Source organism: Taudactylus pleione, unplaced genomic scaffold (genome assembly GCF_031769625.1).
Source record: "Taudactylus pleione unplaced genomic scaffold, aTauple2 ptg000080l, whole genome shotgun sequence".
In the NCBI taxonomy this organism is placed as follows: Eukaryota; Metazoa; Chordata; class Amphibia; order Anura; family Myobatrachidae; genus Taudactylus; species Taudactylus pleione.
In genome coordinates, this window is record NW_028284482.1 from 11,384,287 (window position 1) to 11,456,375 (window position 72,089).

Sequence of the window (72,089 nt, forward strand, 5' to 3'; positions counted from 1 at the left end):
CCAAAGCACAAAAAGTTATTATTCAATATAAAAACCAGATGGTTACACGCTGTGATCTAAATACAATTAGCGCAAATAAATTATACAGATCCAAGGTACAGTTGTTACATACGCATGCGCTCTGGACCCAGATACCGGGATCAAAGTAGAAACCTCCGTCAGCAGCAAAGCAAGCAGACTGGCATCTAGGTTTAGAGAGCCCACATATATACTTTTACAGAGACAGGCAATACAATAAAACAGTTTGGAATGATTCCATTGGTTCTTCTTCCTGGTTCTTCTGTTACAGTATAGTTCATACGTCAGTTCGTATGGACACAATCCAGCCTCCAATAGCCCTTTGTGTCCTTTTTCCCGCTGCATAATAAATCTAAGCTGGCTACATTGCAGAGTACATTTCAATGTTTAACTCTCTATGGTTCATAGTTCGCAGACACATGTTGCGATCTTCTCACCGATGGTACCGGAAATCTGCAAAGACACAGTGGATCAGTGCACCACCAAACACAGTCTGCTTACCATGTACTAAACCTTAGATATCAAATTACATTTATTTCACAACATTAATAATACTGAATAAACCTAGAATATTACACTTTAATGCTAGGGAACCTTTTTATGTAAGTGTGCAGTGTGTAAGTATTGGGGAATTGAGAAAAGACGTGACTGTCTGTATTTATATGATGAGGACTTTTAACGTCTTTCTATTACGTGGGAATCGCACGACGCTAAATAATAGCATCGCCATATGTACTTGTAATGGGCAAGATTCACTAAAATGGCGCTGGGTGGCCAGTCGCAAAAATGGTGTCTCATTGCCATTTGCAAAATGGTGTCATGCAGATTTAATTTTAAACCAATCTTGTCTCAGCCAATTATCTGGCTTCGACACTATATACATAACTGATCATTAATAATCAATAGTGTACCATTCATAGACCGATGACAGGTGGTATCCGTTTGGTAGCACTGCTCTTTACCCCTTTGCTATTAAATAAGCCCCCAAAATAAATCATAACCAAAGGGACAGTGCTAAAAATAATAGGATACGTTCTGATTCATATGTCATATATACTCTCTGGCTGCTATAGTTTTTGCTTTTCTATAAGGAAAAGGAATTCAGGAACTGTAGGGTATATCAAACTAAGTAGAGAAGCATACCACCCAATAGTTTAGTGCAGCTAAGACAAATTCTATACATTCTATTGCATTGTATATATATATATATATATATATATATATACAGTCAGGTGCATATATATTGGGACAGTGACAGAATTTTCATATTTTGGCCTCTATTCACCACCACAATAGCTTTGAAATGAAACAAACAAGATGTGCTTTAACTGCAGACTTTCAGATTTAATTTGAGGGTAATTACATCCAAATCAGGTGAACGGTGTAGGAATTACAACGGTTTCTATATGTGCCTCCCACTTTTTAAGGGGCCAAAAGTAATGGGACAAACTAAACAATCCTAAATCTAACTTTCACTTTTTAATACTTTGTTGCAAATCCTTTGCAGGCAATTACAGCCTGAAGTCTGGAACGCATAGACATCACCAGACGCTGGGTTTCATCCCTGGTGATGCTCTGCCAGGCCTCTACTGCAAATGTCTTCAGTTCCTGCTTGTTCTTGGGGCATTTTCCCTTCAGTTTTGTCTTCATCAAGTGAAATGCATGCTCAATCGGATTAAGGTCAGGGAATTGACTTGGCCATTGCATAACATTCCACTTTTTAGCCTTAAAAAACTCTTTGGTTGCTTTTGCAGTATGCTTCGGGTCATTGTCCATCTGCACTGTGAAGCGTCGTCCAATGAGTTCTGAAGCATTTGACTGAATATGAGCATATAATATTGCCCGAAATACTTCAGAATTCATTCTGCTGCTTTTGTCAGCAGTCACATCATCAATAAATACAAGGGAACCAGTTCCATTGGCAGCCATACATGCCCACACCATGACACTACCACCACCATGCTTCACTGATGAGGTGGTATGTTTTGGATCATTAGCAGTTCCTTTCCTTCTCCATACTCTTCTCTTCCCATCACTCTGGTACAAGTTGATCTTTGTCTCATCTGTCCATAGGATGTTGTTCCAGAACTGTAATGGCTTTTTTAGATGTTGTTTGGCAAACTGTAATCTGGTCTTCCTGTTTTTGAGGCTCACCCATGGTTTACATCTTGTGGCGAACCCTCTATATTCACTCTTGTGAAGTCTTCTCTTGATTGTTGACTTTGACACATATACACCTACCTCCTGGAGAGTGTTTTTGATTTGGCCAACTGTTGTGAAGGGGTTTTTCTTCACCAGGGAAATAATTCTTCTGTCATCCACCACAGTTGTTTTCCATGGTCTTCCGGGTATTTTGGTGTTGCTGAGCTCTCCGGTGCGTTCTTTCTTTTTAAGAATGTTCCAAACAGTTGATTTGGCCACACCTAATGTTTTTGCTATCTCTCTGATGGGTTTGTTTTGATTTTTCAGCCTAATGCTGGCTTGCTTCACTGATAGTGACAGCTCTTTGGATCTCATATTGAGAGTTGACAGCAACTGATTCCAAACGCAAATGTCACACCTAGAATCAACTCCAGACCTTTTACCTGCTTAATTGATAATGAAATAATGAGGGAATAGCCCACACCTGTCTATGAAATAGCTTTTGAGTTGATAGTCCCATTACTTTTGGCCCCTTAAAAAGTGGGAGGCACATATAGAAACCGTTGTAATTCCTACACCGTTGACCTGATTTGGATGTAATTACCCTCAAATTAAATCTGAAAGTCTGCAGTTAAAGCACATCTTGTTTGTTTCATTTCAAAGCTATTGTGGTGGTGAATAGAGGCCAAATATGAAAATTCTGTCAATGTCCCAATATTTATGCACCTGACTGTATATATATATATATATATATATATATATATACATACACACTCTCACTCACCTTTGTGTATGTACTATATATATGTGTATTATATATATATATATATATATATATATACATGCACATACTCACATACATGTGTATGTACTAGACATACACATGTATTGTATCTGACCTCCAACAAACCTCTCCTTAGGCAGGCCTCACGAAAAGTGTGACAAACTTCCCCATCCACAGTCCTAAGGTCTTCGAAGGAAGTAGGACCTGTAACGGTGTAAAGCAAACTTCGGAGATAGAAGCATTCAAAATTGGCGGATGTACAGTGTAAACATGGCCAAGAGTTTCTGTTGCCCTGATACCAGGATGACTGTGTACTTCCTGGTTGCTGGATCGCACTATGAAATGCACAGCAACTACTTCCAGTTCCTTGTCCAGCTGTTTCCGGCATTCAGGGTCTCCATGTATAAAATTCATCCAATCGGTTTTACCCTTCAGGGGCTGACAAAGGAATAAACCGGAAGTAGCCTCTGTGCGTTCCATAGTGCAGAGACAAAAATGTTTGGTCGCCACTGTTGACACCATCTAGTTGTGTAAGCTCATGCATGAGCAAGTATAAATTAAAATTTGTGCTGCAGAGCTGTGTTTTTACATCCCATTATAGTTGCCATCTTTATGGGACTGATTCTAAATCAGATGGATCTCTCATCATGGATGCAGACAGCAATTTTTACCATATTCAGACTCATAATAAGCCTGGCTTAATATCAATACGTAGAGATGTGCGCCGACCCTCGTGTTTTGGTTTTGGATCTGGATCTCCCATGGTTTTGGATCTGAATCTGGTTTTGGATGTTTTTCCTTGGTGTTTTGTTTTTCGGTTTTTCCCTGAAAAACGAACCCGCTCATCCCTAATCAATAGTGATTATAAATTCATACAGCATTTAAAAGGTACTGTAAACTCCACGTGAAAGCCATAGACTTAGGGCCTGATTCAGAGCCGCTCGTAAGTGGCCGCTCGTTCGCTCCAAGCGATGTTTGCCCAACTGCGCATGCGCACGGATTGTTATACGCATGCGCGAACCAGTCAGTGCGGTCGAAATTCATGTGCTCGCAAAATAGCGAATGCCTGATAATTTGAGTGACAGGAGTAGGCGTATGTGGGTGGTAACGGGGGAAGGTGCTTGAAAACGGGGAGTGGAGATCCGAACGCAGGCTTGCTTAAAGGTCAAAACGGGCGTTTTATGGGTGTGCATAATTAAAACAGTAGCGTCATTGACCACGTCACTGGGTTATTTTATAGCCAGAACTGCTCGCAAAATTGTGGTAGCAGAAACTAACCCCAAGAATAGCGAGCAGTTCATACCCTGGTCGATGTACTTGATTAATCTAATAAATAGCGGACATGACGTAGGATGCGAGCGGCCAGGGGGCGTATTTTTTCAAAAAACGACCGCAAGTTTTGTTCGCTCGTTCAGACCTAGAGGCGTGAACAGACCGCAAAGAGCGAACGGTTGATTTGAATAGCCACCCCTATTTTCTGGACGAGCGAGCGCTAATTGCGTCCGGCTCTGAATCAGGCCCTTAGTTTATATGCTACAGAATAAGATTCCATAATTCCTTAGTACGTAGCAAAATGCATTTTATAAAATCAAATTATTGCACCTGGCAGATGGCCCAAGAAGAATGGTGTCCAAAACTGCATCTAACAATAAACCAAACAGGACAATGCTTTTATTCTTCTTTGGTGTTTTAGGTGTAGAACCATGAGAGATCTTGGCTTGTAAACTGTGGCTTGTAAACTGTGGATTTGTATAGAAAGACAGAAGGAAAAATTTTCGCTTTTATATAGTAGACAGTAGAGATAGAAAAGAAAAAATATTAGATAAGCTAAATCCTTTTCTAATTCTGTACTTGACCTGTAGAGGGCAAATGCTATGCAAAAATTTTAGTTTTTAATTAATTAAAAATGACAGCAATTAATTTCGATTTCAAATTTTTTAGTTGCCTCCGCCATGTTTTAATACGCTCGTATGTAAAATTTCACGATCTTGGCTTGTAAACTGTTGATTTGTATAGAAAGACAGAGGGACAGAATGACAAATTTTCAATATTATATAGTAGATATATACTGTACATACATACACACACACTCTCACCACTCACGTTTGTGTATGTACTATATATAAGTGTAATATATACGTATTCCATGCACACTCACATACATGTGTATGTACTAGACATACACACCAACACACATGGCACAGCAGTAGGTGAAAACACCTATTTGTAGTGCTGTGAGTTTATGCACCTGAGTGCAGCTGTTGCTTGCTTCTATTGGGGCATCCCATGCTGTGTGCTGTGTGATCTCTTTCAGAGGGCACCAGGGAACGAAGCTGCTTGCTATACATTGGAGTGCTGCTCTGCATGACTATATATATATATATATATATATATATATATATATATATATATAAATCAGGCTTGCCGACATTTAGCTCCCTCCTTCCGGGAAGGAGCTGTCAGGCTTACACGGTGGGGGGGGGGTGACGCTGTCAAAGGGGGCGAGGCCCTGCAGCTGATGCATCATTGGGGGTGGAGCATGGGGGCGAGACAGTGTGATCGCGTCATCGTGGCTCCACACCCTCATCACAATGCTGAGATTAATGACATTGTGCAGCAGGGGGCAGAGCCACGATGACGCAATTCAGCGCAAATCGTGTCACCGGCCCCCAAGGTTTATGCTGCCAAGGTTTATACTTTCAACTGCAGGGGGCGTACACGTCGCCAGGGGCCGGAGGCTTGCCTGCCTTTCCGGGGGGCCGCCGGCGGGCACCCGATTATCGGGAGGCTCCCGGCTGAATCGGAAAGGTAGGCAAGTATGATATACATATATATATATAGATATAAAAAAGCACTGATCTACGGCACTCACTATCAATAGATTTGGGGTGCAACATGGTATGTGACCACACTGTTTAAATAGAAATCACAGGGGCTCTGCACTCACCATAATAACAATAATAATCAGAGCCGTAGCTAGACTTTTTGGTGCCCTGTGCCAGAAAGACCATTGGCGCCCCCCTCATTTTTCAAAGGGACATGATGCACCCATAAAAGGGCCATGGCCTCTTGGGGAAGGGCCAGGGAAGAGATAGGGGAGGCCAGAAGATGCTGGGGATTAAATAAGAGGAAGCTATAAGAATGATAAAAAACAGAAATTTGACAGGCCCAAACAGCGCCCCCTGACCTGTGGTGCCCTGTGCGATGGCACTGGCCGCACTACCCTAGCTACGGCCCTGATAATAATAATAATAATAATAATAATAATAATAATAATAAACAGTGGGGTTTTGGTTAATGAATTGATCAATGCATTTAAGCTTACAGCCCTCGACAAGGGACCCCACTTTACTGCAAGTCCCTACTCTATTGCTCAGAATTATAACATGGAAATAGCTATCACATTAGTGTTAAACTCAGGGTATGCTATCAAGGTTTAAAGCTCACAGCAACTTTGCTTTTAAACGGGAGACAGTCACCTAGCACACCTGCTGCAAAGCACCTAGGAAAACAGCTGACTCAAGCTAGATTAAACAGGTTAAAAGGGGTGCATGAGAAAATGTGATCAGAAAATGATTAATTAAAAAAAAATTGGGGGCTACAAGCTTAAATGCATTGATCGATTCGTGAATCAAAACCCCACTGTTTATTATTACTATTGTTATTATGGTGAGTGCAGAGCCCCTGTGATTTCTATTTAAACAATGTGATCACATACAATGTTGCACCCCAAATCTAGGAATGGTGAGTGCCGTGGATCAGTGCTTTTTGTTTATTTGATTAATTTTTTTAATTAATCATTTTATGATCACATTTTCTCATGCACAGTACCATCTCCTTTACAGGTGACCTCCGGGCACCTCTTGGGTTTTTCAGGAATTTCTGAATGGAACTTGCATAGAAGACGGGGAGCATTGATGTCTTCCTCCTTTACCCAACATCTTTCTTCGGGACCATACCCCCTCCACTCCAGAAAATATTGGAGCTGTCCACAGCAGTATCGAGAATCCAGGATCTGTTTAATTTCAAACTCCACTCCTCTCTCGGTATGGACCTTGGGAGACGGAGGCAAAACTGTAAGGAATTGATTTAGAACCAATAGCTTGATAAGAGAGATGTGGAAGGAGTTCGGAACTTTAAGAAATGCAGGAAGTTGAAGTCTATAGGCCACAGGTTTGCCCGGTAGAAGAATGATACAAGCTGTTGTGTACAAACTCTGCCCAGGGTAAATCCACCCAGTCATCTTGTGAAGAAGACATGAACATACTCAAGAACATCTCTAGGTCTTGATTCACCCTTTCTGTGCACCCATTGGGCTGGGGGTGATAGGCTGTGGAGAATTTCAACTTGACTTGCAGAGCAGAACACAAGGATCTCCAAAATTTAGCCACGAACTGAACCCCCCCGGTCAGAAACAATCTCGGTTGGGAGTCCATGCAGACAAAATATATGGGAGATGAAAATCTGGGCAAGCTCAGGAGCGGAAGGTAATTTCTTGAGGGGAACATAGTGAACCATTTTGGAAAAACGATCAATCATGACCCAAATAGTAGAGTAACCTTTAGAGACAGGCAGGTCAGTCATGAAGTCCATGGACAAGTGGGTCCAAGGTCAAGTTGGAATGGACAGAGGTCTCAATTCACCGGCAGGTACTCACCGGGGAGTCTTATGTTGGGCACATTGGGTACAGGAAGAGATGAACTCAGAGATTTCAGCTTTCGTGGCAGGCCACCAGTAAGTCTGTTGGAGAAATTCTAGAGTTTTGTGAATACCCATATGTCTGGAGAAGCAAGACTTATGAGCCCAGGTTAGAAGCTGTTTCCTGAGATTTGGCGCCACAAAGATCTTCCCCCGAGGTGGTTGAATGTTAGTGGCAGCAAACACCTTGGATTCCAGGACAGGTGTCTCCCCTAGATTTTCTGCAGGATTTTCAGACGAAAAGGACCGGGACAGGGCATCCGCTTTCTGGTTTTGAGATCCCGGGCGGAAGGTTAAGGAGAAATTGAACCGGGAGAAGAAGATTCCCCATCGAGCTAAACGAGGACTGATACAATGGATGTTTTTTAGGAAGAGCAAATTCCTATTATCTGTAAAAACAATGATAGGGTGCTTGGCACCTTCAAGCAAATATCGCCATTCCTCAAAGGCTAGTTTAACAGCTAGTAACTCTTGCTCCCCGATAGGGTAATTTCTCTTGGGAGGGAGGAACTTCTTAGAGAAATAGCCACAGGGATGGACCTGATTATCCTCGAACTTTTGAGAGAGGACCGCTCCAACTGCTTCAGAAGGAGCGTCCACCTCCAACAAAAAAGGCCTATCCATGTCAGGCTGCCTCAGGACTGGAGTGGAGATAAACGCTTGCTTTAATAATTGGAAGGCTGATTCAGCCTCCGAAAGCCATTGAGATGGAATTGCCCCCTTACGAGTCAGAGCAGATATAGGCGCCACTAAGGTGGAGAAGCCTTTGATGAAACGCCTATAATAATTGGTGAACCCCTGGAATCTTTGGTCCCGTCCTGGCTCTCTAAGGGCGATTCAATCAAAAATGGCTTGTACCTTTTGATGATCCATTTTTAATCCAGAGCTGGAGATAACGTATCCCAAGAAAGAAATGGAGGACACTCCGAACACACATTTTTCGAACTTGCAGTACAACCAGTTTTTTCGCAAGCGAGACAGGACCTCTCTCACATGTTCTTGATGCTCCTCTGGAGTGGAAGAAAAAAATCAAAATATCGTTAAGATAGACCATGACAGAGGAATACAGCAGATCTCTGAAGATTTCGTTCACAAATCCTTGGAAGACCGCGGGGGCATTGCATAGGCCAAAAGGCATCACTACATATTCAAAATGTGCATCCCAAGTATTGAATGCGGTCTTCCATTCATCTCCAGGTCGTATTCGGCTGAGGTTGTAAGCCCCTCAAGTCCAGTTTTGTAAATATGGAAGCGCCTTTGACTCTGTCAAAAAGTTTGGTGATAAGAGGCAAGGGGTAACGGTTCTTTACAGTAATGTCATTTAGTCCCTGATAGTCAATACAGGGATGTAGGCCTCCATCCTTTTTAGCAACAAAGAAAAATCCTGCCCCAGCTGGAGAGGTGGAAGGCCTAATGAAGCCCTTTTGCAAATTTTCCTGGATATATTCAGACATTGCTTTGGTCTCAGGCAAGGACAACGGGTATGTGCGACCTCAGGGTGGCGACTTTCCAGGAATCAATTCAATAGGACAATCACCGTCCCGATGTGGTGGCAAGGAATCAGCTCCAGCCTTGCAAAAGACCTCGCTAAAGGAGGCATACTGACAAGGAATTAGTGAATTTTCAAGTACTTGTATTTTCTTCATAGATTTAATACAGGGTAAGCAAGATGCTTGACAAGTCTCTCCCTCAGACAAAATTTGCATAGAGTCCCAGTCAATCCTAGAGTTATGTCGGCATAACCAGGGGCATCCTAATATAATCCCATGTGAAGCCTTGGGGATAACTAAGAATTGTATTGGACTCAAAATGAAGAGCCCCTATGCGGACTTGTAAAGGGGAGGTAACTAAAGACACAGTTCCGTTACAGATACTGCTTCCATCAACTGCTGACAGGGCGATTTCATGGTCAAGAGTCTTGACAGGTATCCGGAACTTCTCGTCAAGTTTGGCTGTGATTAAATTCCCTGCAGCTCCCGAATCAAGGAGAGAAAGCACAGTTTTATTGTCCTGTACCATCTCCAGAGAAAGAGACAGACTTGATTCTTTTTTGGATGGAGATAAAGTCAAGGAGGCCAGGAACTCAGAATAGTTGGTTACTATTCTGGTTACTTCATCTCATGCACGTATCCAAGATTTTGCCCGTGCAGCCCCCCTTCACTGGAATGAGCTCCCTCACTCGATTAGGCTCTCCCCGACCTTGCAGAGCTTCAAACATGCACTGAAAACCCACCTGTTCATCAAAGCGTACCCTTCCAACACATAACCAGGTCACCAAGTCTCTGTCCCTCCGGCCTCAGCCATCTCTACCTCGCCTACTTCCTGCACTCAGGTCCCCCTCTACACACTCTTGCCTCATGTCATCTGTCAGTCTCCCCTCTCCCCTAGATTGTAAGCTCCTAGGAGCAGGGTCCTCCTCCCTACTGTCTCACAGCCTTCTTCTCTAGCACTTCTATGACAGCCTTCACCTTCCCAGCTGTATTGTGTTTGGAGAATTGTGTTCCTAATTGTTACTTGTGCTCTGTTTATAAGTTGGTTACTGTATTGTAATGTAATGTTCTGTGTACCCTTTACTGTATGTACGGCGCTGCGGACCTCTTGTGGTGCCCTATGAATAAAATGTAATAATAGTTGTCCAGGATCGGCTCAGATCTTTCCCAGAGAAGAGATACCCAGTCCAGAGCGGACCTGGACAGAAGAGACACAATGTAGGCCACCTTGGATTTAGCCATAGGGAAGTTCGCTGGTTGCAGTGTGAAGTGTACGTCACACTGGTTGAGGAATCTCCTGCACAGTTTCGGGTTCCCATCAAACTTGTTGGGTGTTGGAAGGTGCAGGTGGGATGGAGCAGTCGGAGCGGGTATCACCGGGGAAGCAGTCTGACTAGCGGAGGTTGGCATGTTTACGGAGACCAGCGAAGTCTGTAAATTGTCTTGGCGGAGGGACATCTCCTGTAAAAACTGGGCCAGCTGTTGCTGCGAAGCTTCCAACCCTCCAGACGGCTGACGATGCCTTGGAGGATATCTGTCCTGGGATCCTGTCCACTGGCCAAATCCATGTGGCCAGTGCAAACTGCCACGGGAGGATTAGGACTTGGACCCGGAGTGGAGCTAGGAGGGGTCTTCAGGGCAGATTGCTAGTACTGGAAGGATGCAGGTTTCAGAGGAATATGATTCATGAGTGGCCCGCTGGCAGGTGGTAGCCCAGACGGAGGTAAACCCAGGAGATATGCTGAGTACGGCTGACTGGTAACTGGCTGACTGTGGAGAAGCGCAGACTGTTTGGATGTCATCAGGAGTCCCCCTAGGGGTGGTAGCCTGGAGAAGAACTGCTGTCTCACAGAGGTCTGACAAGAGTAGCTGGAGTCTAGAACAAGCTGGGTCTGTGGATAGTAGCTAGGAACAGGTAACAGCAAGGGAGCTCAGAGAACTAGTACCCAGCTTGCACTGGGATTAACGTTGCACTGGCAAAGAAAGGACTGCTCAGCAGCCCTTAAATACCAAAGGAAGTGCATGGTTGCTAGGATTCCTGATAATGCTCTAGCTGGATTGGCTGAAATGAATCACCTGATGAAATCCAAGATGGCGACGCCCATGTAGTGCTGCAGGACTGCCTAAAGTGACCCAAACTGACACCTGTATTCAGAACTCTGTGTCTGTGTGACCCTGAAGTATGCAGCGCTGACCTCCAGATGCCCGCGCCCCCTGCCAGAGGGACCCCGCCACAGCGTCCGAACAGGTAAGGCTTGCTGGCCCTGTCCACACACAGCCCTGGTTGTGACAGATTGTTGCGTTCTGCGCATGCGTATGCATCACAGTGCGTGTGTTCGCGAACTAGCAATTGCAAACAGAATTGCCATTGTGCAATGTGCTCCCAGAAGTGTGCCCCCTCTGTGCTCCCAGCAGTGTGCTCCCCCTCTGTTCTCCCAGCAGTGTGCTCCCCTCTGTGCTCCCAGCAGTGTGCCCTCTCTGTGTTCCCAGCAGTGTACCCCTCCTCTGTGTTCCCTGCAGCGTGCCTCCCTCTGTGCTCCCAGCAGTGTGCCCTCCTCTGTGCTCCCAGCAGTGTGCCCCCCTCTGTGCTCCCAGCAGTGTGCCCTCCCTCTGTGCTCCCAGCAGTGTGCCCTCCCTCTGTGCTCCCAGCAGTGTGCCCTCCCTCTGTGCTCCCAGCAGTGTGCCCTCCCTCTGTGCTCCCAGCAGTGTACCCCTCCTCTGTGCTCCCAGCAGTGTACCCTCCGTCTGTGCTCCCTGCACTGTGCCCTCCCTCTGTGCTCCCAGCAGTGTGCCCTCCCTCTGTGCTCCCAGCAGTGTGCCCTCCCTCTGTGCTCCCAGCAGTGTGCCTCCCTCTGTGCTCCCAGCAGTGTACCCTCCCTCTGTGCTCCCTGCAGTGTGCCCTCCCTCTGCGCTCCCAGCAGTGTGCCTCCCTCTTGCCCCCAGCAGTGTGCCCTCCCTCTGCGCCCCCAGCAGTGTGCCTCCCTCTGTGTTCCCAGCAGTGTGCCTCCCTCTGTGTTCCCAGCAGTGTACCCCTCCTCTGTGCTCCCAGCAGTGTGCCTCCCTCTGTGCTCCCAGCAGTGTGCCCCCCTCTGTGCTCCCAGCAGTGTGCCTCCCTCTGTGCTCCCAGCAGTGTGCCTCCCTCTGTGCTCCCAGCAGTGTGCCTCCCTCTGTGCTCCCAGCAGTGTGCTCCCCTCTGTGCTCCCAGCAGTGTGCTCCCCTCTGTGCTCCCAGCAGTGTGCTCCCCTCTGTGCTCACAGCAGTGTGCTCCCCTCTGTGTTCCCAGCAGTGTGCTCCGCACTGTGTTCCCAGCAGTGTGCCCCTCCTCTGTGCACCCAGCAGTGTGCCCCTCCTCTGTGCACCCAGCAGTGTGCCCCTCCTCAGTGTTCACAAAGTGTGCCCCCGTGTTCCCAGCAGTGTGCCCCCCCTTTATGTTCCTTCCCAGCAGTGTGCCCCCCCATGTGTTCCCAGCAGTGTGCCCCCCCCCATGTGTTCCCAGCAGTGTGCTACCCCCTTCCCCTGCTTCTGTATTTACAGTACTGTGCTTCCCCCCAGGTATTTAACTTACCTTCTTTGGTTCTCTGTCTTTCTGTTCCTCTCTGTCTCGGCAGCCAGGCTCCTCCTTCTCCTCCTCCACTCTCACTCTAATATCCAGCCGCGCAGGTCCCTATCCTTTTTCCACTGACCGCGCGTCACGTCTACAACATTACTTAGGATCATTAGGGGAAGCAGGGAAGCCAATGACAGGGGTACAGAGGCCCTAATTCAGACCCACTCACTGCCGGAGGCAGCTCGCAGGTCTGAAGGGCATTTTTTTTTTGTGTGTGTGTCTGGCCTCCTGGCCGCTCGCTAAGCTATGGGGCGAACTGTTAATCAACATCGACAGCCGCCCCGTTTGTAGCAAGCCCCGGAGCGAGAGAATTTCTCTCTCTCTCTCCGGGGCTTGCGCATGCGCACTGCCTGGCCATCGACCCACTTGCGAGGGCATAGTGCTTGCAAGCGGGTCTGAATCAGGCCCAGAGTGCGCCACTTGGACATTATCCTACGTGGCGGATGCCCTGGTCCGGAATTACAGAGGATCATAGGCTGGGGCAGGTCAAACTACACAGCCCTCCCTACAGCCCTGAGAGGAGGACATGGGCGGGGAGAGGAGGGCCCCTCTATTCCGGCAGAACCGGCTCCTCTTCCTTACGACCCATGGCTGACAGTGGCGTACTATAATGATTCAGGTTCAGTCTGATTCATTGTTAGAACTGATAATGCTGCCAGCTGCAGGTCCCTTCATTGTGGCGGGCACTGGTGCAGTGCACCCGCTGCAATTCCGGTATACTACGGCACAAAAGGGGATAAAGTGAGTACTGTGGGCCCTCCTCACCATGGCTCTCTGCTAAGCTACATACCCTTCCTGCCTATGGTAGGGTCGGCATTAGTAGGGGCAGGGCCCCGGATGTGCTGCTACTAGAATGTGTGTGGTGTGTTCTCTCTCCCCAGCCGCTGCCAGCAGCAGCTGGTCACAGTCAAACACAGCGCATCAGATTATCTCCAGTGCCAGATTTCGGGGGAGCCCGGCCAAGGGCCCCTTGGGACCCATCGGGCCCTAGGCAGCCGCCTAGGTTGCCTAGTGGGAAATCCGGCCCTGGGTTCCCCCCTTTATCAAGGACAGCAGTTTACATACAAATACCAGCAGCAGAGACGATGTAATGGTTAGCATTACTACCTCACAGCACTGAGGTCGTGGGTTTGATTCCCACTACGGCCCTAACTGTGTGGCGTTTGTATATTCTCCATGTGCTTGCGTGGGTTTCCTCTGGGTACTCCAGTTTCCTCCCACACTCCAAAAATATACTGGTAGGTTAATTGGCTGCCAACAAAATTAACCCTAATATGTGTGCGTGTGATAGGGAATATAGAGTATAAGCTCCACTGGGGCAGGGACTGATGTGAATGGACAAATATTCTCTCACCTGTAGAACGCTGGCATCAGACTACCGAGACGCGGCCAGACACGGCCGTTGCAGATCCCGTGACGTCATCAGCCGGCGCCTGACAGTGCCCTCACAGTATATTAGTTGCATAGCAACAAGCGGCACAATTGATCTGTACAAACATCAGACAATAGTAAAATGAGAAAAATTAATAACAATAATAATAATATATATAATAATAATAGACTATGTATCCCTCACTGTCAGGCGCCAGCTGATGACATCACGGGATCTGCGACGTCCGTGTCTGATGCCGGCGTTCTACAGGAATATTATTGATTACTGTCTGTTTTATTGCTATTTGTATATAAACTGCTGTCCCTGACGAAGGGATAACCCCAAAACGTTGGACTAAACAAAGGACCGTTTTAAGATGTGAATAAGACTAATGAGTGCCATCCCATCTTATATATATATACATTCTGACACACAAACACAAATTTTGTAAAGTAATGAATGTAAAAGCAACAAGTAACATGAAATTAAACCTTTGATACCATGATAGGTACTAACGAGTGGTGGATAATTATCCTAGAATTTAGTAAAGAAAGAAGCAGAGCAAGTGATGGATGGGGTAGCTTTTATTATTACATCATAATGTAATTTTAGCTACGAAATAATAAAAGTGAAAAATATGTACATGGGCCTCGATCTACGTTATCTGCCACCACATAAAGACTACAACTCCCGTCGCTCTTTGCGAGGAGAATTTACGTGATAATTTGCGTAGGGCTGACGCATTACACAGCTAGTGTTGTGATTGGCAAACTCTCCCCGCCAATGGGCTATTGACTCCGGCCCTAGTTCGACCAATGAGAAAGCTGTTGCTAGCGTGCCCTTTTATTTTTAGCATTTGCTCTTCTCACCAGAGTGTGGTATATTTACTTCTAGTAAATCATGTGAAATCCCTGCGCTGATTCCAAAAGGACAAAATAGTCCCTGTGATGTCAGCAGTAACTCCTTCATTTCCCTGCCTCAAAGTAAACAAAAGCGATGACGCTTCAACCAGAACCTGAGATTGGGATATTTACATATTTAAAGCTGCCATATGGTAGTCAGATGGATACATCACTAGTTCTTTCACACCATTGTAATGAAGTAGTAGCTCTCATTAACGTCCAATTTATGCGATTGTTTACCAGGGATGCCAGTCTCTGAATTTCCATTGTTTAATAAACATTTGCTCATGACCAATTATATTTTTCTGACAGATTGTTTATGAAAAAGGAAATGTACACAGAAATAAAATGACAAGATATCTAAACCACAAAGAAGTTTGTCAATGAGTAAATTCCCCTACTTAGGCACAAACCATTGCTATTGTTATATTTTGTGCAGCCGACTCAGCAGTGTCATATTTTAATGACTATACTACTATGATATCCCTTTCAGACATAGAACCCTGCTCAGACCCAGGATTTTCTCCTGTGCAAAATCCCATGTGTTTTGTCGAGACCCCCCTTTCAGACTAGCGCTTCTACCTGGGAAATTCCTGGGTAGACCACTTTCAGACATGAGCCGGGTTTTTCAGTTTTTAAGATTTTTACACAGCACCCGCCTCTCCTCTGCCCTCTGCCACTTCTCGCCTGTCCCCTCTCCTCACCTATTTTATTTATATCGTGGGTATGTCCAGCATCTCTGCTGTCCCCTATCCTGCTGCCGCTGATGATATCGTCATCATGCAGCAGGCAGCCGGCCAATCACAATAGACCCCACGTTACCTCTTTGCCCTGGTGGTCCAGCGCGAGTGCAGGCGGCCCCGCCACTCGCTGTGTCAGAGACCCGCCGGCAGTCTCTGAGGAGGACCCGGCCGAGATCGCTGACCTGGTCGCCAGCGCTGCGGCCAATGGTACCGGGGGTGGTGGAGCGGCAGTGTGAGCGTCCTATATGTATTTCACATTACCATGCCCTTTACCATTATAATATCCACTACACATACCTCTAACTGAAAATGTAATGTCACTCCATTCAGTCTGGGCAACAATTCAATTGCTTAGCAGGCAAATCTGGGAAATTAGTATGCAACTATATAACCTTGGTCCAGGGACCCATAAGACTCCGGGACCCATAGCAATGGCACCCCTTGCACCGGGATAAGGTCAGTATCCGAACCGTGGGGATTCCGGCTCTCATAATGCCAGCGCCGGAATCCTGACACTTGTCAGAATCCCGGCGCCAGAATCCCAACCGCTGGAATCCCAACCGCTGGAATCCCAACCGCCGGAATCCCGAAGGTAAATTCGGGATTGGGAAAGGGGTTAGGCGCTATGGGTGGAGGGATAGGTTTAGGGTGCTGGGAGGGGGAGGTTAGGTTTAGGCACAAAGGGGGGAGGTTAGAGTTATTATCTGGGGAGGGAGGGTAGGGAGAGGGGGAGGGTTAGAATACTGACCGACAAGCAGGGCCGTAGGGAGGGTGGTGCGGCCGATGCCTCCACACAGGGCGGAATCTTCCAAGATCACCGGCCGCAAACTGCCTGGCTCCGGAGGTCTGCATGAAGAGACCTCCTGCAGTGTTGCGTGGCGCTCGCAGAGCAACGCCGATGAAGATACCTGCCCTCCACCCATCCTCGGGCAGAAAAAAGGATGCACTCAGGGGGAGGAGGGGGCAGGGGGAGCAAGAGGGGCGGCAGTGCAGCACAGGGTGCACTGCCGTACTGATACGGCGCTGCCGACAAGTGACGTTATTCTAACCCTGTCGGAATGCCGGTGTCAGGATTCTGACCGCCGGGATTCAGAGCGCCGGCATCCAGTACCCATCCCCTTGCACCCACTATAGCTGTGCCCATGGAACCTGCCTATGTTCTATAGTTTAGATTCCAAAATCAATCATTTTGTTCCTGTTATTTAGCGAAGGTCCCACATAATTAAAAAGCCACTGTAAAATCAAGTTGTTGTCATAGCATATTTATCATTATTCTAATAATCAAGCAGGATTTTGGTATCTGTTGTCTAAATAACTATCTTTAGTGATTTATCTCGCCATATTTTTATAAATGTATATCACTACCCTCTACTATGACTCTTGAACTGCATATACAATATAAACACCATTTCATCATGTCTAATGTAGATTAACATTTTTTAATATAGAAAAACAAGAGGACTTAATAATGAAGAGAAAAATGAGGGATTTTTTTTCTGTTGTTTAAACCTTTCTTTATCCACTGGGCCACATTAATGCTCAGGAATTACTAGACAAACCACTGATTCAATGGCAGACCAGCTGAACCTCCCAAATACCTAATCATATAACATAGGTATCAGTGCTCAAACTGGGGAGATATAGGCCCTGATTCAGACCCACTCGCGAGCAGCTGTCCGCTCGAAAGTGGGTCGATGGTCTGCACTGCGCATGCGCACGACGGAGGGAGCTCCGTCGTGCGCATGCGCGAGACGCGACGAGCGAAGGACTTTCCTTCGCTCGTAATGTCTGATCAAAGGGGGCGTGCTGTCGATGTTGATTGACAGCACGCCCCCTTTGGTGGGCGTGCCGGGGGCGTGCCTGCGAGACGGAGGCGTTCCCAAGGGAACGCCTACCGTCAGAAGCCGGCCCCACTGACATCACTAGTGATGTCAGTGGGAGTGATTTTGGCTCTGATAGAGCCAAAATCACTCCTGGCCTTGCGGTTGAGAAACTCAACCGCAGGCTTCTGCTCGCAGTGGCGATGGTCGCGATGGACAAGGCCATCGCGACCATCATCCTGCACGCTCGTATATGCTGTGGGTGGTGACCCACAGCTATACGAGCGTCCAGGAGGACGCTCCATATTAATGGAGGTGGGCCCTGATTCAGAGCGAGCGCTCTGGTCAGAGCGTCCGGCTCTGAATCAGGGCCATACTGTGGTATGACATACTGATTTTTGCCACAGTGTGGAGACATGGCGACATTGTGTGGAGATACGGCCTGGGGACACATCTCTGATCAGGGGATGTAGTTACTATCCCAGCGGGTGGGATGACAACGCTCAGAATACCAGCGCCGGAATCCTGACCGTAGTCAGAATCCCGGGGCCGGAATCCCGACAGCAGTCGGAATCCTGGCACCAGAATCCCGACAGCCGGCGCCAACCCGACGGTAAGTATTGGGGTTAGGGGGAGGGTAAGACACTAGGGGCAGGGTTAGTATGCGGGGGGGGAGGGTTAGGGTTAGGTTGTCTCACCGCCAGTGCCAAATTCAAAAGGTGCCACTTCTATTGATTGCTTGCCGGTCCTCGAGTCGTGATTGGCTCATGACCAGTGCCACTGCATCTGCCCTGGTGCCGGGACCCGATGGTCCATCCTAGCGCCGATCAGAGATGAGTCCCTAGCGGGACGCATCTTCACTCAATGTCACTGCTGTTTATGTATGGAGAGAGAGGTGCAGGGGGGGAGAGGGAGAAGCAGTAATACCCCTTTTACACCGGAGCTAAAACCCAGGTTATTGCAGGGTTAACCCGGGCAGCTCCTTGGTGTAAAAGGGGTGAGGGTTGGATCGCCAGGTCGAGTGACCAGGCAATCCAACCCAGGTAAATAGCAGGGTTTAACACGGACGCAGCCCGTGAAACCCTGCTGTGTGTCAGGCGCACTCCGGGTCTTGATGACCTGGAGTGAGCCGCATGCCGGCCGATTGGTCCGGCTTCAGTGGCGCTTGGAGATGATGTCATCTCCAAGCGTCCACTTTCATGCCGGAAAAGCCGGGTCTATGCAGACCCGACTGCAGTGTGAGCGGCGCAGAGTCGGGAATATCCCGAGTTGGCGCCGGCTAAATTCCGGGTCTGATCCGGATAGGAACCCTGTTCCAACTCCCGGTCAGACCTGGAATTTTGGTGGAAAAGGGGTATTAGAGGCCCATTTATCAATGAGAATTATCATATGCAACGAGTTTTAAAACTTTTTGTGTATGATAATGGTGCTCCTGCCAATCAGCTCCTAACTGTCATCTGTTTGAAAAATGACAGTTGAGAGCTGATTGGCTTGAGCACCATTAATCGTACACAACAAGTTTTAAAACTCATTGCGTATGATAAAACTTGTTGATAAATGGGCCCCTTAGTGAGAGGTGCAGGGGGTGAGAGAGTAAAGCAGACTGGAATGGTGCGTATCCACTTGCCGATAGAGGAACGACAGTACGATTGCAACATTGCAATCGTACAGTCGTTCCTCATCCTTTAAGTGCCTACATTGAACGATATGTCGTTTAGTGCAGATACCCTCCCTCATCCCCGAACATGCACAATCTGTCGTTATCGGCAGATTGACCTGCATGTTCATGCGATGATTGATGTCGAAAATGACCAGCGGGAGCGCGCATTGCTGGTTGCTTTCGACATTTTAATGCCCGATTTGTGAACAATTAATGAGCGATTGAACGATAACGATGTCGTTATTGTTCAATCGCTCATTTTAATCGCCTAGTGGATACGCACCTTAAGAAGTGTGGGGGGGATGAATGAGGGAAGTCGGCAGTGAGAAGTGTGGAAGGTTAAGAGAGGGAAACAGGCAGTGAGAGGTGCAGGGGCTGAAAGGGTAGCGAGGAGTGAGAGGTGCAGGGAGTGAGTAAAGGAGAGAGGCATGCAGGTGATCAGTCACAAAGGGAGCATCTGGGGAGTCGGGGTCCCATTTATAAACAAGTTTTCTCATATGCACCAAGTTTTAAAACCTGTTGCGTATGTTAATGGTGCTACAGCCAAGCAGCTCCTTCTGTCATCTGTTTGAAAAATGACAGTTGGGAGCTGATTGGCTTGAGTATCATTTATCATATGCAACAAGTTTTGAAACTCGTTGCATATGATAAAACTCATTGATAAATGGGCCCCATTAGAGTGTTACCTAGGATGAAGATATGGGCACATGAGGAAAGTGACAGACAAAAGAAAACAGGTGAGAGAAAGCAGAAGGGACACATGGAAGACATAAGTGAGGTGACCAAACTTTGTTTAACAAATCCAGGGGAAACATACTGTAATACCTCTTTTCCACCAAAAACCTGAGTCTGATCTGGGTTTTCAGACATGGTTCTAACCCAGGTCAGACACCGTTTACACAGCACCATCGATCTGGGTTATTCCCAGGTAAACCTCGTTCACACTGAACCTGAGTCTGCCCTGCTAAACTTGTGAAGTCATAAAAAGTAGGAGGTGACTGCTCCACAACCACCAATCAGCTCATTTTAGGCATGATCCATGTCAGATAACCCGGATTGCGTCGTTTACACTGCACCATTACCCAGGTCCATCCTAGGTCCGACCCTGGTAGCTACCTGGGTTGGATTGCCGGGTCACTTGACCCGGGTTATTTTTTAGGGACCCTTTTACACTGAACTGCGACCTGGGTAGACCCAGCAAAAACCCTGGTTTTTGCTCTGGTGTAAAAGGTGTATAATACCTCTTTTCCACCAAAAACCCAGGTCCGACCTGGGTTTTTGGACATGGTTCCAACCCTGGTCAGACCCAGGTCAGACCCATTTACACTGCACCTTCGATCTGGGTTATTCCCAGGTCAGCCCTGTTCACACTGAACCGGAGTCTGCCCTGCTAAACTTGTGAAGTCATAAAAAGTAGGAGGTGACTGCTCCACAACCACCAATCAGCTCATTTTAGGCATGATCCATGTCAGATAACCCGGATTGCGTCGTTTACACTGGGTCCAACCCTGGTAGCTACCTGGGTTGGATTGCTGGGTCACTTAACCTGGGTTATTTTTCAGGGACCCTTTTACACTGAGCTGCGACCCGGGTAGACCCAGAAAAAACCCAGGTTTTTGCTCTGGTGTAAAAGGGGTATTAGAGAGATACTGTAGGAACATGTGAGACATTAAGGAAAGGTGAACACAGTGATACCTCTGTCCTCACAGCAGGGTTTCACGGGCTACGCCCGTGTTAAACCCTGCTATTTACCTAGGTTGGATTGTCGAGTCACTCGACCCGGCGATCCAACCCTCTCCCCTTTTACACCAGGGAGCTGCCCGGGTTAACCCTGCAATAACCTGGGTTTTAGCTGCGGTGTAAAAGGTGTATGATTTGTCTTACATCTTCTAATATTTTATTCTATTACATAGTGCTAAAAGCATCTAAAATTAATTTCATATTATCAAAATCCCTAAAGCTTCGATGCAAATTGCCATACCCCCACTTCTAAATTCCCACTTGAGCACTAATATGTAGAAACTGCAAACATTGGACGTAATCATCACATCCTCCCTGAAAGCTGGAACTAATCCTCTAAAAGACAACACATCATGGTTTCAGGTGTCTGAAGTAGAAAAGCTTTTCTGGAAGACTGTGCAAGATAGCTTTTAAGCCTGCAAGAAAGTATTAGGAACTGAACCATTAAATAATACCCCTTTTACACCGGAGCTAAAACCCGGGTTTTTGAAGGGTTAATCCGGGCAGCTCCCTAGTGTAAAAGGGGAGAGAGTTGGATCGCCGGGTCGAGTGACCCGGCAATCCAACCCAGGTTACTAGTAGGGTTTAACACGGGCGTAGCCCGTGAAACCCTGCTGTGAGAACAGCGCACTCCGGGTCACGATGACCTGGAGTGCGCTGCTAGCCGGCCGATTGGTCCGGCTTCAGTGGCGCTTGGAGATGATGTCATCTCCAAGCGTCCACTTTCACTCCGCAAAAGCCGGGTCTATGCAGACCCGACTGCGGTGTTAGCGGCGCTGACTCGGGAATATCCAGAGTCGGCGCCAGCAAAATTCCGGGTCTGATCCGGATGGGAACTTTGTTCCAACTCCGGGTCAGACCAGGAATTTAGGTGGAAAAGGGGTATTATACCTCTTTTCCACCAAAAATCCAGGTCCGACCTGGGTTTTTGGACATAGTTCCAACTCTGGTCAGACCCAGGTCAGACCCATTTACACTGCACCTTCGATCTGGGTTACTCCCAGGTCAGCCCTGTTCACACTGAACTCAGGTCTGCCCTGCTAAACCTGTGAGATCATAAAAAGTGGGAGGTGAATGCCCCACAACCACCAATCAGCTCATTTTAGGCATGACCCTGGTCAGATAACCCGGGTTGCACCGTTTACACTGCACCATTACCCGGGTCCATCCTGGGTCCAACCCTGGTAGCTACCTGGGTTGGATTGCTGGGTTATTTTTCAGGGACCCTTTTACACTGAGCTGCGACCTGGGTAGACCCAGCAAAAACCCAGGTTTTTGCTCTGGTGTAAAAGGGGTATTAGTATGTTATCATTATTACCTCACCAACTATATAGTTCTCCCAGAACCATCGTGTATTGCTGTGTTTGTAAACTGGAACTAAATACAAAAAATAAGATGCTTGCAGACGTTAGTGATATTTATTTATACACATACATCAGTTCTACAATCTGTTATTGCTGATTGACAGCTGCCTTCTCTCAAATTGGAATTTGGGTGGCAAAATTCAACAAAATGCAGAATTTTGGACTTAGAGCAGTGGTTCCCAAATTTTTTTAAATCGCGGCACCCTAGAGTATCAGCATTTTTTCCACACAGCACCCCTGGGCCAAAAGTTTTCTTATTGAGAAATTAAGCAAAAATTAAATGAAGAAAATTGTGCTTATATGTCACTCTTAGGTTCAGTTATGTGATGGTTTACAGGGCTGGGCTTCTTTTTGACCACATATTTTTTGATAGGCAAAACCACTGCTAATGGCAGACTATCACATTGACTAAAAATGATTTATTTGGTACTTGACCACCAACCTGAGGCACCCCAGGGTGCCACGGCACCCAGTTTGGGAACCACTGCCTTAGAGCAAGTGGTCAGATCATTTCCAGATTTGCTGCATCCAGTTGGAAAATTACCACACAGACCAATAGCTGTGATTTTCCAACCTCATAGCCCGATAATGGTCCTAGTGATTGCCACATGATCAATTTGGGGGACATACTACGGGGTATATTTACTAAAGTGCAGGTTTTTAGAAGTGGAGATGTTGCCCATAGCAACCAATCAGATTCTAGCTAGTATCTTCTAGATACTAGAAGGTGCTAGATAAATGATAAGTAGAATCTGATTGGTTGCTATGGGCAACAACTCCACTTCTAAAAACCCGCACTTTAAATATACCCTTACATGTGCAGAGTGGCCAGCTTGCATTATGTGACTGGACATAACAATCATAAACTATGGATCTCTTTTGTATACAGGTCCAATTTAGAACATTCTGTGTATGTAATTTCATTTAATAAAAAGATTATTTGCAAAAAGATTTTTCAATTAAAATTTATAATAGCTACAAGTGTGGGTTCATTAAGTCAATAAAGCGATTTTGGTACTCAAGTAAAGGTAATACTTTGTTATAGTCCACTCTGCACAGTATATTGATTAAGGCAGTTATATACCAAATGTTTAAACACTTCAGAGCTATGGAAATATGTACTTCCAATATAGATTGGTATTTCACAAATCCAAATTAGATTACACAAATGTTCATTGTTTACTGACATTCCGATAGTATGTTGTGTAGCCATAAATGTTATTACACTGGTCTAGGATCCCCTTTTATAAGTAAGTAATATTGAAACAGTTAAGCTTGCAGGGGAAGCTTCTGAATATAGATCCGTCAACTCCTCTCCCAAGCCTCAGCACCCTGGGTGTGTGTGAATGTGGGATTCCTCCGCAGGGTTGCTAAGGGTGAAACTTTTCCCCTGACTTCCCTCACTTTGGGCCAGGAGGAGGGAGGCTGCGGGATCCCAGCGGACTCAGTGACCCCCCCTCCCCGAAATAGCACCCTACAAAAAAACGAGGGGACCCCCTATAAAGAACAATCCAAGCACTTTCTACACCACCACCTCCTCCTGCTGCTCCCAAAGCACAGCCAGCCCCAATCCCAGGATTCTGACACACAACTACCGACCAAGTAAGGATCTCTTCTATAAGAAACATGACTATGGGATATTTGTTTTCTTTTTCTCTCTCTCTAAAACGATGCTTTATCGAAATGTGGCAAAACTTGCTTTTGGTAATGTGTTCCTTAAAGTTGCAGTGGGGTGCATTTATCTGTAAGAACTGCATAATGCCAAATAGAGATATATGTGTATATATATATATATAAAAAATATCTTACACACCATGGTTGTAGGACGATGTGAGTAGTGAGGTGCAGAAGCATGACTTGTATCCAGCATATTGTTATGTTGTATTACTAATGGTAGCCCCTTCAGTGTACCCAATTAAGGTGTTCTTCTACACTGGGCTGTAATGCCCTGCTCATTGCTAGTACAGGATCCTTTTATAATATAACAGATAACTATACAGGGTTTCCCAGTTAGTACTATGCAGGTTGCCTCTTAATCAAAACTAAATATATTACATTTAAGATTGCAAATAGCACTAGTGTTTGTATCATGCTGTAATGTGGGATGGCATATAATCTCCACCTCTCTGTACCCAGAATTGTATATACATATATCTTACTGATGTGTGTTCTCCTGTGCACCATTTTAAACGAGATATGATGGCGTGGCAGATGGATTAAGAATTAAACCCTTTGCACAATAACTAATTGACATTTTGAGAAATCTAACATGGATTAGCTGTGCACATATAATCAGTACTAGGTTGTATGTTTTTTTTTTTTTTTCCTTAGTTTTCTGGATCTAATATGGCTGCCTGTGAGGGAGCAGCTGTTTATTACAATTTCCCTACCAAAGGCCTGGGCTTCAATGCTGAAGGGTTTGGTGACCCTTTTTTTGATCAGTGAACTTTGGACAGTCATACATACATACTACACCAGCATATGTGTTTAATCTAGCATATTAACATATTTTTTTAAATAATCTGATGTTAGGTGCTAAAAGCTTGTGTACCATCTCATATAAAACCCTGGATCATGTTTGGTAGGTATACCGTTGTGATCAAGATTATTGCGTGTTGGCTCAAACCCTTTGTTTATAGTTTTGTAGGTCCTTCTTAAAGCCAGCATTAATACCATTCGCAAGATGGTATAAAAGTATGATATTCTAGAATACCATTCGCAAGATGGTATAAAAGTATGATATTCTAGAAATCTCATTTACCTTTTTTATCTTTCATGGTATAATATGACAGAGGCAAATATACGGTGTTAGATTTCCATTTTTAGAATTCTTTAGCCAGTTTATATAAAAAAATGTTTAGCTTTCTTTGGAGGTGTCTGGAAGAAGCAGACATTTTACCACTAGAAATATGATCGGACACTGTACAATCTGATGTTAGCAGATGGGGGTCAACTGTTCTGTGGTATCTGGTATTTGTGTCTTATAACTTGTATTTAGTTGTGTCAGCTGCGACACATGTATGTAAATATAGGATTGCACTATTCACATCAAATCTGTTATTTATATATTTAACGGTAACCAGAGATGTTTGCTTCCTCTGGTAGGTGCAAAAACCTGTTTTGGAAGCAGTCAGAATTCTCTGCTACATGTAGTCTGGCTGTGTGTGGTCATAGGCTACAATTAAGATGATTTGGTTTGTGATAAATACTAGTAATCAGTTTTAGGCACAAACATACATTGCTAGTAGAACAAAAAGGGCACTAAATCCTAGGAATACAGATCCAGGAGTACAAGGTTATTGGCCTCCTCCCTCTCACCTTGTTTAATGTGTAAACAGCCATTTAATGTCAGCTGCTCCAGCCCTTTAAACATGCAGTGAAGGCGGCCTGTGATTGGTTGGTCCTCTCCACACCCGCCTGACATGTCCATCTAGAATGTTTTCCTTGTTGTTTTAACCCCTTTGCAGACACAGTACACTCTTCCTATCTGCTAGTAAAAGGGTTAATGAGACCTGGAATCTAAAAATGGATATGACACCTGACCTTCTACTCTGAAAATAAATAGTTGTGTTTAATTTTAAATTTTTTTCCCCAGAGTTTTAATTTTTTTTTTTTTTTTTTACTGTTATGTTGTCTTTTTCTATAGCCAATTAAAAATGTTTTTCCTTTTTTAATGGCTGCTAAAATTCTATGTACTTGACAACTTCAACATGTGTTCACAAAATAACTCTGAAAATTAATGTCAAACTATAGTATAAAATGATAATACAAAAGTGGACTGATATTTGTTATATATGCTTGTCAATGGGCAGCACAGATAGTGTAATGGTTAGCATTACTGCCTCACAGCGCTGAGGTTGTGGGTTCGTTTCTCACTATGGCCCTAACTGTGTGGAGTTTGTGTATTCTCCTTGTGCTTGCGTGGGTTTCCTCCGGGTGCTCTGGTTTTCTCCCACACTCCAAAAATATACTGGTAGGTTAAGTGGCCCCCAACAAAAATTAACGTGTGGGGTAGGGAATATGGATTGTAAGTGCCACTGGGGCAGGGACTGATGTGAATGGCCGGATATTCTCTGTAAAGCGCTGCAGAATGTGTGCGCTATATAAATAACTGGTAATAAATAAATAAAATATACTGGTATAACTTTTTTTTTATTTTTTTGTTTATAAAAAAAAAAAACATTTTTGCTTAACTGGTATGACTGGAGAGGGGGATGATATGTGCTAGAGAAAGTTATTACTCGGGATACACAGTCCAACAAACCAGTCTAAAGGTGGAGAAGCACAAGTTATTCTTCACCAGCCCAGCTGCAGATTAACTTGTTTAATTGCATTAACATTTTCATGGAAGGATAGATACAGCCAAAATCCTAAAATCCAGTTAAACCAGAGCTCCACATGGAAATGCAAATTAATAGCTATGGGTGTTATTCAATTGTTTTGCCCCCTTACACGCCTAACAGAATCTATTCAATTGTTGCTCCTGTCTGGCGCGATTAGCTGCCGGCGCACCATTTCAGTCCGCAGGGAAATGGATGAAAAGTGACAAGTTTGGGTGCCCAAACAGCACTTTGGATGGAGGTAGTCGTTTTACGCGGCTAAACCCGACCACTATGGGCGCGATCAACGCCATAATGGGGGGCATCAATTGATTAGCGCCCTGCGATCTCCTGTCACATTAGACGGAAGATCCACACCACGAAAACGATTGAATACTGCCCTATGTTGAATCACTGTATCATGCCAAGTGAATCAACAGAGTTTAATGTTCCTAGGTGATTGGAACATTTATAAATGCAGCGAAGGGATGGCTCAAGAGTAATAAAATAAAAAGTTTTAAAAGAAATCCTTGCCCAGATGTAAGCACATGATGCGTGTATTTATCTCCTGCCCACAATGAAAATATATATACTGTGTGGGGGTAGCTACATCTGCAGTCTAACCAGAATATGTGGAGTTTTGCCACAAACTACAGGTTCTTCCAGCTGTTGCTACCAGTTTATGGAAAGGCCTAGTCTCCCTTCACGCTTGTTGGCATTGATGTGTTGGAGGCTAGCCTTGTGTCAGGATGCCCTCCATTGTTTGGCGATTATCCAATGTGTGTGCTCAGCATTTGATGTGCCTGTGTCCCTCTGCTTAGGCTTGCAATTCTCGTAAAGTGTCTAAACTCTTGGTTGAAGCACCCAAACGCCAGATATTTCATGAATTTCTTCTCACCATCTCAGGACGGTGGAAACAGAAATCTGGGCAGCTGCGGCACTCGTGCCAACTCACAGCAACATTACTAACTGGCGTGAGTGTTATGGCTGCACTAACTGCCGTTAGGGTGGCTCAGACCTCATGAGGCCATGGACCCCAGTTGTCAAAAAGGCACCATGCAAGCTGGCGGTGGTTCCATAATTGTGTTCACGTGGCATGGGTCCGTCTGAAAATTGCATTGACCAGTAAATGCTATGTTACATTGCTTGATAACCTTCATGGACTTCATGTACCTCTGCTATGATGGAATATTCCAGCAGGATAATGCACCAGAGTCATCTGTCCCAAGTTGTGCAGAATTGGTTCGAGGAGCATTCTGGGGAGTTCTGACGAATGGTGTGGCCACCACGTTCTCCCCTACATCTAATATGCTCGATAGGGGTGAAGTCCATTCGCACCCAAGATCCTGCACCTACAAATTTCAGGGAGCTGTGGGAAGCTGTCGAGATGGCATGGGTACAATCTCTCCAGAGGTCTTCCATCCACTTGTGGAATCGATGTCATGTTGAGTTTCTGCACTTTGTCAGGCTAGAGAGGGTTTTATACTATACTAGGCATCTATCCATGACTTGTAGCACTTGAGTGTGGGGTTTTTTTTTTTTTTTTAAAACCAAGTGTTCCCGCTAGGCTATTTTAGCAGGGTGCTATGTCCTGACCGAATTTTTGAGTACGAAATGAGTCCTGTCCTATTAGCAGCGGCTCTCTAAAGCAGCCTGCCCTGAGCCTTCCCCACCCGTGGTTCACAATGTCCCACAGGTGGGAAAAGTTGCGGTGACTGATTACTGCCGGGTGAATAGACGACGTCCGCATGCGCACGGCTTCTTTTCACTGTGAGGGGAGAGCTTGGGGGAAGCGAAGCATCTGAGAGCTGGGCATGCCCACAAGTGTGATGAATTGGGGGCGTTCCACAAGGACACTCCCCCTTTGCATAGGATGCACTGGCATAGCTGTGGCCAAAATGTTGCTGATATCTTTGGCTATGCACATCTGTGTTGGAGTGCCCTGCATATTTATACTATTGACTTCTCTGGCACCCTAATTGAGGTACCTGCTTAGCAGAGTGTCAAACTACTATTCTCTTTCTAATGGGCATGCCAAAAAATACTTTAATCTCTCTTGCTGAGTAACCCTCTGTTATATTAGTTTTCCTATAAATACGTTGTGATTCTAGTCAATGGTGGTGTTGTCATGCTTTGGCCGGTATCCTATTGGCTGCGGTACCACTGACTGGGATATCCAATTAGCCCCGAAATTTCTTTTCATGAAAATGGTTTTAATTGGAGATATATATCTCTCTCTTTTTTTTTTTTCCCATGAAAAAAATGTTTGTGGCTAATAGGATACTGGCCTTTGGGAGAGGTTTCCACTTACTGTATATAGGTTAACAGTGACCATTGGAAATTGCATTTTTCACGCATTAAATATGCACTACCACCTATGGAAAATATTTTTAGTAATGTGTTTGGGTGGGGGAGGATGTGTTGCTATTTAAATGTTTTGCCTGGCTCCTGCTGGGCATCTATATGAATAGGCACCCCACGGAACAATTCAATTGTTTCTCCATTTTGGCACCCGTTAGTATTTAACGTGGCTAAAAGCACCTGGGTTTAGCTGCACAAACCGGCTAAGCCCATCTAAAGAAGTGGTTAGGGTGCCCAAAACAACGGATTTTGCATACACTTCTTCTCCCATGGCAAGACATACCGACCAAAGAATTTACAGCCATGATCTGATGGACCCCCTCCTCCTAATCTTTGTGCATCTTCCCAATATGCTGCTTGTTGCTGTATAAATTATAGTTTGTCTGGTGTGTTTTTTTTGTTTTTTTTTTGGGGTCCTTCTCCTTATCTTCCTTAAATGGAGAACTCCAGTATTTTGCAATGTGTGTAAAACCTTCAACAGAGCGAAAGTGGAGAAGTTGCTCTTAGCAGCCAATCACCTTCTAGCTGTCATTTAGCACAGTCTATAAAATAAGTTGTTTTGGTTGCTAAGGGCAACTTCTCCACTTTGTCTCTTGAATGTTTGGTACATCTCCCCTTGTTCTTTTACACATTGGTCCAGCTTTCAGTGTACCTGAGATGAGGCACCATTATTACGTATAGGGAAGTCATCCCTTAGTTATTGTCATGTAAATAACCCCCTTCCTGATGTCTAGGAGGACAGGCATCAATGTAAATTTTAGGTCTTATAAACAAATTAGGAAATATGTTTCTAGAAAAGAAATTGTGGTGGAAGAATTGGAAAGCCAGATTGAGCAATTTGGATATCACACACTGTTGCAATAAGAGCAATGATAGGCTCAGGAGAGTACAAGCAGAAAACTGCTAGTCAAAGGCTTACGGTGGGAGTAATTGCTTAGCATCGGGCAATTTACCCATCCTTGCAGTGCTAATTGAAACGACCACTGTGTTTTATTTAGTTTTAGCAGGCATTTTGTATATATTATATATTTTTTTTATTTTGCGAATGACTTGTGTTCCGAGTACATAGAAGACTAGCACTTCTGCCAGGCTGTTTTTGTCTGATTTCAAAATGGCAAAATACGCCCTGCTCTTATGGCGGCACCCTGCTGAAACAGCCTGCCAGGTGCCGTCCCCACCTAGTGGCCACAGTGTCCTGCGGGTGGGATAAGTTGCGGTGCAGCAGTCACTGCTGGTGAATAGATGTCGTGTGCATCTTTTTACAGTGAGTGAGGAGCTTGGAGACAGCCCAGCATGATAAGGACACACCCTCTTCTCGTGGTCATGCCCACTTTTCAGTCATGGTGCACGCACTAGTGACCTTTTTACGGTTTGCCGCCCTGCCCAGCGCCGGAACCTAGAATAATCCAGAGAAGAATGTTTCCAAGAATTTCTTTCGAAATTGGATGGTAAAGCTATGTATGTTTCCATGGGCATTTTGCCATTTAAACAGGTAGCCGGAGATGCTGATATGAAATCTTCCTGTGAGAGGACCTCAATATGATCATGGTGGGGGTACTCGAAAGCTGAACAAAAGTCCCTGTTTGATAAGCAGGGCACCCTTGAAGTTGATATGGGTAACTTCTCCACTTGGTACATCTCCCCTTTAATGGTGCATACACACGGTCAGATTTGATGAGTGATTTCCGACTATTAAAATGAATTAAATCGTTAAAATCTGACTGCAAAAACGTCAGATTTCAGAGATCGTTATCTGAATCGCTCGTCAATGCATGCCCACATGTCACATATATGAATGATTTTTACAATCCTTATCGTTCAGATCTGACACACAATCTGACCGTGTATGCACCATTACTCTTTAAATGTGCATTAAGACAAATCCTTTAGGCCAGTTTCAGACTAAACTCTTTTATCCGGACGGCAAATTAAATGGAAGTTTTTTTTTTTTGCTGTACAGTATGTTTAGTCAAGCATGTAAATACATGGATGCTTTCAGACGACACGAACACGTCACTATCGCCGTGTTACAGCCGTGAATAACCACCGACAAGGACAGCTACCGTCCACGGTTTGTGTTTAAAGATTTAAAAGAGATTCAAACACATGGCAAAAACATCACACACTGCACAAAGTGTGTGTGTGTCCAGTTTGTTTTGCTGTCCGGATAAAACAGTCTGAAACTGGCCTATGGCTTGCTTGAGTCTGATTTATTTATCAGTGTAGAATAATTAAGTGGAAGCTGGAATATACTGCCAAAGAATGAATAAATGTGTATCTAGACCAGTGGTTCCTAACTACAGCCCTTAAGAACCCCCAAAACGTCTTCAGGATTTCTGTCTTGGAAGTAGGTAGTATAAATACTTACACATCAAAATAAATTTGAAATTAAAAGCTCAATTTCTACTTCAGGGTCCTTAGGGTCCACAGGGAAGTACCTTGGGGTATAGGTGGTGGTTGGGGACCAATCCAGGCACCACGCAATTAAATTCTAAGAGCCTCCCAGGGTGCACCAGGCTCCCTTCCTATTTTCCCCCCCCCCCCCCCCCCTTCCGGCCAAGGCACCTTCAGTTTTCGTAAGTGCCCGAGCCGGGTGCTGCATGCAAGGGGGGCTGATAACAGCCCCCGAAGATCTGTGATGTGGACAGTCCAGCGGACGTCCACCACCGCGCTGGTGCCGAGACCCCAGAACTGATTTGGGGATCTCGGCGGGCTTCCAGGGTTCTTACTAGCAGGGACCCCGGAGGATCCCTGACTGTGCCAGGCTTACGGGAGTAGCGGATGCCCGTGGTGGGTTTCCGCCATTACACAATCTTTTCCCCAGGGCTGGGGGCTCCCTAGGGAAGTGGCCTGTAGTAAAGCCAGGCACTGAGTCCTGCGCTGCCACTAGACCACCAGGGACAGCGGGCCGGAGCATGGCAGCGGTACCACTCTTGCGTCCCTGGGGTTAACTGCAGGCCGGGGGAGGAGTCCTTCCCTCCCCGCTGCTTAGCCCATTTACACAGCATGGTCTGTGCGGCGGCTCCTCCCTTCTGAGCTCCGGCGGCCATCTTTGGAGTCTCAGCCAGCAGTGGAGCCGGGTCCCCTCCTACATGCCTCTCCCTCATAGGCGGGGTAGAAGTGCAGATAAAGCGCTTGTCCTACCAGGTACAGAGCCTGTGTAGTTGACAAGAAGCTCTATTAGAACAGGTTGTTCTCAGTTGTATGTGATTTATGCTACTGCTGTCTGCCTGTTTCTTTTCACTGTCAGCCATTTTAACTGTCCCTGTTTTTCACTGAAAAAGACTCTTACAGTACAGGTGCTGTTTGGGGGAGGGTTATATTGTGCATAGATTGTGGTCTGTGCCTAAGGGCGGAATTCAATTGATTATTCCCCCCTTCGCACCCGACGGAGCTATTCTATTGTTGCTCCTGTCGGGTGCGATCAGCTGCTAGCGCTCAATTTCAGCTCGCAGCCCCAGAGGGGTGCTGGCTGAAATCGGCAAAGTGTCCTGTTTGGGCGCCCAAACGGCACTTTTCGCGATCGCGCCCAGCACTTTGTTCGGGGTTAGCCGTTTTACGTGGCTAAACCCGACCACTTTGGGTGCGATCAGCGTGAAACGCTGGCACAATTGAATAGCGGCCCGCGATCTCCTGTCACTTTAGACGGGAGATGCGGGCTGCGAAATCAATTGAATTCCGCCCTAAGTGTCACATACACTGTATATCATGTTCGGTAGTGACTAATCTGTGCAGCTTGCTGCACCTGTCCTGATTTCCTGCATTAGATGTAAGGCAGAAATTGAGGAGGAAGAGGCTGATGGGGGAGGCTTATGTGCTACATGTACGTTCCTAGGCCCTTCTCAGGTTCCCTGTGCTCCTCAGGAGCCCCCTTGGGCCTGTTTGGCACAGGCTATTACAGTCCTGGCAGGGTGTCTATCGGCCCCACATGTGTACCCTCCCATAGGATTTGCACAGCAGCCGATGGTACCGGCCCCCTATGGCTCAGATGGTGGTGGCACAGGGCCACCCTCAACCTGTGTCTCAAGCATCCTCTGAGCTTAGCTGGGTGAACCATTGCCTTACAGGGTTAATATCCTTGCAGAGAGTTCAAAGGAATCCCCGCCTAGGCCTGCAAAGCAGCCATTATTGTCATCCCAGTCTACTCATTACGACGATGATGATGACATGACGTCAGATGATGGGGAAATTCTAGATCCATCTGATACTGATCTTCCTACCAAGGTGGTGTGTGTGTATATATGTGTGTATATATATATATATATATATAATGTGTGTGTGTGTGTGTGTGGTCTGTGAAGTCATGGTGATTGAAGACAAGGCTTATGATGAAAATAAGCTGACGTATGCTCATTTTAGAAATGTTTAAAGGAAACATTGCAGTAGTGCTTTTATCTGGTCAGTTAGTAGATCATCTGGAGGAGACATGGAAAGCTGCTGGGAAGAGATTTCAACCTCAGAAGTGTTTGGCTTATGCCTACCCTTTTGTGGAGAATTAAATTTCTAAGTGGGAATCTCCTCCACGTGGATTCTCATGTGACACGTCTAGTGAAGAGTGCGACCCTGCCTATGCTGTCCATGTTTTCTCTGAGGGATTCTACGGACTGTGTAATGTGGAGGTATGTCTGAAGTCCATTTACTCTCTCGCTGGAGGGGTCGCGAGACCTATGGTTGTGTGCTGGGTGGCCAGAGCCATGAAAAAATGGGCTAATGCCTTGGAAGAATCCCTGTCTTTTGGGGCTACCAGTGAGCAATTCGTACTGATAAGCAGCTGAATCCCGGAGATTGCCTATGTCAATGAGGCAGCTTTGGATGGGAACCTACTTCCAGGATTTGTACGGCAGCGGTATCCGCTTGTCGTTCTTTGTGGCTACGCTCTTGGAGAGCACATGCAGATTCCAAGAAGGACTTGGAATGTCTTCCGTACAATGGTCAGGTACTGTTCGGTCCGGCCTTGGATAAGATTGTGGATACGTTGGCGGCAGTAAAATCTGCGTGCTTGCCTTCGGCTCCGACTACTTCTGGGTCATGGACTTCGTCCATTCTATCCTATCTGCCTCTGGGTAAGTCCAGAGGTGCAGTCCTTTCCGAGGCCTTCAGGAAACAAGAAGACCACTAAGCCTAGGAAACTGGCTTGGAGCACCAGCCGCCAAGCCTGATGACAAGCCTTCAGCTTGACGTGACGGGCCTACCCTTGGGGAACCCATTGTGGGAGGCTGACTTCAATTAGCCCAGTGTTGGTGTCAGACCACCACGGAGGCTTTGGGTAAGGGAAGTGGTCTCTCACGGGCATGCCCTCTCCTTCTGCAGAAGGCTTCCCCATCAGTTCTTTACCACGGACCTTCATTCAAATCCTGTGAAGGCTCTGGAAATTCACAAGGTAGTACGATCTATGCTCCAGGAAGGGGTTATAGTACCGGTCCCGTTACCCCAAAGGGGGACTGGTTGTTATTCCAACCTCTTTCTGGTGCAAAAGCCAAACTGATCGTATCGGCCTATACTTAACCCAAAGTCTCTAAACAGATATTTGAGTGTGCCTCGGTTCAGGATGGAAACCCTGTGTTCCATTTATTTTAGCTATGGAACCTGGGGATTTTATGGTGTCTCTGGATATCCAGGATGCATACCTGCATCTCCCGATACCAACATCTCATCCGCGATTCCTCAAGTTTGCGGTAGCGAACCAACATTATCAGTTTCAGGCATTACCCGCGGTGGGACCCTGCTGAAACATGGTCCAGAGTCCCCAGGCAGGGGGCTCCCTGGGGACTGGCTGCAGTGTGGAGCCAGGTACCTAACCTGCACTTCCACTACCCCCCTGGGACAGCGGACCGCGGTTGAGCGGTAGCGCTGTGGCGTCCCAGGGGTTAATTGCATGCCAGGGGAGTGCGCCTTCCCTGTAGCACAGCTGGTGCCTCTCCCGCTGCACACAGCCCTCTCTGCACTGTGCTGGCTGGCCCTGTGGCAGCGCTCCTCCCCCAGGCCGGCCTCCTCTATGCTCCTCGGTGGCCATCTTTACAAGCGCATGGTGAACGCTGCTGGAAGCTTGGAAGCGGTGGCATCGCGGTCTGGGTCCCCCGGCATACCTCTCCTCCGTTTGGTTCAGGTCTGTGTATGCAGCGCTGTGTCCTACCAGGCTCTGTGTCTGCGTAGTTGATTATCAGCGCTGTTAGTGCAGGAATTGATTTTATTTGCATTGTATGTGACTTCTGCTAGCGCTGCTGCCTGTACTTTCATTTTCTACTGTCAGCCTTTTCACTGTCCCTGATCCTTTTTCTGCTAAAGCCCTTGCGGTGCGGTGATTGCAGGGTGGTCTCACACTATACTACGAGTATCAGTGAGAGGGGTCACATACTTACCATCATGTCTGAGAGTGACTTTCCTCTCCAGCTTTTGTGTACTACGTGCAAGGTACCTATAGCAGAGGGGGAAGGTAGCTATGTCGGCAGTGGTATTTATTGGCGCGGCCAATTACTGTTAAGGCCCCGGTACAGGAGCCGCCCTGGGCTTGTTTCGCCAAAGCGCTTACAACCCTCGTGGGCCAGTTAGCTCCGCAGCCTGCGTTCTCACAGATGGGTTTGTCCCAGCAGTCGGTGGTGTCGTCACCCATGCAGGGTTTCCCGAGACAATTGATGGTACCACACAGTCTCCCTATTTCCCCTCCCCAAGTCTCTCAGGAGCCTGCGTGGGTTAATTCTCTGACCATTCTGTACAGCACTTGTCGGACGTGTTACAAGGGGAGTCTGTGTTGAGGCCGCATAAGCGGTCGGTGGCGTGTCTGTCCGCTCCTTATGAGGATGACGACGTGACGTCCGATGATGGGGAGATTCTGGATCTTTCGGACCAGGAACCTCTCCGTACTAAAGAGTCGGACGCTAGGTCCAAGGTTTATATTCCTGGACTTATTCGGGCAGTCCGCACAGCTTTAGTGATCGAGGATGAAAATCCTCCGGTGTCAAAATCTAAATATGCCTTTTTTTAAGAATATTAAGGGTGACGCCACAGTGTTTCCTCTTTCGGGTCAGTTAGTGGACCATTTAGAGGAGGCGTGGAAACATCCAGGCAAACGGTATCAGCCTCAGAGGCGCCTGGCGGTGGCTTATCCGTTTGCGGATAATTATTTTTCTAAGTGGGAATGACCTCCACAGGTGGGTTCCCATGTGACACGCCTAGTCCGCAGTGCCAAATTGCCCATGCCCTTCATGTCTTCCTTTTGAAGGATGCTACGGACCGCAAGGTAGAGATTTGCCTAAAGTCCGTTTATTCTCATGCGGGGGGGGCAGCTAGGCCGGCTATGGCCATTTGTTGGGTAGCCAGAGGTGTGGAGCGCTGGGCTGATGATTTGGAGGCGTCTTTCGATTCCGACTGTTCGGCTGAACAGACCCAGTTGATAGGCAATCTCCGGGACTCGGCCACTTATATCAATGAGGCGGCCTTGGATATCAGTACCCTGGCATCTCTGATTTCTTCGGCTGTCGCTGCTCGTCGCACCTTATGGTTGCGTTCTTGGAAGGCGGACACTGATTCCAAGAAGGGCTTGGAAGCTTTGCCTTTCAATGGAGGAGTCCTCTTTGGTCCGGATCTGGACAAAATCGTAGCCACGCTGGCGGCAGCCAAATCGGCATGTCTTCAGTCTGCTGCAGTGCCTTCCAGTTCAGGTACGTCATCCTTTCGGCCTTACAGGGTAGGCCTAAGACGCAGTGTTTTTCCAGACAGGCTGGCCCCAAAAAAACGGCCAAGCCCAGGAAACAGGCGTGGAGTACCAGACGTCCGTCCCTAAGCCCGATGACAAGCCTACGGCCTGACGGTCCGGGCCTCCCTTTAGGGGATCCCAAAGTGGGAGGCCGCCTGCTGCAGTTCGCCCAGTGTTGGTCGGTTACCACGACAGACACTTGGGTTCTCGAGGGGGTTTCTCACGGGTACGCCCTCTCCTTTCGGCACAGGCCCCCGTCTTGATTCTTCACCACGGGTCTTCCATCAGACCGGAACAAAGCCGTGGAACTGCGGAAGGTTTTGCACACTATGCTCCAGGCTGGAGTTATAGTGCCTGTTCCATTCTCCCAGAGGGGCCAGGGTTTCTATTCCAATCTGTTTTTGGTGCAGAAACCCAATGGGTCGTATCGTCCGATCCTCAACCTCAAAGCACTCAAGTCTTTGCGGGTGCTGAGGTTTCGGATGGAGACCCTACGGTCCATCATTCTGGGGATTACATGGTGTCGTTGGACATACAGGACGCTTACCTGTATGTCCCTATTCTTTTACGCCATCAACAGTTCCTCAGGTTTGCAATCCGCAACGACCACTTTCAGTTCCGGGCGTTACCTTTTGGGCTGGCGACAGCACCACGTGTATTCACAAAGGTGATGGCGGTCATGGCGGCTGCTGGGAGTCCGCATGTTACTGTACTTGGACAACCTTCTGTTGGTGGCAGGATCTCCAGAGCTCCTTCTACGCCACTTGGACCTGACCATTGCGGTACTGCAACGGCACGGCTGGTTGATAAACTGGCAGAAGTCCACCCTGATGCCGTCTCAGAGGATTCTGCACCTCGGAGCCTTATTGGACTCCGGACAGCAAAGGATCTTTGTGACTGGGGAAAAGATCTCTGCCTTACAGTTGAGGGTGCGCAGTTGTCTGCAGAATCGCTGTGTGTCTCTGCACTCAGCGATGAGGTTACTGGGCTCCATGGTGTCGGTATTCGACATGGTGGAATATGCCCAGTTTCACTCCAGCCCTCTGCAGCAAATCCCAGACGATGGTGCTCACTCCAGAGGTTCGCCTGTCCCTAGCCTGGTGGTTGCAGACGACCCATCTCAACAGGGGTTGTCCGTTCTGGGTGGCGAATTGGGTCCTGTTGACAACGGACGCCAGTCTGCGAGGCTGGGGAGCAGTCATGGGTCCACACTTGTTCCAGGGCAGGTGGACTCGGGCGGAAACAGAGCTTCCAATAAACCTCTTGGAGCTCCGCGCGGTATTCAATGCTCTCCAGCAGGCACATCGGGTTCTCCAAGGTCACCCAGTGCAGGTCCAGTCGGACAACGCTACCACCGTGGCCTACATAAATCGGCAAGGAGGAACCCGAAGTCGGGCAGCTCTCGTAGAGGTGTCCCGAATCCTGGTTTGGGCGGAGCACAATCTCCCGGCCATATCAGCAGTCTTCATCCCGGGAGTCCTAAACTGGGAGGCAGACTTTCTCAGTTGCCAGGACGTCATCCGGGGGAATGGTCTCTGCACCAGGACGTCTTTCAACTTGTGGTGGACAGGTGGGGTCTTCCAGAGATCGACCTCATGGCGTCACGGCACAACAACAAGTTGCCGGTGTACGGGTCTCGCACAAGAGACGAAAAGGCGTCTCTGGTGGATGCTCTGTCCGTTCCGGTGGACGTTCCGGTTTGCTTATCTGTTTCCTCCGTTTTCCCTTCTTCCACGGGTAATCCGGAAATTCAAACAGGAAGGAGGGACGCTCCTGTTGATAGCTCCCGCGTGGCCCCGGAGGCACTGGTTCTCAGACCTCCAGGGACTGTCCGTGGATATTCCTCTGCGGTTGCCGTTACGTCCGGACCTCCTGTCACAGGGTCCTTGTCTTCACCCGGACCTCACTCGGCTGTCTTTGACGGCGTGGCTGTTGAGACGGCCATGTTAAGGTCCAGGGGGTTTTCCAGCTCTGTAGTCCAAACAATGCTAAGGGCTCGGAAACCATCCTCTGCAAGGATATACCATCGTGTGTAGCATACGTTCTTCCAGTGGTGTCGGTCGAGAGGTTATGCTCCTTGGGAGTTCCGTCTGTCTAGAGTGTTAGCTTTCCTACAGGCGGGACTGGACCATGGGCTTCGCCTTGCGTCTCTGAAGATGCAGGTGTCTGCCCTGTCCGTCTGGTTCCATCGTAGAATTGCTGCAATCCCTGATGTGCGCATCTTTATGCAAGGTGTTCTCAGATTTCAGCCACCTTTTGTTCCACCAGTGGCGCCTTGGGATTTAGCTGTGGTCCTGAGGGCTCTCCAGGGACCGCCGTTTCAACCACTGGGCTCAGTGGACCTCAAATGGCTGACGGCTAAAACTATTTTCCTTCTGGCCATTGCTTCGGCCAGACGTGTTTCTGACTTAGGGGCTCTCTCTTGTAGACCCCCTTTTCTGATTTTTCATAGGAACAGGGTGGTGCTGGGCACTCGTCCTGGTTTCCTTCTCAAAGTTGTTTCGAGTTTCCACATCAACGAGGAAATCGTTGTCGGCTTTTAACTCTCCTGATCTTTCAGTGGGTGAGGCCACTTTGGATGTTGTGCGGGCCTTAAGGATTTATGTTGACCGCACTTCTTCGTTTAGGAAGTCGGACGCCTTGTTTGTCCTCTATGGCTTCCGTAAAAAGGGTTGGCCTGCTTCAAAGCAGACTTTGGCAGGCTGGATTCGTATGGCCATTTCAGAAGCTTATCTTCATGAAGGCATTCCGGTTCCTTCCTCTGTGAGGGCTCATTCCACTAGGTTTGTGGGTCCTTCGTGGGCTGCCCGACGTGCCTCTGCAGTTCAGATCTGCCAGGCTGCCACATGGTCCTCGGTCCATACCTTTGTGAGGTATTGCGTGTTTGACACCTTTGCCTCTCAGGATGCTTCCTTTGGGCAGCGGACCCTGATGTAGAAAATAGGAGATATGGTAAGAACTTACCTTTTATCTCTCTTTCTACGAAGTCCATAGGGTTCCACAGGTGGGTGGGTGTGTGTGTGTGTGTGTGTGTGTGTGTGTGTGTGTCATATTTTATTTTTTATTTTTTTCTCTTCCTTCTCCTCCAGCCTATGGCTTGGTACGTAACTGAGATGGCTTGGGGGCGGGATATAGGAGGGGGACCCTAGTGCATCCTGGGAGGCTGAAAACGTAACTATGGTGCCCGATGCCTGACATCATCACCTATACCCCAAGGTGGAACCCTATGGACTTCGTAGAAATAGAGATAACAAAGGTAAGTTCTTACCACATCTCCTATTATTGTTAGCAGGGTCTCCAGAGGTATTTCACCACCACCACCTACAACTGACTATATCTGTGTTGCAGAATCACGGCTGGCTGATTAATTGGAAGAAGTCATCCCTAACTCCTTATCGGAGGATGCTCCATCTCTGAGCACTGCTGGATACTCTGCAACAGCGGATCTTTTTGACGGATGAAAAGATCTGTGTTGCAGACAAGAATTTGCACTTGCCTGCGGGACCGCAGAGTGTCAATCCACTCTGCAATGCGGTTACTGGGGTCCATGGTGTCGACGTTCGACATTGTGGTGTATGCCCAGTTCCACTCAAGGCCACTTCAGAAGTTAATCCTCTCCAGCTGGGATGGGTTGCCTCTTCGGCTAAAGACTCAGATGCTAGTGCTTTCTCCGGAAGTACGTCTGTCTCTGGCCAGGTGGCTACAGACGTCTCATCTCAACAAGGGACTCGCCTTCTGGATCTCTGATTGGGTCCTTCTGACGATGGACACCTGTCTCCATGGGGTGGGGTGCTGTGACAGGTCCACACAAGTTTCAGGGCCGGTGGACTCTGGCATAGTCTGCTCTTCCGATCAACATATTGGAACTTCGAGCAGTCTTCCGAGCTCTACAACAAGCAAGACTTTCTCCAGGGGAACCATGTGCAGATTCAGTTAGACAACGCCACGACGGTGGCTTACATAAATCATCGAGGAAGAACTTTGAAGTCAGGCGGCTCTGAAAGAAGTATCTCGCATTCTGACTTGGGCGGATGGCAATCTACCAGCCATCTCTGCAGTGTTCATTCCAGGAGTGCTCAACTCCTCATGGCCTCCAGACACAACCGCAAGCTGAGGGCATACGGATCCCGAACAAGAGACGCAGAGGCTCTCCTTTGTAGATGCTCTGTCGGTACGGTGGACCTTCCAGTTCGCGTATCTGTTTCCTCTGTTCTCCCTTCTTCCTCGGGAGCTTCGATAGTTTAAGCAACACGGAGGCATGATCCTGCTGGTGGCTCCAGCGTGGCCCAGACGTCACTGGTACTCCAGATCTTCTGAGTCTCTCCATCGACACTCCGTGGTCGCTTCCTCAGCGTGCGGACCTGTTGTCTGAGGGTCCATGTCTTTACCCGGATCTGGGTCGTCTGTCTTTGACGGCGTGGCTCTTGAAACATCCCTCGAGGTCAAAAGGTTTTTCTAGCTCTGGTGAATACCATGCTCATGGCTAGGAAGCCGGCTTTGGCCAGGATTTACCACAGGGTCTGGCACACCTATTTTGAATGGTGCCGACCTAGGGGGTACGATCCTCTGGTGTTTCGGATTTGCAGAGTCCTAGCCTTTTTTCAGGTGGCCTTGGATCACAGTCTGCACCTTGTCTCTTTTGAAGGTGCAGGTTTCTGCTTTCAGTGTAGTTTCAGCATCGGATTGCCCCTCTTGCTGATGTTCACACCTTTTATGCAAGGGGTCGTTTGCATATAGCCTCCCTTTGTCCCTCCGTTGGATCCTTGGGTTTTGACTGTGGTTCTGAAGGCCCTTCAAGGTCCCCCATTTGAACCACTGGGCTCAGTGGACCTCAAATGGCTTACAGCTAAGGTTGTTTTTCTTTTGGCTATTGCTTCTGCCAGAAGAGTGTCAGATCTGGGGCCTCTTTCCTGTCCCCCCCCCCCCCCCCCCCCCTATTTGATTTTTCATGAGGATAGGCGGTTCTTCGGACTCTCCCTGGTTGTCTCCCTAAGGTGGTATCCAGTTTCCACATTAATGAGGAGATCATTGTTCCGGCCTTTCACTTCTCCAGGTTTGTCGGTGGGTGAGGCCACGTTGGATGTGGTTTGTGATCTTCGCATTTATGTGGAGCGCAAATGTTCTTTCCGGAAATCGGATTGCTTGTTTAGTACGGTTTCCACAAAAAGGGTTGGCCGGCCAATAAGCAAACTTTGGCCCATTTGGATTCGCTTGGCGATTTCTGAGGCCTATGTTCATGAGAGCATTCCTGTTCCGCCCTTTGTCACTGCTCATTCTACGAGGTCTGTGGGTCCCTCGTGGGCAGCTTGGCGTGGTGCCTCAACTGTTCAGCTGTGTAAGGCGGCCAAGTGGTCTTCGGTTCAGACCTTTTGTGAGGTATTATGCTTCCGATTCCTTCGCCTCTCAGGCTGCTTCCTTCGGATGGCAGATTCTCCTTTCTGCACAGGAGCGTCCCCGCCCTTGAAGGATACTGCTTTGGGACATCCCCAAGGTACTTCCCTGTGGACCCTAAGGACCCTGAAGTAGAAAAACAAGAGATGGTAAGAACTTGCCTTGGTTATCTCTGTTTCTACGAGGTCCTTGGGGTCCACAGGGCGCCCACCCTGACACCATGTGCTTCAGAAGGGGCTTGTTCTGGTCGCCAGTTTTTCTGTCTCCTTTCTGTGAGTATGAGATTCTTGTGCATGCAGGACTTTCTCCTTTTCTCTTTCTCCTCCTCTGGCTTGGTACGTAACTGAAGGTGCCTTTGCCAGGGGGTTGGGGTATAGAAGGGAGCCCGGTGCATCCTGGGAGGCTCTAAGAATTTAACTGCAAGGTGCCCGGATTGGTCCCCAACCACCTATACCCCAAGGTACTTCCCCGTGGACCCTAAGGACCTCGTAGAAACAGATAACCAAGGTAAGTTCTTACCATATCTCTTTGTTTGTTTGACATTAAATTATATGTAGGGATATTAAAATAAAGCATTATAGTAACTTGCTGAACTAGACTTCGACAAAATGACGTACTGACAGATGAACTGAATGTATATAAATGTAGGGTTATACTCCTAGACAGTGGTAATGTTAGTCACGTAAATTAATATAATTGGCTGGTGGGATGACTGAGATGAACAAAGATTTTGGGATTACTAATGGAAAGCTAGTGGAAGCACATAGAGCCATGTAGTGGTTGCAAAGGGAAATAAAATCCTGGGATGTATAAATGGAGATAATGATATGATGTAATTATAACTATAAGTCACTAGTTATTCTTGTCTTGAATATTAGGTAATGTTTTGGGTGCTACATTATAAAATGGGTGTAGGAAAACTAGGGAGGTAGGCAACCACCTTAATAAAGGTTGTTATAAAAAGATTAGAAAATCTGTATGTAGTTGGCATCCCGACGGTCAGGCTGCCAGCGCCGGAATCCCGGTAACAATCAGAACCCCGAGCGCTGACATCCCGACAGTAAGTATTAGTGTTTGGGATAGGTAATAGCGGGATGTTTAGTTAGGCTGGGGGGGTGCTGGGTTGGGCTGTAAGGGGGCAGGGGTTTAGATTTAGGCTGTAGGAGGGGAGGGTTAGGTTTAAGCTGCGGGGAGGCGGGGGGTGTTAGGTTTTGGTATAGGGTTAAATTACTTACTTACAGGTGTCTGTATTTTAAACAAGTCTGCATTCTGAGCATCAGTATTGTGTGCGCCGTGATCTAGGATTCTTTATACTGCTTTAGAGGTGACAATATGTATACATATATTCCAGGTCCGTACAATGATTTGTCTAACACAGTAGTTTCTAAGCCTCAGGTTTTCCCAACATGTCATGTTTTGAGGATTTCTGTCTGTGGAAGCAGGTGGGATTATTACTGACTCTGCAAATTGTATTTACTCACCAGTGCAGGAAATTCATAAAACATGACTTGTTGGTGGTACTTGAAGACTGGAGTTGAGAACCCCTGGTCTAACAAACTTTCCATGCCAAGAAATAAATATACAGAGGACAAGGGGCATTCTCCCATTTGGAAAATACTTTTTTTTTTTTTTTTCTTCTACCATAATTGTAGAACAGGGGATCTTAGTGTGTAAGCTCTATTGCGCGTGCACACTGGTCGTTCATTGCATTCGTCCCATGCTGCACAGCAGATGGGACGATGCAATGAATGATGCCATGCTAATGATTCATGGAACGATATGTCACACTGTCATGCACCGGTTCATATAGTGTGTACGTCACACATGATATATCGTTCCATTGTGTCATGCCGTCACTGGGTTCACACATCGTATAGTGTGTAACCAGCCTTAGTTTTGCCTTCCTCTGGTTCAGTGCAGTTGCACTTTTATTAACAAAAACCCGATCTATGAGGAGCGATTCAATTCAGCGCAATGCTAAATAGACCCAGGAGGAAGGTTCCCGGAGCTGTTTAGTTCTACTACAAGATTTCTGCTCGCACCCTCCTGAGGGTGCGAGTAGAAATGAGTCTTAAGTGCCGGCTGCGATGCTGTTTTTTGGCTTAGGGCGGCGCTAATGGCCTTGCGGCTGGCACGTTAGCCGGGGAATGCCTGTTACCGTAAACACCCAGTATGTCCTCTCCTTTCCTGTTTTTAGAAATGTGTGTTTTAAAAGGAGAAAAAGACTTGTGGGTGGGGTTGTATATTAATTACATTTCTTTTATTAATTTGATTGCGTTCTCGCATAACTAGGGTCCTCTTTACCATTTTCGTGATTATTCAATTAATTTGCGGGTCTTTTTCCTCCCAGGCTAATGCTGAGCATACAATGTTCAATTATCAGGCTGATCAGCCGATAATTATCTGATTTGGTCGATTTTATTAAGCCGTGTCTTGCCGTAACCAGTCAGTATTTATGGGGCATGTCCGATGACTAGTTGGCTGCTTCTGGCACTGTATGCGCTACTGCCTGGCCTGCATTTCCCCGTTTTCTTCACAGGAGCAGAACGGGAAAATGTTTCCCCAACATGGGAGCAATGCAGATATCGTGGCCATACACTGTAAAATCATCTGTGTATTGGCATGATATCTGCTGGTTTCAGGCTTTCAGATAAAATGTCTGTCATTTGCAATAAACTTGAGATTTGAAATAATTGCAGCCTCTGGGCTAGTCACAGGAAGTATTTGAATAGCTCCCAGGCACATAGACCTGTCCTGACACTTATTGGTGAATGCGATGTTTAATTATGCCAGGAATGAGTTACTGGAGCTAATCAATTGGCCACACTGTTAACATCGACTAGAGAACTTCTGCTTGCACACTCCTGAGGTGCGAACAGAAATCTGACTAAGCTAGTGCTGTGATCCTGGCTTCGGGCTTGGCGCTTGCGCTAACAGGATCATGGCCAACAGTTAAGTTGGAGAATGCAGGTTACCACAACTAAACAATGGGCGTTAGGCCCAATCTGCCAATAATCATGTGATCGGGCTGCTAATTAGTGTATTGCCGTGACAGCTCAATATCGGTCTGTTGGACATGCAAAACCGTCCAGCATGTCCGATAGATCCGATAATTGGTCTGCCGCATCTGGTAGTGTATACGCTGCCATGGCTGACAACCAGACATTTCCCCTGTTACTTCTCAGGGGAGCAACAGGGAAATGTATCCTCCCCAGGGGAGGAACGCAGACATCATGGCCATACACTTGTGAAATATCAGTGTATGGCCACAATATCAGATGGGGTTTCATGCTGTCAGTTAAAATGCCTGACAGATAAAAGGTCTGTCGATCTGTCAGTGTAAAATAAATAACGTAATCCAATAATGTGTTTTTAACTTTTTCCAAACCCAATACATTTGTGCTCCATTCGCTAAGTTAGTCGTTTTCAACTGTAATCCTTAAGTACCGCAGGTTATGTTTTTAGGATTTCTATCTGTGGTAACAGGTGGCTTAATTATTAACTCAAAATAGATTAACTTGCCTGTGCATGATTAAAGAAATCAAGATAATACCTGCCGGGTATACTTGAGGATTGGAGTTTGAAAACCACTGTTCCATTATTTGTAGCATTTCTGCAAAGGTGGCTTTTGAATGTCTCATTTGAGGCTCAAATTTTACTTTGTCACATAGCTTCACAATAACAGTCTTTTGGGAATTGTATGGATGTGAGAGGGTTATAATACATGTTGTTGGAGTACTGTTTTGTTGAAAGAAAAGTAACTTTCATGTGGTCTAGTGTACATTTGCATAAGGAATTTTTTCAGTGGTTTGAATTAATAAAAAATATTGTATATTTGTAAATATGAATGATTATTTATAAATGGTAAATTTATGGTGTAGTAACCCAGATACTATGTTCTGTAATTTGTTTTTCTGCATTTTCTTACAGAGAATATGCATCTGGAGATCAAGGTCGCTCTGAATTTTATTATTTCATATCTGTACAATAAGCTTCCGAGGCGAAGAGCTGACCTGTTTGGAGAAGAATTAGAGAGGCTTTTAAAAGGCAAATATGAAGGTCACTGGTACCCAGAAAAACCACTGAAGGGATCCGGCTATCGTTGCGTTCACATTGGAGAAACTGTTGATCCAGTGGTAGAGCAGGCAGCACGCAGGAGTGGACTCAACATAGAAGATGTAAGAGCAAATGTACCTGAAGAGCTGAGTGTGTGGATTGATCCATTCGAAGTCTCTTACCAAATTGGGGAGAAAGGAACAGTAAAAGTATTGTACCTGGAAGACGTTGAGAACAGCACAGAGCTAGACAAGGAGATCAAGAGTAGTTTCAATCCTGAGGCACAAGCATTCATACCAATAACGACCCAAGAGACCTCCCTGTCTAACTCCCCATCTCCATCCTTTGGCCAGTCTCCAAGCCCCACTTTTATCCCTCGTGCCACCCAGCCCATTACCTTCACTACTGCCACATTTGCAGCCACCAAGTTTGGCTCAACCAAGATGAAGAAAGGTGGACAGCGCATGGCAAGATCACCCACCAATAACCTGGCGAAGCACAAGGGTCTCTCTTTGTCAATGCATTCACTAAACTTCAGTCCTGCCCAGGGGGCTCCATCCCAGCTTTCTCCAAATGCCAAGGAGTTCGTCTTCAGTGGACCACCAGGGCTGTTTTTTGATGGTGATGGCCAGAACCTTCCAAGCCCTGGCCAATTTGCTTCTCCCTTCAACACTGGGAACAGCCTGTTCAATGAGAAATCTCCTTTTGTTGATGGATTGAACTTCAGCCTTCCCTACCCAAGCCAACCTTTCCAGCCTGTTGTCCTGGCTAATTGAGGTTCTTGAAGAATTTCTTCCTCATGGATTTTTTTTGTTTTGAAGACCCAGAATAAAAAAAGAAAAAGGAAAATTTAATTTTGATTTATGAAATATGGTAATGCAAGCAAGAATATTACTGGGAGACAAAGTACTTGGTTTTCATTGCTACTGGACACTTGTGAAGTTCTTACCTTTTTACAAAAAGATGAATATATACATGAAATACAGATCTGGAGGGAGATTCTATGGAGAACTATAAAATTTTTAATATATTTTTTTTTCTTCATTGGATGCATTGGAATATTTTCATTCACTTTTGGGGTTCCCTCCCACATGTGCCCAAAAGAGGAATGAAAAAAATGTTTTTGGCTTATATTGGTCTGCATGGGCATATCAGAATAGCTATGGCAGAATTGCCACACTAACAAAGTGAACCTGGTACATTTAGCAGCTTGGTACAATCTTACATCCTTTACAACATCATCCTCTGCCAGCCTGGAAGAACAACTTGTCTCACATTTTGAAAACCATTTTATTTTTATATATTTATGTATGTTTCCCTTCTGTTGCTGCAATTCTTTATTGCCATTGTCTGTTCACACTATTTACCCTTTACCCTTCTTGCACTTCATGTTTACCTAGAGCATTCTCTAATGTGTAGATTTGTGGGCTTTCTTTATTTCTCTTAAGAATATATTATCCAGATTTTTTTATTTATTCAATTATCCCTACCTTTTGTGTGTGGGGGGGTGGTTTTTTTTTTTTTTTTATATTACTGTCGCCCCCACGCCACAATCTTCCCTTACCTGTTGCTCCATCTCAGTCATGCATGTAAACTTCAATCCAGAGAAGAGATTGCATCTTCAAGGAATTCTTATTTTGTCTCTTTTAATGTAGGACTCGTTTGTTATACAAAAAACCATACAAGTATAATACGGATCATCTGTTAGTCCTGTATATACTGCACTGCCTCCAATCTCTATGCAGATGGTGATTAGTCTGGATTAGTCTGACAGGCTTAGGCAAGTTACTGCTTTTACACCTCAAGTCCCAGCATTCCCTGCCACCATGGGATATCTATTTCTATAGCATCAACAAGGCAACACATTATCTACCTCCGGTTAACAGTCTATGAGGTAGTTAACATTTTGTTTTTGTTTTTTTTTAAATTGATTTTCTATGTTTAAGGTCAACCTTTAGTGGAGCTGTCACTAATTAAATGTGTCCTTCACATAAAACCAATCCCTACTCCCACCTTCCCTAAGCAGAAGGCTGGTTCTCACTGTGGGATATATTTTTTTTTTTCATCCTGCCCCTATAATGTTGCTGCAAGGAAAAAACAAAGCATAACTCTGAAAGATCTGTGTCTCTGCTTTAAGTAAAGGAGGTGAATCCAGCAGGGAGGGGGGGCACAGTTAACCACAACTTTACTAAAAATGGTATTGTCCTTTTAAGTGTAGCATGCTAATAAAGCAGCAGTTATAAGCCGTAATTGGCTACTTGCTATCTGACTTATGAAGGCACTTCTAATATAATGCAGAGCGATTTTTTTTTTCTTCATTCTTGTACTATAATACATCTACTGTCATAGGATCTAGTTTATCAAACCGGCAACATAAGGCCAATATTCATATTTCTCCGAATCCCTTAGAAAAATCACAAACTGGGAACTCCACTTCCCAGTTCTACTTTTAAGGTGGGATTTAAAGCAGAACTTCTTTCTCTGCTAAGCAGTATTAAAATCACCTGAGCCCCTTACGCTAACCTTTATACAGGGATTTCCTGTGTTCAAAAATGTTGTTTTTCTTATGCCTTCTGACCTCTTCAGAAAAGGCATATTTAGGTATATGTAAAACTCGCATTATTGCAGGGCCAAAATGTTGGTATTGGGTAAAGAAAAAAGATAATATATTAACAAATGTTTTATATTATATCTATATTTTTAAAGCGGTTTATAAATCCATTTTTTATTTATTTTATTTTTTAAGACTTTTTGGAACAAGCCTTCCAAGGATCAGTAATGTTCTATATATTAATTAACTAAAAAAAAAAAAAAAGACAAAAAAAAAAAAAGATTAAATATATATAGCGCGCGCCCAGTGTCTTTATAAAGGTGTCATTGATACCAACAGTGAGGGTCACTAACCAGATTAATACAAGGTTGACAACTGTCAGTGTTGGATTTTTGAAATAAAGAGCTTGTGTTTTTAGAAGCCTGAGGGTCCTTCCTTTTTCAATCATGACATTTGGAAAAGCTCCTTTTTGATCAGTATCAACTACAAAAATGTCTGTATTAGACAACAGAGTAAAATGTGGGAAACACTGGGGTGGTCTTTCAGAACATGAATTACTCTATATCCACAGGGATGATTGACAATGTGTGTTGATGTCTTTGGCAGTTTTTCTTTTGGCTCCCATGTGAATAAGGAATATAGAAATAAAATCTGTCCCATCAAGACCTGGTCTTGGGAAGCCTTGCTTTTTAACCCATTGAGCTTTATAACATACACACATTTGCTGCACAATTCCCAAACTTTAATCAAAAATTATTTGTTGAACTGTTCTGTAAGGTTTCCAAACCCATCCATAATGTCATAGTATAAGCTGCAGTTGCATGGAGCTATATCGATTGTGTGGCACATACATCCCCAACCAGCCTATTATGTATGTGTACTCACCATGACAACTTAGCTGTCTACAGACTTTTTTTTTTTTTTTTTGAAAGCAGATGGTTTACACTCTTGTCCATCCACTGATCTTGATTATACGTCAACTATAGAATGTATGAAAAATTTCATACTTAAGCAGTTATTTATTTCTCAATTGCTCTGTGTGACAGATATATTTTTCCTCTGAAAGTTGTGATCAGTGTAGTGTCCATCATTTGTAATCTAAGGGCTCTTACACAAAGGTGTTGAACCATAGACATACCATTAGCAGAATGTCAGACCCTGTTCTCAGTTTCCCTACAGCATAGTGTCACACTCTGCTCCATTATATGTAACTGTGTTAATGCTTCAGAGTTCTTCAGGCTAAGTGAATGTTTTCCAGAATGTATCCGTGTAGAGCGGGTCATTTAAACTCTCGTGTAAGAAGCCTAATAAAAAGAATAACTCATTATTTTTATTTTTTTTATTATTCTAACCTGAAGCAGTAGTGTGCTTCATGAAATGCTTATATGATCATGTCTGCAGCAAAATATAAGTGAAAAAGAAATGAATAAATAAAAAAAAAAACTATAAAATACTCTGGAGCATACATGCCTACTCTCCTGGGAGTCTCCCAAATATCGGGCGCTCCCGGCCCCCCGGAAAAGTAGGCTAATCTCCTGACTGCCGTAAACGCCCTCCCCTGCAGTGGGGCTGGCTGGTGACTCGATTCGCGCTGAATCGCAACATCGTGGCTTTGCAATGCTATTAGGCTCGACATTGTGACAAGGGGGTGGGGCCACAATGACAATCAAGTGGCCACGCCCCTGCTCCCGCCCCCATATGTCATCGCCTGGCCATGCCCCCTGCTGTATACAGACATTTAGCTCCCTCCTGGAAGGATGGAGCTGAATGTCAGCAAGTATGCTCTGGAGTGGTCATAGACATACATGTCCCTACTTGCACAGAACCTCCATGCCCCTTACTGATTGTTGTGAGCCCAGCAACTTGTTGCACTTATAATATTGCTTTTGGTAACAACTAATGTAGGTTAATAAAGAATCTCCAATATATATATATATTTTTATATATTTGCTTCTGAAGTCACTTTCAATCTGATCAAATTAGTGGTCACATATTAGTTGAGAGATTTCTGTCTTAAACCTTCTAGGCTGTAAAAGCAAAAGGGAAAACCTAGTAAAATCTTAAAGGAATTTTTTTTTTTTTTCTTATTCTATCCTGGTCTTTGCAGGATTGTTTTCCACTTGAAAAGCAAAGCAGTTCCTCTGTAGTAAGTATATAATGCTCCCACTCTCATTTTTCGTAAAGTCACGAAGGAAAAAGGCTTCAGAATTGGTCTATTCCGCCCCCACTGTCGGCTTACCTAAGGCAGATTTTTAAATACATAGTCTTTCAAATAAGAAGTGGTTGGTTTACATCTTATACATGCAATATTCTGGCAAAATGGGCAGTATCCAGTTTCATATTTGCTTCACACTTTGCATATATTACCAGAGGTAACTTGTTAATGTGTGATAGAAGCTGAGAAGATAACTTTAAGTGCTACATGGGCTGCCGTTGACTGACGTCTTAACTGGGTGGGCAAATTTTAAGTAGTTGGGATGTCAGTGCAGACACATCAAGTGGCAGAATAGTAAATCTGTTTTGGCTTGCCAATCTTCCGATTTGGTTTGCAGATCCCTGGGTCAGCAGATATGTCACCCAGGTGTGTACCCACGTTAAGCCTTTTCAACTGTGCATTCAAAAGTAGATAAATTTTGAAACTTCTAGTTTAATACTTAATCTATATTTCCTTGTAATGTACATATCATTTTGTGGTTCAAATTAAAATTCATACCAAATTGTCCATATAATTTAGTAAATAATTTTATATATATATATTTTTTTGGCCTTTAAAAGCTGCATACATTTTATGTTTGTGCTGCAGGGAGTGTGACTTTAAATGTTACCTTTCTTTTTACATTTTAAGATGCATGTCAACATTCCCATGTTAAGTGAAAATATCCAAACTTTATAATTAGTCAAAAAAACACCTAATGGCCCATTTCCATCCCAAACCTATATAAACGTCACCTGTGAGCTGATCAGGCAAACAACAATAGTCGAACTTCTTGAGTATGTGAATAAATGGTCTAGTGTACATGACCTTGTGTATACTACAATATCACATTTGTAAGGGTACCCTATGATGTAAACAGGTCTGTGAAGAAAATGCTTACTATATCATTCAGTGCAATACTATAAGTTTATTACATGACCTTACTTTTTGATGATAGGCCATCTTTAAGGCATTTATATAGATTACACATCTCAGTGGTTTGTTACATATGATTTTATGGGGGGAGGGTGGAGTACAATTAGTCCTGAAGGTTTACTCCATATTAATTTCATTAGCAGAAGGGCTCTTCAGCTACTGAATGGAACTAATGGTAATCTCTCAAATTTAATATATACTACTTCACAAGTCTGGAACTACTACATTTTCAGGTTGCTACACTGCATTTTCTCTGATAGTTAGATATATATTATATACATTATTTTTTTTAACAAAAAAAACTAGTCCCTTTTTTGTGTTTTTTTTTTTTTTTTTTTGCATTTATAAAAAAAAAAAATCTAAAAATATTGAAAGTTTGCTACATTTGTAAAATGTGAGAGGAATATATTATAAATATATATTTCTAATGTACATTAAGCTACACTTCTGTTCAGGGTTTTTTTCTTAAGGAAAAAAAAATAAATAAATAAAATAAAAAAAACTCCCCAAGGAATCAAAATATTTTTTCAAAAAAATAAAAATAAAAAAAATAATAATAAAAAAAAAAAAATCTGAAAACTGCCTCTTAAAGCGGATACAGTGTCTAATGTTGTACAGAATTGCAAATTAAAGATATAATCTTTATATTAAAATATTGACTTGTAAATGTTACACTATAACAGGTTTTGTTTTACCTTTTTGTTTAACGCAGGTCGATTGGGTGGGAAGGGGAAAATTTTTAGTTTATTTACTGAAAAACAAAATGATAAAATAACTTGATTTTTTTTTGTGTAATTTCTTTTGGAACATTGTGCAATATTTGGCCTAATGGAGTGTTAAGTTTCAGATGTACAGTTTATATTGTTCCAAAGTTTTTTAAGTTTGTATTAAAAGCATGATATTAAGATTGTTGTTTGCTTTCATTTTACTTTTGGATTTGGTAATTTAGGACATAATTTAATCTGTCTGATGTGAAGTTTTAAATTTTGAATTGTCTTTTGTCAAAGCAACAATCAATATAAATTTCTGTAAAATAGAATTCCGGTATAGGGCCTGATTGAGAGATGGACTGTATTGTACAGCTGCAGGGAAGCGGCTGTGCAGTACCATCCAACTAAAATGCAAATGCAGGTGTCTGAAGGAAATGGACACCTCCTGCATGCATCCGTAGATGCTGCCTCGGATTTGCTGCCTTGGCCAGGATGCATAAGCTAAAATTCTCTCAGCCTGGCCATCTGAACTGTGCAGCTGGGTTCAGGAAGTCTGACGACACAGACCCTGAGCTCTGTTCTTGTGTCCGCCCCCCAAAACAGTGCAGGATGTCAGTCCTGCTGTGTTTAAGGGGGGACCGATAATGTAGGACCCATTTTGCACATAAGCAGAGCAGGCCCTGCGCATGCACAGACCCCCAACAATCGAACATGTATGCAAACCGTCGGATTTGCAGAAAACTCTGAGTCAGGCCCATAGTCCATAGCAAAACACCATGTTACAAATTTCTATTGAATATGGCTGCTTTATATGCTTCAAATAGTCATTGTAAAAAATATCCCCTCTAGTGTTATTGCTATTCGAACATCTTTACACAGGTAGAGAATTCAAAGGGTGCAATTAATTTTATTTTAGCGCGCCTGATCTCCCGTGACGGGAGCTTACGGGGCGCTATTCAATTGATGCCGATCTTCGCGTCGATTTGCGCCCAAAGAGGTTGGGTTTAGCAGAGTAAAACTGCTATACCCGACCAAAGTGCTGGGCGTGATTGAGAAAAGTGTTGGGTGCCCAAACGGGCCACTTTTTGCGCATTCCAGATCGCCACCCCCGGGGGTGCGAGCTGGAATGGCTGCGCCGGTAGCTGTTCACACCCGACAGGAGCAACAATAGCTCCGGGCGTGAGGAGGGGCCAAAATAATTGAATTGCGCCCTTAATATCACTCATATCCGTATTACTAGAGTGTAGTGTATTTTATTAACACAGAAAGTAGTGAATACAACACTCCTAAAGCTAAATATTACACTTGCTGCAAATTTTCAGTGCTTTATATGTAAGAAGGTTGGCAAAAACTTCAGAATATGCAAGAAATAACAACCGCACCAGTAGAGACTACCTTCTCTTCAATTCAGTCCTTAAATCCTATAGGAATTTATTAATTAAGGTTGAAGAGGTGCTACCCACTATGTTCAGTGACAAGCGTTGAGAAACTTTCAATTTCTTCTTCAGGGTCCATAGGGCTCCACAGGGGAGACAATGGGGTGTAGGTGGGACCTGGAGGACCGGACACCAACAGCAAAGCTTTTCAATCCCAGGATGCTCCGGTCCCCCCAGCCCACAGCCTAAGTTTTGTTGGTGTCCGGCAAGAACTGGATCACCATTTTTAACAATGGGGCTGCTTTAAGCAGTCCAAGCTTATTTTATTAAATTTATTTTAATTTCTACTTATTTTACTACTGAGCAGCAGCGCTAGACAGTCCCTTAGATGTCTGCACTGCTGCGCCATCACCCCTCCATGGTGCTGTGATACCAGCCTTCGGCTAGGTACTCCCGGCAGGGCTCTGAGGGGGGCTAGCTAGCAGGCTCCCCGGACCCCAGGCTGCAGCCCAGAATCCAGGGAACAGGTAAGGCGGAGAGGTATCAGGAGACAGATAGGGGCGCTGATATGGATACTGGTTCGCCCAGGACTACACTAGACCACCAGGGTATATTTTAGAGGCCAGGGGACCCAGTGGTTAACGTCCACAAGGGGAGAAGGCATTCTACCTGCAGCCCCTCCAGCTCACGGTGCCATTTCACTGCAGTCTTGCTGCTCCTCAGGTGCATGGCAGCAATTTTCTGCAAGCAGATCTCTGGGAATGCTGGGTCCAGTCTCCCTGTATACTTCTCCCATGGGCCAGGTTATACAGTGCTATATCGTACAAGCCACTGTGGTTTGTGTAGTTTAATTTAGTGCCCATTGCAGCTTTGTTTTATTTTTTTTCCTGCGTTTCTGCCTTGTGCTAGCGCTGATCTCTACTATCTATCTGGTATACTAAGGTATAGGGGGGTTCATTGTACCTCACATCTCCCTATATTTGTGAGGGCTATCACATATAGCGTGGTTGCACACTACACTGTCCCATATTACACATATACATACTGGGTTGCTCACTGCACTGTCAGCTTGTGTATTTTATTATTCTTGTGGCTATGTCTGGCAGAGGAAAGAATAACAAACCGGCTGATGCTGCTGCTCCTACTCTAGTGTTTTGGAAGTCCTGCTTAGTGGGCTAAGCTCTAGAGCATAGGTTCTCAAACCCAGTCCTCAGGACCCCAAACAGTGCATGTTTTCCAGGTCTCCTCACAGAATCACAAGTAAATTAATTAGCTCTACCTGTGGAGCTTTAAAATGTGTCAGTGAGTAATGAATACACCTGTGCACATGCTAGGTGATCTGGAAAATGTGACCTGTGTGGGGTCCTGAGGACCGAGTTTGAGAACCACTGCTCTAGACGACCTCATTCAGGATGGTCTTTGTACAACTTGTTATACTGCCGCGGGCCCATCAGCCCTGGTGTCTTCTCCTCAGGACCCACCCTGGACTACCTTTTCATGGGTGCTGGCAAAAATTGTGGACCACCTAGCGGTCAGCGTGGTAGTTCCCCCTATGGGTGGCCACAGCTGGTGCTCCCTGCACATCCTTTGCCTCCCCCATGGGTAGACATACTTTGTAACTCAGTACAGAGTTTGGTGGCTACCTCTAAAGACATTCATCAAATGCTGTAAAAAGACCTTTACCTAGTAAACCTACTAATACCCCTTTTCAACCTAAATTCTGGGTCTGACCCGGAGTTGGAACAAAGTTCCTATCCGGATCAGACCCGGAATTTTGCCGGCGCCGACTCGGGATATTCCCGAGTCAGCGCCGCTCACACTGCAGTTGGGTCTGCATAGACCCGGCTTTTGCGGAGTGAATGTGGTCGCTTGGAGATGACGTCATCTCCAAGCACCACTGAAGCCGGACCAATCGGCCGGCTAGCAGTGCACTCCGGGTCATCATGACCCGGAGTGCGCTGTTCTCACAGCAGGGTTTCATGGGCTACGCCCGTGTTAAACCCTGCTAGTTACCTGGGTTGGAGTGCCGGGTCACTCGACACTGCGATCCAACCCTCTCCCCTTTTACACCAGGGAGCTGCCCGGGTCAACCCTTCAAAAACCCGGGTTTTAGCTCCGGTGTAAAAGGGGTATAAGTGTGCTGTGTTATCTTCCTAATCCACCCAGCTATCAGATTCTGATGTATTATCTGGGGGAGGCAGAAGACACAGACCGCTTTCACTCGGGAGATGAGGCTGCCCCCTCCCCTCTACATTAAATATACCTGCACTGGTGAGAGCTGTCAAATCTATTCTACAGATAGAAGAGGCAGAACTCACTCCTAAGGCAAAACACACTTTTTAAGCGGCAAAAGGTAGTTTTACCAGATTGTCCTCGCTGACCAGCTATCTGATCACATGAGCGAGGCATGGCATATGCAATGTTTGTTTCTTTTACCCTCCTCCCGCTACTGCTTGCACTAATTGGGAAGTTCCCCCAGCAGTGGATTCCCACGTAATATGTCTGGTCAAAAATGCTACCTTACCCATCCATACTGCAACCTCCTTGAAAGAAACTACAGATAGTATATAGATTTTTGACAAGATTCTATCTTACAGGAGCTATTACTTGTCCTGCTAGGGCTACAGCCTGGGTGGCAATAGCCATTGAGAGTTGGGCAGAGGCCCTAGAATAGACATTTCCCCCTGATGCTTAGAGGGAACAGCTGTCCTACATGTCTCACATTAGAGATGCAGCCTCTTACTTAGGAGAAGCAGCTATGGATACGGCTCTCCTATCCTCCAGGGCATCTGCCACTTCTGTAGTGACCTGCTGTTTTGTGTGGCTCCACTCCTGGAAGGCAGGTTCTGACCCTAAAAGGGCTCTGTAGTCTATGCCTTATTCTGGGGATACCCTGTTTGGCCCAGAATTGGATAAAAATGTGACTACCTTGGCAGCTTCCAAGACGGCGTTCCTTTCCGTACTTTTGTCCTCAAGGAAAAGCTAAAGGGCAGTCCTTTCCAAGGCATCAGTCATCAACTATGGCCTCCAAGCCGAGGACCAAACAGACCGGGGCTACTAGACCTACCAAATCTGAGGACAAACATTCAACCTGATGGAGAGGGCCTCTATGGGGCTCCCAGGGTGGGAGGCCGACTTCTTCAATTCGACCAGTTTTGGCATCAGACGCCGGGGTAAGAGAAGTTGTCTACCACGTAAATGCCCCATCCTTCCTGAGGCACCCCCTCTTCTCTCCTGCAGTTCTTTTGCACAGAACCCAAGCAAGGCCCTGCTGCTACCGAAGGCCATTCAGTCCTTAGAGTAATAATTCTTGTCCCCTCTTTACAGCGAGGCGAGGGCTATTATACTACCCTTTTCTTAATTCAGAAGTCCAACTACTCTCATCAACCTTAAATCTCTGAACAAATTTATCAGTGTGCCCAGGTTTTGTATGGAAACCCTCCGCTCTATTATCCTAGACATTCAAGACTCTTACCTACATGTACCTATAGCGCCTTCTCATCAACAATATCTCCGGTTTGCAGCAGCATTACCAATTTCAGGCTCTGCCGTTTGGTATAAAATGAACAATGAGGTTAAAATATAAAATATAGTGCCTTGCAAAAATTTTCACCCCCCTTTGCATTTTTCATGTTTTGTTGCCTCACAACCTGGAATTAAAATGGATTGTGTGAAGGTGTGCATCATTTCATTCACAGAACATGCCTACAACTGTGAAGGTGTGGTTTTTTTTTTTTTTTTTTAATATTGTGAATCAAACAATATTTAGGGCAACATAACAGAAAACTTCAGCGTGCATAACTATTCATCCCCCTAAAGTCAGTACTTTGTTGAGTCCCCTTTTGCGGCAATTACAACTGCAAGTTGCTTTGGATAAGTCTCTATGAGCTTGCCACATCTTGCCCCTGGGATTTTTGCCCATTCCTCAAGGCAACACTGCTCCTGCTCCTTCATGTTGGATGGTTTCCGCTTGTGAACAGCAATCTTCAAGTCTGACCACAGACTCTCAATTGGATTGATATCTAGGCTTTGACTAGGCCATTCCAACACATTTAAATGAAAAGGTGTGTTTATACTAACAGATCATGTGACACTTAGATTTCACACAGGTGAACTTAATTTCACTAATTATGTGACTTCTGAAGGAAATTGATTGCACCAGAACTTTTGAGGGGCTTCATAGCAAAGGGGATGATTACATATGCACATGCCAAATGTTCAGAATTTTATTTATAAAGATTCTTTTTTAGATATATTTTTCTCATTTTATTTAATTTAATTATCAAATTAGACTATTTTGTGCAGATCCATCACATAAAATTCAGATACAATACAACCTGTAATTTATTTATTTAACAAAAAAAGTTAAAAAGCCAAGGGGGTGAATACTAATATATATATATATATATATATATATATATATATCTCTGGAAGGTGCCACAAATGTGTAATGCAAAATACTTAATCCTTAAAGAGTCCTATACTGGCACTTTTGTATGTAATTGATCCCTACACTTTGGAGCTCTCCCGTTGGGTTAGTGTACTGTAGAAGATGATACCATCTGTTGTCATCTTCTCATCGATGATAAGTCTTTATACAGTCAGGTCCTATAATGAGACCATTGCACAAGAAGCACCCAGAGAGTAGTATGACAGCTTTTAGTGTGAAGTATTGCAAATTTATTTTGCTTTAAAATTAACCGACAAAAACATATACATAAAAAGCTTACTTCAATTATTAAGATTACACCACCAATGGTATATTGGCAACAATATTGCTTTATCTGGCCCTTTTATTGGGGTAAGGTCTGTTGACTTGGCAAACCAATAGGGTGTTTATCCTAATTTATTCTGTGCCATTACCCCTGTACTTTTCATTAACAAATAAGTGGATAAGCTTCAAGCTTTCCACATACAGGTTGAGTCTCCGATATCCAAAATGCTTGGGACCAGGGGTATTTTGGAATAATTGCATACCATAATGAAATATCTTGGGAATGGAATGGGACCCAAATATATACACAGAATGCATTTATGTGTTATATACACCTTATACACACAGCCTGCAGGTAATTTTATACAATATTTTCAATAATTTTGTGGCTCAAGCAAAGTTCGGGTACATACTGTACATAAATTTCATTTATGTTTCATATACACCTTATACACACAGCCTGAAGGCAATTTTATATATATTTTTAATAATTTGTGCCTTAGACAAAATTTGTGTACATTAAACTATCAAAAATCAAAGGTTTCATTATCTCAGTCAAGCAAAAAAAATTCCGTATTTCGGAATATTTGGATATGGGAGACTCAACCTGTATTAGAATATATGCGTGTGTGTGTATATCTATATATAATGTAATCATACAGAACACCAATAAGTTGGTATAAAAAAAGCCTTTGCTGCTGATGGCGCCCAGCCATTTATATGGAGCTCAGGCTTAATTTAGACTTCAAATGCAATCATATAATTTAGTAGGAAATTACTTCGATTTTAAAGTAGTTTAATCTAGAACGCAGGATGGAAATAGATTGTATAGAGCTTTTTTCCTCTTACCAGCTACTGCAAAGATAACTGTGTATGTGATTTGTACGCTTTCCTACCCATCTCTTACTTCTTATGCCTGACACATCTGTAGCATTTGTCCTTCAAAAATAGTTTTATTTAGAGAATTATTTAGAACAATGGATCCTTTATATAAAAATGTCTTTGGTTAACCCCATCTGTGTCCAGGAGCGGATCTAGACTCTTGCTTTAGGGGGGGGGGGGGGGCGGTGTGTGTGTGTGTGTGTAGATATATATACACACAAACACACACACATGTATGTTTATAAAGTCAGGTCCATAAATATTGGGACATTGACAGAATTTTCAGATTTTGGCCGCTATTCACCACCACAATGGTTTTGAAATGAAACAAACAAGATGTGCTTTAACTGCAGACTTTCAGATTTAATTTGAGTGTAATTACATCCAAATCGGGTGAACGGTGTAGGAATTACAACAGTTTCAATATGTGCCTCCCACTTTTTAAGGGGCCAAAAGTAATGGGACTATCAACTCAAAAGCTATTTCATGGACAGGTGTGGGCTATTCCCTCGTTATTTCATTATCAATTAAGCAGGTAAAAGGTCTGGAGTTGATTCTAGGTGTGACATTTGCATTTGGAATCAGTTGCTGTCAACTCTCAATATGAGATCCAAAGAGCTGTCACTATCAGTGAAGCAAGCCATCATTAGGCTGAAAAATCAAAACAAACCCATCAGAGAGAGAGCAAAAACATTAGGTTGGCCAAATCAACTGTTTGGAACATTCTTAAAAAGAAAGAACGCACCGGAGAGCTCAGCAACACTAAAAGACCCGGAAGACCACGGAAAACAACTGTGGTGGATGACAAAAGAATTATTTCCACTCTCCAGGAGGTAGATGTATATGTGTCAAAGTCAACAATCAAGAGAAGACTTCACAAGAGTGAATATAGAGGGTTCACCACAAAATGTAAACCATTGGTGAGCCACAAAAACAGGAAGACCAGATTAGAGTTTGCCAAACAACATCTAAAAAAGTTATTACAGTTCTGGAACAACATCCTATTGACAGATGAGACAAAGATCAACTTGTACCAGAGTGATGGGAAGAGAAGAGAAGGAAAGGAACTGCTCATGATCCAAAACATACCACCTCATCAGTGAAGCATGGTGGTGGTAGTGTCATGGCGTGGGCATGTATGGCTGCCAATGGAACTGGTTCCCTTGTATTTATTGATGATGTGACTGCTGACAAAAGCAGCAGAATGAATTCTGAAGTGTTTCGGGCAATATTATATGCTCATATTCAGTCAAATGCTTCAGAACTCATTGGACAGCGCTTCACAGTGCAGATGGACAATGACCCGAAGCATACTGCAAAAGCAACCAAAGAGTTTTTTAAGGCTAAAAAGTGGAATGTTATGTAATGGCCAAGTCAATCCCCTGACCGGAATCCGATTGAGCATGCATTTCACTTGATGAAGACAAAACTGAAGGGAAAATGCCCCAAGAACAAGCAGGAACTGAAGACATTTGCAGTAGAGGCCTGGCAGAGCATCACCAGGGATGAAACCCAGCATCTGGTGTTGTCTATGCGTTCCAGACTTCAGGCTGTAATTGCCTGCAAAGGATTTGCAACAAAGTATTAAAAAGTGAAAGTTAGATTTAGGATTGTTTAGTTTGTCCCATTACTTTTGTCTCCTTAAAAAGTGGGAGGCACATATAGAAACCGTTGTAATTCCTACACCGTTCACCTGATTTGGATGTAATTACCCTCAAATTAAATCTGAAAGTCTGCAGTTAAAGCACATCTTGTTTGTTTCATTTCAAAGCCATTGTGGTGGTGAATAGAGGACAAAATATGAAAATTCTGTCAATGTCCCAATATTTATGGACCTGACTGTATATGTAATGAAGGCTCAGCACTGCTTCTCTTATGTTATAGTGGGTGCCCTCAGCAGGTAACAAATACAAGGCAAACGACAGTGGCAGCAGCACTCCCCAATAAACTGCTTGAAGTATCTTATTGGGGAGTGCCGCTGACACTGTCGTTTGCCATATATATATATATATATATATATATATATATATATGGCAATTTATTTTATCCTGCACTCCCCGCACTCCACCAGTCACTGAGAAGCTATCTATCTCAGTCCCTCCTCCCGCGTAGACATGCCCCAGCAACTTGCATCTTACCAGCGCTGCGGAAACCCGTCTCCGGAACAAGGAGAAGGGGTGTGGCCTAATCGTGGAAGGTGTGGCCATGCCCCTTTAGAAAGAAAAAATTGTCTGCAGCAATGCAACCTGGTGCGGGCGTGCATTATGTCACTGGGCTTCTCCGATCTGCGTCTGCGTGCACTGCATTAGGTAAGAGTGCGTTCACTTAATCCATAGCTGAAGGAGGCTGCCACCAGTACTGTGTACACAGTGGCTGTGTGTTACCGAGGGCGATCGTCCTGATCGCGCTCCCCCCTGGATCCGCCACTTGACTATTTGTGCCCAATTTTAATCTTTATGTTTTTGCTACATATTTATAGACAGCAAAGACACATCAAGAGGGTGCTTATGGTGTAGTAACTTCAATAAAACATTGTTTCAATAAGTATTAATGGGGGAAGTTAAATTAGGTGCAAATTGCAATTACCTTGCACCAACAAGTAAGTGCGGTTATACTTATGTTACCTCTGGACTTGTGGATTTTTCCGTTGCCGGATACTAGATAATTGATTTCCTCCCTATGCGTACATTTTTTAAACTTTAAATTATTGCGTATCTGAATGATTTCCACTATAGATGTCATATTTTTACAGCTGCGATCTTTCTTTTACAATTAGCAAAGAGAAAAACCTTAACATGTCAGAGCATACAGTGAGACTAAACAATATAAACTATAACTTCATCTTAAGACACACAAAAGGGCACAATCACAAGTGTTCTGGAAAAGTACAGCCAATATACCTACCCATCCTAGGTAAGAAAGTCATCCAGGACCTACAAACCACTCCATAATGAGCTAACCAAGATGGCAAAATAGATGAGAACAAACGTTTCATATAAATTAATATTTGAAGTTCTGTCCTGTCTCCATAAGGGATGTGCAGTGGGAGATGGGAAGCACACCACCTCTCCATCGGCTCCCACTGCTAGGGAGACAGGAGAGACCATAGCAGGAGAGGACCCGCTGTGAATTGATAAGAAAAGTATTGCCACAGGAGGAGGCAGAGCTGGGACAGCAGAAGATGGAGTAAAACTGAATGGGGGGTGGGGGCAGACTGAGGTGACCTGGCATAGGCTGGGTCCATTTACTAGTTCCCAATAATGCTTGAAATGTGTTACATTCAATACACATACCACATAGATTCTTTAATCGAGTACATGGAGCAGGGGTATATCTAGGGATCCGAGCACCCCCCATAATTTCGGAATAATTACACTACACATTAAAAAAGTACTTAAAATGTTTCCCCAGCTACCCCCTTCTGTCTCCCCAGCCAGCCCACATGTTTCATCAGCCAGCACCTCCGTCTGTCTCCCCAGCCATCTTCCCCCAGCCATCTCCCTATACAGTGCCCCCAGTCAGGGCTGCCATCAGAGATTGTGGGGCCTGAGACTGTCAAAATAGGCAGGGCCGCCCCTTGGGATGGGGGGGGCAGTTTGTCAGAGATGTGCGTTGCTGTGGATGTGAGTGGAGCTATAGCAGGGGTGTGGCATTGGTGCGTAAACCAGTTTAAAAAATATATAAAAGTTTGGGCTGTAGGTGTTTTATCATGTTAATCTATAATATAGAGGTGAGAGTGAGAGCGTGGGGTCAGGGTGTGAAAACAATGCAAAAGTGGGAGAGCAGGGTAAAAGTGGGAGAGCAGAAGGAGGGTGGGAGAGCCGGTAAAAGTGGGAGAGCAAGGTGAGGGTGGGAGAGCAGGGTAAAATTGGGAGGCAGGGTAAAAGTGGGAGAGCAGAAGGAGGGTGGGAGAGAGGGTAAAATTGGAAGAGCAGGGTCAGGGTGGGAGAGCAGGGTAAAAGTGGGAGGCAGGGTAAAAGTGGGAGAGCAGGGTGAGGGTGGGACAGAGGGTAAAAGTGGGAGAACAGGGTGAGGGTGGGAGAGAGGGTAAAAGTGGCAGAGAGGGTAAAAGTGGAAGAGCAGGGGGAGAGTGGGAGAGAGGGTAAAAGTGGGAGAGCAAGGTGAGGGTGGTAGGCAAAGGTGAGGGTGGGAGAGCAGGGTAAAAGTGGGAGAGCAGAAGGAGGGTGGGAGAGAGGGTAAAATCGGAAGAGCAGGGTCAGGGTGGGAGAGCAGGGTAAAAGTGGGAGAGCAGGGTGAGGGTGGGACAGAGGGTAAAAGTGGGAGAACAGGGTGAGGGTGGGAGAGAGGGTAAAAGTGGCAGAGAGGGTAAAAGTGGAAGAGCAGGGGGAGGGTGGTAGAGCAGGGGGAGGGTGGGAGAGCAAGGTAAAAGTGGCAGAGAGGGTAAAAGTGGGATAGCAGGGTGAGGGTGGCAGAGAGGGTAAAAGTGGGAGAGCAGGTGGAGGGTGGGAGAGAGGGTACAAGTGGGAGAGCACGGTGAGGGTGGGAAAGCAGGAGTCTCTGTACCTGGATGGGTAGTGGGATCCCCTGCAGCCTCTCCTGCCCCTCTGAGCACTTCCTCATTACAGCAGCTGTAGCAAATAGGTTCTCCCCTCGCTGCTGCTGCGCCCTCCCCCGCTGCTGCTGCTCCTCCGGCTGCTTTCCTCCTGGCCCAACCTTGCCCCGCTGGCTGCCGCTCATGGTCTCACCGCACAAAGTCATGGTCCAGGGACTGAGAGGCATTGGCATTTTAAATTTGGTTCCGCCCGCGAGTTAGTCGGAACTCGCCGGACCAGCAGCCAATCAGGAGTCGCCACTGTGGCTGCTCCTAATTGGCTGCCGGTCCGCGAGCTACGACTGGCTCGTGGCCGGCGCCACTTTCAAAATGCCCCCGGAGCTTATCTACACCGCTGCCGGCCGGGCCCCCTTTCTGTACGGGCCCGGGACTCCCCCCCTGATGGCGGCCCTGCCCCCAGTAGTAGTCCCTCCTATGCATTGCCCCCAGTAGTAACCCTCCCTATACAGTGCCCCCAGTAGTAATCCCCCCTATGCTGCATTGCCCCCGGTAGTAGTCCTCCTATACAGTGCCCCCAGTAGTAATCCCCCCTATGCTGCATTACCCCCAGTAAACACAGAAAAAAAAAACACAACTTACCTGAATCCTGCTCCTGACGCCGCCGTCCGCTCCTCCTGGCCTGCTCTGCACTATGGGAGAGATGTCATGACATCTCTCCCATCACCCGTTGTGGGGGGAACCGAAGGCCAGAGCTCATAAGTAAGCTCCAGCCGGCTCCCTCCGTGAACGCAGCAGCCAATGAGAGTCTGTCTGACTATCACTGGCTGGCTGCTATAACAAAAACACAGCTGCCGCTGGCAGCTGTGTGTTTGTTGCTGTGTAGGGCAGACCGCTCTCAATGCGGTCTGCCCCACACTTGTGGGGCCCAGGAGACTAGCGGTGGGTGCAGCAGCGGCTATGGGCCCCTGCACCACAGCGGGTCCCGATGCAAGGCACCGGCTGTATCGCCGCTAGTTCCGGTCCTGGTAGTCCCGATCTGATTCCACCCCTTGACTGCTGGTGGCACTGCCGGACGGCTCCCCACTTTGGCCGGCGCCCCTGGCAAGTGCCATCCTGGCCAATGGGTAGATACGCCCCTCACATGGAGTGATCATGCATACGTATAATTTGCAGTACATGTATCCATCCACAGAACGATTACTTGTTCTGGTGAATTTATCCCTACACAATCAAACTAGGATAATTTATGAGCAAAAAGCTTATTTGTAAACATGAAGCAATGCTTGTTTCCCATTTTCTAAATTGCAAATTAAAACCAACAGAATGTGGTTACAGTTTGTTGCAGCCCCTCACCGATTGCACAATGTTTGTATGTGTCACTTATTCATCGATTGGTTTGGTAGAATTCTTAAAGATTAATTTAAAAGGGAAGAAAAAAAAGCACAAATTTGCATCACTGAAGTTTTTGTTGAAATCTATGGTATCTGTAGAGTGAACTAGTGCTGCCAGTGTATTTTATGATTTGTTTGATATCCATGATTAGCACATCAAATGGATGCAGACTGCTGGTTACTGAGGCAATGTGTACAGGAAAAGCATGACATCATTTGTCTGGCAGGGTCTGCTGCTTAGTGGTTGGCTGGAGTCAGGGGAGGGATAGTCTGGTGCTAAAATATCTGATTACACTGCTCTTCTCTAAAGTCTAGTGTACAGTTTAGTGAAAGAGACAACAATTTCAACTACTTTTAAATGTACACTAACCTTTCAACAAGTAGACACATATTACCAATATGATGTGATTATTGTGTTGCATCTGTTATTAAAAGAAAATTCTTTTCCGTCTTCCACTATTTGGAGATCGGTGTTTGCCTGAGAGTCGACCCAGTGAAAGCTTGACAGGCCTGCTTTGCTCAGACACTGCATGTCTTCTGCATTATAGGTAGGCAATGGCCGGTAACAACAGATCACTTTTGGTACAGCGGGGGTGTTGGGGAACATCCTGATTTGCAATGTAAGCTTTGTCTACTTGTTTTCCTTTGAAACTGATGACCTGCATGTCAGGAAAGGATTCATACTATAACCACTTAAATTAAATAAAAATAATATAATAAAAACAAATTCTAAAGAGTTACTTCCTTCCCCTGAATCGCAAATAAAAATCCTCACATACAAAGAAAGTACCTACTTTGTTTTAATTTTTCCATTTTAATTTGACTTTGTGCAGGTTACCAAGAATGAGGATTTCAACGAGATGTTTCCAACACCCTGAGACACCACAGCCAGTATATTACACCCATCAACCTGTACAATCCTTATTCATGTGATGTCCAAAATCCAGTGGTACTACTTAAGTTAGACACCAATCCAACAATAATGACACAAGTCCCCAGGTCATTTCACCTGACTTCTGGTTCCGGCTGTGGTATGGACGGCAGCTTGTGAGAGCAGCTCCTCTCCCACCCGCCCAAATTAACCTTTACAAGGCTACTCATAGCCTCCATCAGGAGCCACCCGCTACCCTCTTTTACCGGTTCTACTCGGCACTGCAATGACTGCATGGAGAAGTATTTTACATACTCGCTCCCCCATGCTAACTGCTGCAGATGAAGATTCCTGGGCTTCAGAGGCTGCTTCCACTGGCTCAGGTGACCAGGTACTCCACCCATCAGACACCCTAGTGACATATGGGGCTATAGTACAAGCAATCAGACAAGCTATAGGTCCCCTGCTTCAAGCTCAGACTGCTGATATTAAAAACCAGCTCTCTCAGCTCTCCCAAAGAGTAGTAGACACAGAATATCTAATTGGATTGCATGATAAGTTAACACCTGATAACAGGTGATAAGTGAAATAAATGGGCGATATGCGCGATAAGTTAACACCCATGAAAAAGTATCACTTTTGCCTGCAATTGAATCCTCCCTTATGTTTCGACTCCTAGCATAACTAGGCATAATTTTAGTATTAGTTAGCTAAGAAAGATCTGTGTCAGAATTAATCATAGGCCAGAGCGGTTTAGTCCTTTTTAGTCTGGGCACTTTTAGTATTAAACTGACTAACCCAAGGGAAAAATTATTGTTTCACCTGTCTGTCTACTGGTTGTAAAATATGTTTTCTATCCAGAGCTAAAACCTTTTTTTTTGGTCTCTTATGCTGGGTACACACTGGCAAATATATTAGGCAAACAAATTGATCAGCCAATGTATTGTGTACCGTCGGCCAATGTGTACCAATGATATCGTTCACAGACATATCGTGTTGGCTGTGCTGCACAGCTGACGGCAGATATATCTGCAGATATTGGTGTACCAAGCGGCTACACAGGACCCCATCGCACCACCTAAATTTTGTATATAGAACTTACTGTTAGAAAAAAATATTGTGTGTACAGGTGAGCAGCCAACCGCCCATAAACTTGCAGCGGCAGCCGTGGGGAGGGGATCGACCCCCGGCTAGTGGGACCCAAAGCCAGATAACAGATGATTGTTCAGTGTGTATGTGCAATCATCATCTGCAGATATATCTGCAGATCACTCAATTTGCAGATATATCTGTTAGATTTGTACCATCTTAAGAGCTCCTTACAGGGATTGCCTCTAGACAGAATTTTATCTCTCATTATATTAAGTTGTTGTTCAGTGGACACTCGGTCACTAGTTATTCTCCTAATGCCTAAAATTTGAGAGTAATGCTAGGTACACACAGACAGATATATTGATCGGCCAATATCTCCGCTGCCCGTCAGCCAGTGTGTACCAACGATATGTCTGTGAACGACATAATTCACAGACATGTCACGTTGGCTGTGCTGCACAGCAGATAGATATATCTGCAGATATTGTCGTACGAAGGGGCTACACAGGCATTTTCCCATATATATCCCAATTGTGGGGATGTTGTGGATCTGAAATTCCCTGGGGATCTACTTATCTTTATAATAATTAGATCATGAGATTCCGTGATAGAGAAAGTCCATTTCACATTTTTTTTAAATTTAAACCACTCTCTATAAAGTTTATCACGTGAAGTGAGTGGGGTGGACTGTGATCAAACAGTTTTTCTTGTCTTGCCAGGGGAATCCCGACCGTCGGCTTCCCGACTGTCTGAACCCCGGCAAGGGGTTAAATGACAGGCATCGAAATCCCACCGACTGTCATTTTACCTACGCCGGGAGCCCGACACCCGGCTTACCGACCGAAGGTAAGCCGGGCGCGGATAGCCGCGGGGGGAGGAGGGTTAGGTTTAGGGTTCCCAGGGGGGACTTAGGGTTAGGCACCCCCCCCCCGGGAGTTTAGGTTAGGGCGGCGGTGAAGGGGGGGGTTAGGGTTAGGCACCCCTAAGGGAGGGTTAGGGGTTAGAAATAGGTTAGAGAATACTTATCTTGGACGATCGGGATTTTCACTGCTGCAGGGATGCCGCTGTCGGGATTTGAACCCCTTGCCAGTATCCAATTGTAGCATCTGCATGGCAGAGTCTCACTCAGGGGCGTATCTATAATGGGTGCAGGGAATGCGGGGCACACGGGTCCCCGGGACCAGAGGGGGTCCGCACCGCACACCATGCATCCATATTATGCAAAACTTACCTCTCCAAGGTCCTGCGTCGGGTGTCTCAGCGCTGCTCAATAAGTTGGAAAATGGCAGCGGCAGCCATTTGTCCGTCGTTTTGCGCTTGCGCAGTGAGGAAGTTGCGGGAAAATGACAGCCACGCCATTTCCTCGGCGATCTGTGCATGCGCAGTAGACTCTGGGCCCACTCTAGTGCCCAGAGTCTACTGATGCTGCGGTGGCCGGCCAGCCACGTCAGCTGCCGGCCACCAGGGAGAGAGGAGGGGGCCCCGGACAGGGAATGCACACGGGCCCTCCTCTCTTAAGACGCCCCTGGTCTCCCTGGTCTGTCTCTATAGTGGACATGTTGAAAACATGACTCCAAATGACTTTAAAATGAAGTGGAGTTTAAAAGTGCTGATATTGTCCGTGCAATGTGCACAGGCAGTTGAATCAGAGTGTAAACATTAGTGCAAGTGGGCCATTCCATGCCAAATCATCACAGCTTCCAACCCGACCGTCTCAGCGATTTTCATGAAATTTGGTAGGGTGATAGACGACATAAAGTAACATTCATATGTAAAATTTTAGCCCTCAGTGATACACGTTGTTTATGCAACAGGGTTACAAACATGACAAAAAATTTTAAATTTCTGCTTGCAAGGTCAACTAAAACGAATCATAACTTCTAATTGTGGTATCAAACTACCACTATTCACTGATAAGCTATATTAGGTAAACTGTCCCTTCAATCACTAGTTCTCAATGCAGACACAGCAGCCAAACTTAGATGAACACAGTAGGGATGGCCATTGACCATCAATATTTAACAAATATTGATAGTTTACCACTGATGATTTTGCCATTGATGGCAGAGAGCCAATTCTTTTCTGCCATGGATGTTAAAGTTGACCCCAATGGTTTTGTTCTGCTCATGACACAGAGCTTAGCCCCGGCCCCTGGCTGTCCACTTAGCCGCGCCACCTAAGCCCCGTCCCCTGTTTTTTATTAGCCTGCGGCTTGCCAGACAACTGGCAGCATTGGCCATCAAGTGGTACAAACCATCGATGGTTCACCATAGACTGTTATTGTTCCATCGATGGTTATCACTGATGGTCCCATCGATGGAGACCCTCAATGTAAAATCACCGATGGCCATCCCTAGAACACAGTGGGCCTGATTCAGAGCCACTCGTAAGCGGCCGCTCGTTCGCTCCGAGCGATGTTCGCACATCTGCGCATGCGTATGGGTCATAATGCACATGCGCCAACCAGTCAGTGCGGTCGGAAATCGTGTGTTCGCAAAATAGCAAGTGCCTGCTAATCTGAGACAGGATGAGGCGTTTGTGGGTGGTAACAGGGGAAGGTGCTTGAAAACGGGGAGGGGAGATCCGAACGCAGGCGTGCGAAACGGTCAAAACGGGCGTTTTAAGGGTGTGCATAATTAACAAAGCAGCGTCATCGGCCGCGTCACTTGGTTGTCTCTTAGCCTGAACTGTTCGCATGATAGGAAAATCCAACCACAAGCACTGCGAGCAGTTCAGACGCCTTTCGATGTACTCGATTAATCTGATAAATAGCGGAGATGAAGTAGGATGCGAGCGGCCAGGGGGCGTCTTTACAAAACAGCGAGTGCATGTTTCGTTCGCTTGCTCAGACATAGAGGCGTCAACAGACCGCAAAGAGTGAGCGCTCAATTTAAATATCCGGCCCCTTTTTCTGAACGAGCGAGCACAAATAGAGTCCGGCTCTGAATCAGGCCCAGAGAGAGAAACTACAAGACAAGTTTGAACTTGGCAGTTGCATGGTTAGTGCAAGAAGGGTTCAAGTGCCATACTTAATATTTTTTTTACTCCTGTTCCCAAAAGGCTTCCCAAAATGAAACTTCTAACAAAGAGAAATTGTATTTAAGTGTATAACATACTTTATGTACAAAAAAATTAAAGATACACTTTTTTTTAGTTATTCAAGGTTAAAGGTCACATTATGTGACCTTGAAATGTAAAAGTCATTATTTTAGCTTCAAAACAAGACCAACATGAAAGTTCTACCACAATTAGAAGCAAAGTTATTAATTTCAGTTGACCTTGCAAGCATAAATTTTACACTTTTTTGTCATGTTTGCAACCCTGTTGCATGAACACCGTGTATCACTGAGGGCTAAAATTTTACATATGAAAATTACTTTATGTCGTCTATCATCCTACCAAATTTCACGAAAATATGAGACGGGCGGGTTGAAAAGTTACTTTTTTTTAGGGGTGTGCACCGGCCACTTTTCGTGTTTTGTGTTTTGGTTTTGGATCTGGATCTTTCTTCGTGTTTTGGATCTGGATTGGTTTTGCCAAAACCACCCTTCCGTGTTTTGGGTTCTGGGTTTTGTGTTTTGGATCTGTATTTTTTTTTAAAAAAGCATAAAAACAGCTAAAATCACAGAATTTGTTGGTTTCTCTGCTCCTATGCTATTATTAACCTCAATAACCTTAATTTCCACTCATTTCCAGTCTATTCTGAACACCTCACACCTCACAATAGTGTTTTCATGTCCAAAAGGTTGCACCGAGGTAGCTGGATGACTATGCTAAGCGACACGAGTGGGCGGCACAAACACGTGACCCATCTAGGAGTGACACTGCAGTGGCAGACAGGATGGCAGTTAGAAAAACTAGGCCCCAAACTGTACATAATGCAAAGAAAAAAAAGAAGTGCAAGATGGAATTGTCCTTGGGCCCTCCCACCCACCCTTATGTTGTATAAACAGGACATGCACACTTTAACAAATCAATCATTTCAGCGCCAGGGTCTGCCACACAACTGTGGCTGAAATGATTGGTTCGTTTGGGCCCCCACAAAACAAGCTGGCAATTAATGTGTCCCTGCACAAACTGGCTCTACGGAGGCAAGATGTCATCCTCATCCTCCTCATCCACCGATTCCTCACCCTCTTCAGTGTGTACATCCTCATCCTCACAAAGTATTAACTCGTCCCCACTTGAATCCACCACCACAGGTCCCTCTGTACCTTCTGGAGGCTGGTCTCCCTGGAAGAGCTGATAATTCATTTTGATGAACATCATCTTCTCCACATTCTGTGGAAGCAACCTCCTACGCCTTTCGCTGACAAGGTTCCCGGCTGCACTAAACACTCTTTCGGAGTACACACTGGAGGGGGGGCAACTCAGGTAAAATAGAGCCAGCTTGTACAGGGGCCTCCAAATTGCCTCTTTTTCCTGCCAGTACAGGTATGGACTGTCTGACATGCCTACTTGGATGCTGTCACCGATGTAATCCTCCACCATTCTGTCAATGGTGACAGTATCATATGCAGTGACAGTAGACATGTCAGAAATTGTTGCCAGGTCCTTCAGTCCGGACCAGATGTCCAAACTTGGTCCTGCCTGCCCTGCATCACCGCCAGCGGGTTGCTTAGGATACCTAAGTTTTTTCCTGGCAGCCCCAGTTGCGGGAGAAAATGAAGAAGGAGCCGTTGACGTGTCACGTTCCGCT

General features: G+C 45.5%; 1 protein-coding gene across 1 annotated transcript; it reads left to right on the forward strand.

Annotated features, from left to right (window-relative positions):
• The first annotated feature begins 23,711 nt into the window (after positions 1 to 23,711).
• On the forward strand, positions 23,712 to 50,162 carry TOB2 (transducer of ERBB2, 2). The gene is made up of 2 exons (XM_088468086.1): positions 23,712 to 23,942; positions 46,035 to 50,162. Exon 2 carries the CDS (start codon positions 46,040 to 46,042, stop codon positions 46,934 to 46,936), a length of 897 nt encoding a protein of 298 aa, XP_088324212.1. The 5' UTR covers positions 23,712 to 23,942; positions 46,035 to 46,039; the 3' UTR covers positions 46,937 to 50,162.
• Positions 50,163 to 72,089: the final 21,927 nt, after the last annotated feature.

Excerpts from the sequence above, each read along its gene's own strand:
- TOB2 (XM_088468086.1), top strand. The coding sequence starts at position 46,040 with ATGCATCTGGAGATCAAGGTCGCTCTGAATTTTATTATTTCATATCTG.